Source organism: Beta vulgaris, chromosome 7 (genome assembly GCF_026745355.1).
Source record: "Beta vulgaris subsp. vulgaris cultivar EL10 chromosome 7, EL10.2, whole genome shotgun sequence".
NCBI classification, from domain to species: Eukaryota; Viridiplantae; Streptophyta; class Magnoliopsida; order Caryophyllales; family Amaranthaceae; genus Beta; species Beta vulgaris.
In genome coordinates, this window is record NC_079208.1 from 8,626,660 (window position 1) to 8,690,652 (window position 63,993).

The 63,993-nt window shown below is 34.2% G+C and overlaps 3 protein-coding genes and 1 pseudogene across 5 annotated transcripts; 2 read left to right on the plus strand and 2 right to left on the minus strand.

Moving 5' to 3' along the window:
* Positions 1-14,148: 14,148 nt before the first annotated feature.
* Positions 14,149-20,612, minus strand: LOC104908852 (uncharacterized). Its single transcript, XM_010698016.4, has 6 exons — positions 20,147-20,612; positions 15,351-15,427; positions 15,208-15,273; positions 15,052-15,126; positions 14,889-14,963; positions 14,149-14,759 (listed from the first exon to the last, which is right to left on the minus strand). The coding sequence occupies exons 1-6, from the start codon at positions 20,466-20,468 to the stop codon at positions 14,379-14,381; spliced, it is 996 nt and encodes a 331-aa protein (XP_010696318.1). The 5' UTR covers positions 20,469-20,612; the 3' UTR covers positions 14,149-14,378.
* A 3,178-nt stretch (positions 20,613-23,790) lies between these two features.
* On the minus strand, positions 23,791-35,507 carry LOC104908851 (phosphatidylinositol 4-phosphate 5-kinase 9). Of its 3 annotated transcripts, none has more exons than XM_010698015.4 (9): positions 35,052-35,473; positions 32,846-34,201; positions 31,975-32,142; positions 30,744-30,909; positions 28,750-28,860; positions 27,997-28,184; positions 26,726-26,883; positions 25,411-25,576; positions 23,791-24,495 (listed from the first exon to the last, which is right to left on the minus strand). In XM_010698015.4, the coding sequence occupies exons 2-9, from the start codon at positions 34,120-34,122 to the stop codon at positions 24,222-24,224; spliced, it is 2,508 nt and encodes an 835-aa protein (XP_010696317.1). In that variant the 5' UTR covers positions 34,123-34,201; positions 35,052-35,473; the 3' UTR covers positions 23,791-24,221. The 3 variants fall into 3 exon arrangements, 2 of the variants coding, with proteins under 2 accessions (XP_010696317.1, XP_010696315.1); XM_010698013.4 differs by having other exon boundaries at positions 32,846-34,198; positions 35,052-35,472; XR_792235.4 differs by lacking the exon at positions 23,791-24,495 and adding an exon at positions 26,119-26,214 and having other exon boundaries at positions 25,436-25,576; positions 32,846-34,198; positions 35,052-35,507.
* Positions 35,508-41,386: 5,879 nt separating this feature from the next.
* Positions 41,387-42,214, plus strand: LOC125491634 (dolichyl-diphosphooligosaccharide--protein glycosyltransferase subunit STT3A-like). Its single transcript, XM_048633697.2, has 2 exons — positions 41,387-41,652; positions 41,824-42,214. Exons 1-2 carry the CDS (start codon positions 41,536-41,538, stop codon positions 41,989-41,991), a joined length of 285 nt encoding a protein of 94 aa, XP_048489654.1. The 5' UTR covers positions 41,387-41,535; the 3' UTR covers positions 41,992-42,214.
* On the plus strand, positions 42,201-43,927 carry LOC130589446 (B3 domain-containing protein At3g19184-like; annotated as a pseudogene).
* Positions 43,928-63,993: the final 20,066 nt, after the last annotated feature.

A 63,993-nucleotide genomic window follows, 5' to 3' on the forward strand; every position in this document is an offset into this window, starting at 1 on the left:
TTCACCTGATTTCACTTAGTTATATATAACAAAGGGTATTATATGTGTGACGTAAGAAATTCCTGTATTGCAACAAAACAAAGGGTATTATATGTTAGATATTTATATATACTACACCATATCTCTAATTTTGAGTTGTATAATAAGTATGATAGGTTTAGTGTATTAAGCTCAAATTATGTTATATGATTACTAGAAATAATGATGATGGAAAGAACAAAAAAAACTACAACTGATGAGGCTGAAAAAAGAAAAGGAAAAAAAAAATGGACTCGGGTCAAAGTCGCAAAGTTGGGTGTCGGACTTTTAACATCTGACTTCCTACAGGGTCGGAGTCGGAGTCAAATTATGCATAATTTGCTCCAACTTCGACGCATTATCATTCCATTTTTTTTTTGAAAGAGAAATTTCATTAATTTAAAGCCAAACGGCATCTACAATAGATATTAAAGAAAAATAAGATACAATTAAACAAGGTTAAATCAAATCCGTCTTCGAAAAAACTATAATGAACTAGATCGAACAATATAGCACAAACCCCTTGTATTTGCTGAATCAAACAACTATTGATGAGGAAGTCTATCATTCTGACATAGTTTGGGAAGAGCATTCTTGATCAAGTCATGTTAACCGCATTCGAGATTCCAATACCTTCATGTTGAGTCTTGAACTTCAACCAATAAGAACAATTTCTCATATCTAAAAACAAAACAACCACACTCACAAGTCCCATAGAGGAGAAGATGTTGGAACATTTATAGGGTAATGGGTTTGTGACTCATATGGGTATGTACTAGAAGAGGAGGAGGTCTAGTATGCAAAAGATTAGAGTGCATCAAGTGGCAAAATCACGTTGATAAACAAGGGAGACAGAAGGGCCGTCGCGAGTCGCGACAGGGCGGTCCGCGAGTCGCGACCAGTGCCTCGCGAGCTCCTTTGCGAGTCGCGACCTGCCTTCTACCTTGGAACGCGAAAAGATGTCTTGACGGTTTATGTCCGTTGTGATGTTATGGTGTCATTTTAATGACCTTTAAGGTCCTTAAATCAGTGATTAAAGGCCTTTGATGGGTGATTAAATGGGGGTTATGTGATTAACACTCTAGTCAATGAAAGGTTTATTTTCCTATATAAACCTTGGGATTCCTATGAGTAAGGGTTAGAAGAAAATCAGAATTTTCTATCTCTAAAATCTTCTTGCTTAGCTTAAGAGAAACTTGCAAACTTCTCTTGAGTGTTCTTCACAAACACAAAAACACAAGTTCTTGTTGATTCACTTAGAAGATCATCTAAGTGGATTGTTTCTCTCCATTGTATCTCATTAGTTATTTCGTGTTAACCCGGTGATCCTAGAGGGGCGAAATTAAACTAATAGGAAAGCGTAGTTTCCGTGCCTTGGAGTGGATATCCGGTTCTCTCATTGATCACATCTAACAATCTATTAGTTTAATTTCTTTTTTTTCGGATATGGCTCAATCACTCAAGGACATGACTATGAACTTCCAAAAGTTGGACAAGTTTGAGGGGTGGGTATCGAGGTGGCAAAAGAAGATGCACTTCTTGTTGACCGCCTTGAATGTGGTGTATGTTTTCACACCCATGCCACCATCCCAAGATGGAGAGGAGAGCCTACTGAGACTACAGGAAGAGGATCAAAGTGGGAGAATGATGACTACATTTGTCGGGTCATATTCTCAACTCTCTACCGACCCTTTTTGATCTCTACCAAAATGTGGAGAGTGCAAAGGAACTTTGGGATGCTCTTGAGGCCAAGTACATTTCGGAAGATGCTTCAAGTAAGAAATTCCTTGTTAGTAATTTTAATTCTTTTAAAATGACTAATGATCGGCCTATTATGGAGCAATTCCATGAGGTTCATCATATTTTGAACCAAATAAATCACATGGTATGGTGATGGATGAGGCAATTGCGGTTGCCTCAATCATTGACAAATTACCAAATTCTTGGAAAGATACAAAACATCTTTTAAAACATAAAAAGGAAGACATGTCCATGGAGCAATTAGGAACTCATCTTCGTATTGAAGAGGGGATCCGGGCTCAAGATGGGGTTAAGGATACTACTCCTAGTATTCCTAATCTACCGTTAATTGGTAGAGGTTGGTGGGTCTAGTAAGACCAAGAAATCCAACAACAACAACAACAACAACAAAACCAATGTTGCAAACAAGAAGAGGAAGACCCTCTCTTGTTGGATATGCAATGGTCCTCATCTTAAGAGGGATTGTCCTTCTAACAACGAAGAAGACAAAGAACCACAACCTAGTGTTGTTCAAAACCAAGGTAAAATGCACATGTTAATGTAATTGAAGAAATGCATTTTGTTGCTATGATTTCTGAAATTATGTGTGTGCAGGTTGATGATTCTTGGTGGATAGATTCGGGAGCCTCTAGACATGTGTGCAATAACAAGGATTTCTTCAAGTCTTTGAAAGATTTGGATGATGGTCCAATCTTGTATATGGGGAATGATTCTACGGTAAAGGCTAAAGATAGGCCAAGTAGAATTGTTGTTAACCTCGGGAAAGACTTTAACTCTCCGGGATGTTGTTATGTACCGGAAGTTAGGAAGAATCTTGTGTCGGAGGTCTTTGAATAAGTATGGTTTTAAAGTTGTTTTTGAGTCGGATAAATTTGTAATTTCCAAGGGTGGTATTTTTGTTGGACAAGGTTTCTTTTGTAATGGAATGTTTAAATTTAGTATTGATAATAAAATTGGTACTAGTTCTATTTACATGCTTGATGTTTCTTCTCTATGGCACAATCGTTTATGTCATGTGAATTATCGTAGATTATATGACATGTCTAAAATGGGGTTAATACCTCCTTTCGATTTAAAGTTAGAGAAGTGTCACACTTGCGTGCTAAATAAAATTACAAAAAATCCTTATCCTAGTGTGACTAGACAAACGGTATTGCTTGAATTGGTGCATAGTGACTTGTGTGACTTTCATAGTTCACCTTCTTTGGAAATAAAGAAATATTTGTAACTTTTATTGATGATTTTTCAAGGTTTTGTTACATATATTTATTATTTACTAAAGATGAAGCACTAGAAAAGTTTAAGACCTTTAAAACGAAGTGGAACTCCAACTTAATCAAAAGATTAAAAGACTTCGAACGGATAGGGGTGGTGAATATTATAATCCAAGTTATTTTAGTTCCATTGGTGTAATTCATGAAACAACCGCCCCATACTCACCTCAAAGTAATGGTATAGCGGAAAGGAAAAATAGGGTCCTAAAAGAAATGGTTAATACCATGCTTTCTAATTCGGGTCTTAATGACGGTTTTTGGGGTGATGCAATTTTAACTGCAGGTTAATTTTAAATCGAGTTCCTAATAAAAGGAATAAGACTACCCCTTATGAACTTTGGTGTAATAAAAAGCCTAATCTCAATTACCTTAAGGTATGGGGTTGTAGGGCAATTGTCAAATTGACGGAACCTAAAAGGAAAACTTTAGGTGAAAAAGGAATTGATTGCATTTTTATAGGCTATGCGGTACATAGCAAAGCCTATAGGTTTTATGTCATTGAGCCCAATGACTTTGTCTCTATTCACTCCGTGATAGAGTCAAGGGATGCAATATTTGATGAGACTAGATTCTCATCGATTCCAAGACCAAAGGACATGATACCTAGTACTAGTTCCAATGTTGTAGATGACATTTCAAATGATCATGATACTACAACACCGGAAATTAGGAAAAGTAAAAATTAGAAAAGAGAAATCTTTTGGACCGGATTTTCAACTATATTTAGTTGAAGGGTCAAGGGAGTCAATTTCGACTCAAATTTCATATTGTTACAATATGGAGGAGGATCCTAGGCCTTTGATGAGGCTATGAAGTCTCATGATTCTGCTTTCTGGAAAGAGGCAGTGAATGATGAAATGGATTCTATAATGGGTAATCACACTTGGATTTTAGCTAATTTACCTCCCGGTTGCAAACCCCTAGGTTGTAAATGGATTTTTGTAAGGAAAAAGAAAATCGATGGAACCATACTAAAACATAAGGCCCGGTTAGTGGTCCAAGGTTTTAGGCAAAGATATGGTATCGATTACTTTGATACTTATGCTCCAGTAGCTAGAATAGCTACTATTAGACTATTGATAGCATTAGCTGCGATTCATGGTCTAGTAATTCACCAAATGGATGTAAAAACTGCTTTTCTTAATGGTGAATTGGAGGAGGAAGTGTACATGAATCAACCTGAAGGGTTTGTGGTCAAAGGTCAAGAAACTAAATTTGCAAATTAGTTAGATCTTTGTATGGTCTTAAACAAGCACCTAAGCAATGGCATCAAAAATTTGATGAAGTTGTGTTGTCTAGTGGGTTCAAAATAAATCAGTCCGATAAGTGTGTATATAGCAAATTTGATAATAACGGTAAAGGAGTTATAATTTGCTTATATGTTGATGATATGCTTATTTTTGGGACTGATTTGGAACAAGTGGAAAAGACCAAAGTCTTCTTTCCTCTAGCTTCTCCATGAAAGATTTGGGTGAAGCGGATGTTATTCTAGGTATTAGAATAATAAGAGGGAAAGGGTCGTTTTCTTTATCACAATCTCATTATATTGAGAAAGTGGTCAAGAGGTATAATGAGTCAAATTCGACTCATTTTGCTACTCCTATGGATCCTAGTATTCACTTGGTTCCGAGTAGTGGTACTCCAATTTCACAATTGGAGTATGCAAGCTTAATTGGAAGCTTGATGTATGCTATGACTAGCACTCGGCCGGATATAGCCTTTGCTATTGGCAAGCTCAGTAGGTATACTAGTAATCCTAGTATGTTGCATTGGCAAGCATTGAGAAGAGTGTTAAGGTACTTGAATAAGACCTTGGATTATGTCATAACATACAATAGAGAACCTTCTATTTTAGAAGGTTACTCGGATGCTAGTTGGATTTCTAATAAGGAAGATTATTCATCCACTAGTGGTTGGGTGTTTCTTCTTGGAGGATGCCATTTCATGGGCATCCAAGAAGCAAACATGTATAAGGATTCCACTATGGCATCGGAATTCATTGCTTTGGCTTCTTGTTGCCAAGAAGCGGAATGGCTAAGGAAGTGTTGAGTGAGGTGGACTTATGGGTAAACCAATGTCACTCTTGCTATCCATTGTGATAGTGCATCAACCATAGCTAAAGCATATAGTGAAGTCTACAATGGCAAGTCAAGGCACATTGGAGTTAGACATAGCTATGTGCGGGAAATGATAAGGAATAGTTGTATAACTATTAATTTTGTTCGGTCTAGTTTGAACTTGGCGGATACGTTTACAAAACCGTTGTCAAGGGAACTAGTGAACAAAATGAACAAAGGGATGGGTCTTAAGCCTATTGATCAACCTATGGTGAAGGAAAACTCTATTTGATGTCTAATACAACGTTAGATCTCAAATTCAAGGAGGATAGTACTTCTCTAAGAGGTTGGGAGCACTTGTTTAATACATCCCAGGTTAGTGCTTGTTGCTACAATGATAAAGAGGTTGAATATTATTCTTAATAAATCTTTGATAAAGTGCTCAATTGTAGGAGCATGTTCGGAAAGATTTACCTATAAGCTAGAAGTTTGGCCGCTTCACAAGTCTAAGGCTTGACTTGGAAGCTTATGAATGGATATGGACACCAAGGCTTCATAGGTGTCGGAGGTTTTAAGAACCTAGTTTATGTTTGTGTGTATTAGTAACTTCAATAATTTGTAATGGTTATATGATTCAAAGCTTTGTCTATCATTATGATCTAAATTATTGTAAAGATTACTTTTACTAAATGGAAATTCAATCGTTAGATATTTCCATGATGCATGAACATGAGTGTTTGCGATTTATAGCAAGTTGGAAAACTTTTCAACATTACCCTATAAATGGGAGGAGGATTGTTGGAACATTTATAGGGTAATGGGTTGTGACTCATATGGGTATGTACTAGAAGAGGAGGAGGTCTAGTATGTAAAAGATTAGAGTGCATCAAGTGGCAAAATCACGTTGATAAACCAAGGGAGACAGAAGGGCCGTCGCGAGTCACGACCAGTGCCTCGCGACTCGCGAGCTCCTTTGCGAGTCGCGACCTGCCTTCTGCCTTGGAACGCGAAAAGATGCCTTGACGGTTTATGTCCGTTGTGATGTTATGGTTTCATTTTAATGACCTTTAAGGTCCTTAAATCAGTGGATTAAAGGCCTTTGATGGGTGATTAAGATGGGGGTTATGTGATTAACCACTCTAGTCAATGAAAGGTTTATTTTTCCTATATAAACCTTGGGATTCCTATGAGTAAGGGGTTAGAAGAAAATCAGAATTTTCTATACTATAAAAGTCTTCTTGCTTAGCTTAAGCGAAACCTTGCAAACTTCTCTTGAGTGTTCTTCACAAACACAAAAACACAAGTTCTTGTTGATTCACTTAGAAGATCATCTAAGTGGATTGTTTCTCTCCATTGTATCTCATTAGTTATTTCGTGATAACCCGGTGATCCTAGAGGGGCGAAATTAAACTAATAGGAAAGCGTAATTTCCGTGCCTTGGAGTGGGATATCCGGTTCTCTCATTGATCACTTCTAACAGAAGAAGATCTCCACAACAAAGACTAAAAACCCCATAACAGGGTTTGAAGAAATCTCATAAGGAGATACTAATTTATTCAACAAAATAAGAAAATAAACTAAAAACTGAAAATAAAAGGAAAAAGGGAACTTACCATGGATGAAATCATTCATGGCAATCCCTAACTGATGAAGGAGTAGGGGAGGCTAGGGTCTTAGAGAGAAAAAGAGAGGGAAACCCATTACATTCCTATTTCTACTATACATTAACAAAAACACGATATTCGAGTAACATGAAAATATGTTTTTATATCACGGTTATATGTTTATCATTCTTCTGGATGGTGATACTCCAAAGTCCAAACTTGGAATATATAGTAACAATTTTTACTTTCTAAAAAGGAATTTACATGAGGAATTATAATGACACAAATTTTCCATGCATTACATATCTAAAATTATTTTGAAAATATACCATGTATGGTTGAGATTATACTAGAATTATTCCTAATTGGGTTTTTTTTTTATTGTTCTTGTGAATTGTTTCCACAAATATTGAAGCTATTTTTTTCTGTTTGTTTTAGAAAATGATTCGTAGCTTTGGCAAACTTTTTGTTTGTTTTAGAAAAGAATTACTCTTTTCGTCACAATATAGTGCCTACTTCATTTTTGGTAGGTCAAACTTTAAATTTTTTGACAGAATATTCTCATTTGTATATATAAAAAAAATATTCATGTAGAATCTTGTTAGATTCTTCTCAATGTGTAGTTTCATAATATCAACTTTTTATATTTTTTATTAATACGGAATTGAAGATATTAAAGGTCAAAGTTACGTCTTGGAGACCGTATAAAAAAGAAACCAACACTATATTATGCAACGGAGAGAGTATAAATTTCCGCACCAGCTAGAGTAGCCAGTTCAATAATAGAGCCTGCAGATACATAAATCATGAAATAGGTATTGCTGTCATTCTTGATTACGTTGTAGACATCATAAGTAGACACTAAAACCTACTTAATTATGAGTTAAGTACAAGCTGGTTATGGGGTCACAATTCACGTAAAATATCTGCAAATGGGATATTTTGTTTCTTTTATAAGTTTATTCCCCTCCCTTACTAGTTGCAAACAAAGTTGAAATGTTTCCCATACTTGTAAATTGATATGTCCATCTGGAAAAATTATTAAGAAAAAACACAATAAGTATTTTTCTACGAAAAAAGGCACTTTTAAAAAAACAAATGTAGAAGGGATATGATCTTCAACGCCTCTTTTTCTATTTTTTTTGAAATTCGGTAATTTACTGGTCCAAGGAGACTCGATTCTCATGAGTTAGGGGGTAAGAAGAGGATCCCAACCCATAAGAAAAATTTCAGAGATTGAAAGTGGAGATTTATACCCAGAAGCAAATATCCACACAAAGACTCCAAGTATGGGGTTGATGAGAATCGAACTTCTAACTATGAGGTTGGGAGGTGAGAGCTCCAACCATTGACCTCCTACATGATTCTCAATGCCTCTTTTTCTATGTTGCCTATCATTCATGAGGTTGGTTTTTATAATATAATCCTTTGTAATTATATAAATTGTGATACATTGACTTTTGCATCATTTATGTGCTCCATTTTAGCTATAACATTAACTTTTATTATACTAAATGCTATTATGTAAAAAAGATTAATTTTGCTTCAAGTGTATTTTGTAATATCAAGTTTATGTAGTCTTTATGTTTTTCTTTGGAATAATTTATTCAAATAGTATAATCTTTCACCAATTAATTTTTAATAACTTTTCTATTATTCTTGAATAATGCAACTTTTTGGGTATTTACTCTCAATGGGATTTGACGTGCCAAAGGGGGGGAACTTCCTCTTTCCTCCTCATTGACATTACCCCGACCGACACCTTGACCCTGCTTCCCTCCTCGACTCCCAATACTGGGAGGAATGGAAGTAAATTTGCGAGCAGGTTTGGGCGACATGTTGCTTATGGTAGGTAGTTCTGGTTGAGGTAGAGAGCTTTCCGGGATCAGATGTTCCCGACCTAAAAATTAACAAAAACAAGGTTAGTAACCGAGAACAAACAGTCAAAAACATCCAGATATGTGCACGCGAACGTAATGTATTACATGCTTTTTAATACCATGAGACTCAGCCTGGCAAAATCCGAGGGTAAAAAGAGCTGTGTTGCCTAAGACGTACTTGGCATGAGGCAACCAAGTTAAGGGCACAAGGATTGGCCGACTTCCCTATTACGTACTTGGTAGGTAATGTAAGAATATAATGGTCAAATTGCGCTTCTACTGAACCTGACATATCCCTATTACATCTATATAAGTTCTAGAAACTTTTGACACTTGCCACCTCTATAGCGGAACACATGAACCAAAAAAAAAATGCAAACCACTTGTACAACTGCAAAATCTCAACCGAGAGCTGCTACACATACACTTGGTGTATGTAAGCCATACATACACTTCCAATGGGAAGTTGCCACATCGCTGCTAGCCAAAAAAAAAGAGGGAACAATGGCGGGAAAACTGTTGCGTCACCAACATATTTTGCCAGGAAATTTTAGCGCCCTAAATATGGAGAAAGAGAAAATTATTTTGGCGCCACAATTATTTCATTAAATAATACTCCCACCTCTTTGCAATTTAAAAAAACAAAAGGATGTTCAATGCATTAATATAAATGGCCGGAGAAGTCATTAACGGTGGAAATTTTTCCAGCGAAGTTTTATTTTTGTTTTGTTAATAAAATGCACTAATTAAACTAATACACTCCATACTCATATTGAACAACATTTTCAAGTCCCCTTAGTTGGTTTGTAAAGAAGACATTCAACAATCTCTTAGTTCGTTTGTAAAAAAGGCATTCAACATAGAACCCCGATAAGAACATGTTCTGAGTTGTAATATATTAGAGGTGATATTAATTTAGTAACAAAACAAATATGTTTGTATCCTAACTATTTGTCCTTGCATTTGTATTTGTTAATTGTGACAAAATATTGTATATATTAGTAACAGTTCAAGAAGAATTTAAGATTCTGATTTAGAATCAAACACTAAGCTTTCCAATCCAGAAAACATTTGAATTCCATTATATGATAACAAAAATTAAAAGTATAACAAACTATTTTTTTTTAAAAAAAATCAACTATATTAATAATAAAACAATTTTAAATGACTACAAGTTTGCAATTTGTTTAGTAATAGTAAACATTTTAATAATAATGCAAACCTATATTATAGTTTGCAAAAAAAAAAAGGCGGTGTATAATATAAATACTTAATGTCTCCACTTCTTGACATGGTGAATATTTCGCAATCTTGGTTACCACAACGACAATAAAAACGCGTTTATTGCTTATCTGCAATAACACTTTAGTCTTATATGGTTTAGAATCAAACAACAAGCTTTCCAGTCCAAGAAATGTCTGAAGTCCATTATATGATAATAAAAATTAAAATTATCACAGATTTTTTTTGAAAAAAATCAATGGTATTAATAACAAAATAATTTCAAACGATTATAAGCTTGTAATTTTTTTTAGTAACAATAATCATTTTAATAGTAATACAAACTTATATTATAAGTTTGCATTTTTTTTAGTATAATAGTAATCATTCTAATCAATTTTTTGAGCTTTGGTAAGTCCTTGTTACTAGCAAATTGATCTTTAATGAAATTTTAAACGACATAATGACTTCACTTTGTAATTTATGTAAATAAATGTTGGTAATAAGTTAAAAGTACAAGTTTAATATTTTTTCATGATACAAAAAAAATCATTTTAATGGGGGAAAAATGTTACAAGTTACAAATAAAAAGTGGTACTACAAAATTAAAAGAATGGGGGAGTAAATGTTTAACAAATAGCAAGCATGAGATTCTAACTCGAAACCTAACAGCAAAAAACACCCTTTTATATTTGCAGTTGTAACCAAATTGACGGGATATTCAACCGTGTTAACAAGTGGATACGTTAATTAGTTGTATTAAACATCACCGTTATTTGCAAACTATAATATACTCCATCTGTTTCCTAAAAATCTTCCTTGTTACTATTCCTACAGATACCAAGGAGGATCCATTTGTGTGGGGTGTGGGTGGGTAAAGTAAGAGAGAGAAAGGGGTTAGGATAAATAAACCAATAAAAAGGGGTTAAAGTAGGAGAGAGAAAGGAAGTTAAATTGAATTAATAATGTAATGGTGGACCATATGATAAGGACATGAGAGGGTAAAAAGGGAAAAATAATTCCAAATAAGGAATAAAGTAAAAGAGGGAAGATATTTTGGAAACGCACTTAAACGGAAAGAAGGAAGATCTTTAGGAAACGGATGGAGTAGGTGCTATTTACTTTTTAAATGTATCGTGTTACTAAACAAATCACAAACTTACAATCGTCTGAACTTTTTTTGTTATTAATATAATTGATATTTTTTTATTAAATAATCTGTTTTACTTTCAATTTTAATCTATTAATATATGTAAAAGAACATCCATAAGCCAAATTTCTACTTTTCAACTTGTAGTAATTTTCACACGTTTAACTACGTGATATTTTTTTTATAAATCAATTACTTAATTATAGCATTTTGTCAACATTAACCAATACAAATGCAATTTAAGCAAAAATATTATAACATTTTCATAATAACACTTAGTAGTATAAATACTATTAATCTTGCTATATACAAATACTAAAAGTGGTACTAAAAAATAAAATAAAATAAAACAAATTTAATGGGGGAGGGAGAGGAAATGTGGAAGTAATAGCAAGCATGAGATTCGAACTTGAGACCTCACAGCGATAAACACGCTTTGAAATTTGTAGTTGTAACCAAATTGACAAGATATTCAACCATGATAACAAGTGGATAGATTAAATAGGTATAGTAACACCACGTTATTTGCAAACTATAATATATGTTATATTTACTATTTTAATGTATCTTGTTACTAAAAAAATAACAAACTTACAACAGTTTCAAATTTATAGGTTCTAAACCCGAAGCTTATATTCTTACTAATCTGTTACTAATAAATACAATATTTTGTCAGAGATAACAAATACAAATGCAATTTAAGCAAACGTTTTATAACATTTTTATAATGAGACTTAATAGTTTCAAAATTTTGTTTATTACTTATTATAAGGTACCACAATTATTAATCTTGTTATATACAAATACTAAAAGTGCTACTACAAACTAAAATAAAAACAAAAGAATGTGGACAGAGGGAGGAAATGTAGAAGTAATAGCAAGCATGGGATTCGAACTCTAGACCTCACAGCCATAATTACGCTTTCAAGTGTGCAGTTGTAACCAAGTTGACGGGATATTCAACCGTGATAACAAGTGGATAAATTAAATAGTTATACTAAACACCACCGTTATTTGCAAAATATAATATAGGTTATGTTTACTATTTTAATGTGTTGTGTTACTAGAAAAATCACAAACTTACAATCGTTTCAAATTTATGGTTTAGGGTCCAATAAGTTCAGGGCCAATAAGTTCAGGGCCAATAAGTTGAATAGAACGCACCCTATCTGAACTGAACTTATTGAACCTGAACTGAACTTATTGGAACTTATTAAACCTGATTGGACCTGATTTAACTTATTGGACCTGATTGAACCTGATTGGAACTTATTGGACCTTATTGGAACTTATTGACCTTATTGAAACTTATTAGACCTTATTGGCCCTGATTGAAACTTATTAGACCTTATTGGACCTGATTGAAACTTATTAGACCTTATTGGACCTGATTGAAACTTATTTGACCTTATTAGACAAAAACATTGACCATGAATAACATAAATATTACCACTAACGTAAATACTACCCCTAAAAATTTTTTATGGAGTAATAATTATTATAATTCGTCCTTTAAAAAATAATGATTATTAATTATCTCTTATGATAATTAATTTAACAAAAAAAATTACTATTTATATATTTGCCTATACATAACTTTCATCACTAATATATCTAATAGTCTTTTTTAATTTTATAAAACACTAGTAGAAAATCAAAAATTTAATTTTATAAAACACTAGTAGCTACTGATTTAAGCTGAGCAAAAGGCGATAAACTTTCATTGTAAAGGGCTTGATTATGGGCCTGATTCTCATTTTCCTAATCAATGAAAATAAAACCAACTTATGGAAAAAAAAGTAGATAGCATTAACATTTATTGCTAACAACAACTCCTTCCTTCATTTTCAGCTTTCTTCACCTTTCATTTATTTGAATGTTACTAGAAGAAAGAGAAAAAAAATGTTCAAAATCACAATAGCTTCAACACCTTTCAGATTTCTTCTCATTACTTCTCCTTTCTTCCTTCTGTTTTTTCTTTTTTTTTGTTCAAAATCTGCATAACACGAAGCCATTCTTCGTCCTTCAATTCTTCACCTGAGCGGCTTGTGAGTCGTCGCGCCTGTGCATTCCAGTTTTCACCACCACTGCCGCCTACTGTCTGGATCTGAGGTATTTTAACACGAAGAAAGATACTCCAGTGATGATAATGAAGCAATCAATTGATAGCATTTATATCTTTCATTGTTATTAGTAACGAAAACATGTTATCTCTAGTTATTTAAAGACGAACTGCAAAATATTGTAATTGTAATTATTATTATTATTGTTAACCTTAATTATTTGACCATGATTATAATATTATTTAATAATAATATAATCACCTAATAGTAATATGAATAATCAAATAATAGACAATAATACAAGTATAATACTATACATTGTGGTACTTTAATAAAAAATTCTAATTATAACATAATCAACTAATAGTAATATGAATAATAAAATAATAGACATAATACAAATAAATAATAAAATAATACACTAATACAAGTATATTACTATATAATAATTGTGGTACTTTAATTAAAATTCTAATAATAACATAATCAGCTAATAATAATAGTGATATGAAATTATGAATAGCAAAATAATGGACAACAATACAAATGTTTATTAAACATTGACTATTTGGACCTTATTGGACCTTATTAGACCTGATTGGAACTTATTGGACCTTATTAGACCTGATTGGAACTTATTGCACCTGATTGGAACTTATTGCACCTGATTAGAACTTATTGGACCTTATTGGAACTTATTGTCCTTATTAGACCTTATTGCAACTTATCTGAACTTATTGGACCTGAAACTTAATTTTTTAAGTTGAACAGAACACACCCTAAATGTATGGGTAGCCTTTGCAATCTCAATCCTATTCATTCTTCACATAAAATTCAAAGGATTTCTCGACAAATACTCAAAAGTTGCAATAGTCTTTAATCATACGGAATTGTTGGTATTCCTAGTTCCAGCGATTCGTTTCAATGCGCCTAATGACCCAATAATACTACCATGTTTCAAACCTTTCAGAGAGGACTGATTCTCTGTAAAGGGCCTATGCTAGCTGGTAGCTGTTTTAGACTTTTAGGGAGTGGGTTCATCCCATGATTATGTGCGCAATTTATTCTTTGGTGGGTTCATATTTCATAATCATTCCCATGCTTAAGTACAATAACTATCTTCAAGTTTTAATTTGAAATTTTGTAACAGATAAAGAAGAATTGGATCAATTACAGGACATTTCGCAGAGTTTAATAAAAAAAAATGAAAACATGAGTCCACCTTGTTACAAAAGTAGTTAAACTACGGAATAATTCCCGCCAAAAAACTTGTCAGACACTAGCTCAATCTTATACAGCATCTAGCAGAAATTTCACAGGCAAAAACCTACAAGTTTGTAAACAACACAGCTACTGGCCCATGTTGGGCGGTGGTGGCGGTGGTGCTTGCATCTGTTGGCCTGGAAAACCTTGTGGTGGAGGAGGCAGTTGGTTCCCCATTGTAAAGTTTGCCATTCCTCCACTACCTGCTGGGGGAGGTGGTGGTGCTGGAGGTGCCCCACCAGGAGGCAACGGCCTCGGCCCATTGGTCATTGATGGTGGTGGAGGTGGTGGCATTCTCGGAGGATTTCCAGAAGGAGCACCCGGTGGGGGTCCAGGCGGTGGTGGAGGTGCATGAGGAGGTGGGGCAAGAGGCCTTGGTGGGACCCCTGGGGCTGAAGTACCATTTGGTGCTGGAGGAGGTTGTGGTTTGTTTGCTTCTGGTGGCTTGACCTTGAAATATAACTGCAACTGCAGAATTTACACATGAATCAGAAAAAGCTAAAGATCGAGAATTAACATGAGATAAATGCAATGAAGCACAACGTATTGATGTCACGTTTTAAAAATTTTGTATATAATGCAAGAGATTAGACCTACCGTAAACATCTTGGAGTCAGGATCCCAATGTGAGAAGAATTTAGCAGTAGACTTGTCAATTTCTGTGCTAGGAACCTGAATTCATAACGAATCAACACCAGTAATGAAGCATTAAAGATGACTAGTATGGTTTAAGAAATGAAACAGGTTCGGTAAGATTTACCTTGAAAGCTATAATTTCATAAGGCTCTGCAGCAAACATAAGATATTGGAATTTTTTGTCAAAAGCTTCAACCCTCTATAAAGATGAGAACAAAATAAAGGTAAGAAGCAGTTGGATCATTTACAACTTCAAAAGTTTCAAACGTTGATATTTCACCTGCTCAAAGGAAGACATAAACCGGTGTCTTGGCTTGGTGTTGTCCTCGATCTCAGGATACTCTATCTGCATTCACATATATACATATCAGCAACTATTTACAGAATTTTATAATTAATAATAAGAATGCAATCAGCAGATACCTGGAAAAGAAGAGACCTCTGCTTTGTCTCAGAATCAAATTGTTTTGTTACTCGGTACCCAGGCCTACCAATCTTGACTGCAAGTATGAGGACACAGTTAAAACCACCAGATATTGTACAACACCGTGAATCAGCTGAAGACTACACTATAACAGTTCTAAATTACTTCCTCCGTTTCTAAATACATGCAACATTTCCTAGCTAAAACTCTATCCGATGCACTACTTTTTTCCTTTATATCTATAATTACGTACAAGTAAACATTATAAAAATTGTTACTATGAAAGTGTGCATTAACGCAAATCAAATAAGACCACACTTGACTATATTTTGTCTTATACAGTTGTGAGAGAATATGGGATAAGGTTGATAGATGGATAATGGTTACTATGCAAATGTTGCATGTATTTAGAAACGGAGGAAGTATATATCAGTAGCGATAAAGTTATGCCAGAGGCATATATATCACATACAAGACAAGCAGGAGTACCAACAAGCTCATGTATGTTCAACATAGCCACTTCCATACCAAAGAACTGGAGAAATGATGAGATCAAACTGATAGCCAAAGTTTTTAAGTGGCATGAAAACAGCCACAGTACGCTAATTTCAACCAATATAAAACAGTCCTTTGCACCAAAGGAGTTGAAAGAAAATGTTAAATGAACATGTTTCCTCTGTCCAAGAATAATAGTTATGTAGAAAGTGTTTAATTAGGCGAAAATATTTTCTTAGAGATGTAGTTTCCCCACTTTCCTTTGTTTGGTTTGTAAAAGGTGATAATAGTTCTCCAAATGGTAGAAAATAGATCTCCCAATAATGAAAAACATTTTCCTTCTTAAAGGAAGAAACGCCATGTTCTTCTACTTTCCTTCCTCCTGTCCATCCTTTCCCTTCATCCACTCTTCTTCTCTGTCTAACATTTCATGCAAGGAACCAATCAAAGGAAACCTAATCTACAATTGTGTTTTCCTCTGAAAATATATTTTTCTACTGAAAATGTTTTCCGTCCAACCAAACATTCAGCTATCACATTTTCTAAACTGGGAAAAGACTATAATTGGATTCCTAGATATAAACTCAATTAACAGTGTGACGGACAGATGACGAGGGGGACACAACTATTACAAAATGTACTTTTTATAATCAAAATTAATCCTTAATTTCAGAGGTTCGAATAGTGTGAGAATTTTTTTCCACGACAAAGGGGGTATAATATTGTGCGACCAATAAGCATAGACACAAAGCAAATCAAGGCATCAACAAGCCAATAGAATATCACTTTAACATCAAGTTTTAAACATACATGTGCTCTCCTGCTTCAGGTTTCATTTTCTATTTCTTTTAAGAAAGGACCATTAGAAGTCATCTTTTTCCAGAAGCTACGACAAACTTTCTTCTTCTAAATGAAGCAATATACAAGCATGTCTAACAGACATGACACATGATATCTAATTCAAACAAAAAAAGGCCCATACCAGTTAAAACATTAAACTTCCTCCGTATTCCAATGAGTGACCACATTTCCTTTTACAAAAATGTCACTTTCACATAGCTCAAAGTGGTAAAACTTATTTATTACATCGTTGCCCTATTTAATTGCTTCATCAACTTAATTCTCACCCCTATTGGTTAAACAAGTGGACCCCACTTTCTCCCTCTAGGTTCGTATTCCCCCATTTTCTCTTGGTGTCACTTATTAAAAAACAGAGGAAATATAATGCTATAATTATCATTGAACCTTAGTCCTCAGATACAATTACTCAAAATTAGAAATGAAACCATTTGCTCAAAATACTATAAATGTTTTTATTTGAAAGGGCGCATCATCTCCAAAGAGACAAAAGGATTTTGTTTGCTATTTGGTGGTGTGTGTGTGGGGGGGGGGGGGGGGGGAGAAAAGGGCTCTATAGTTGTGGCTTTAACAAGGCAAAACACATGTACTAGACTTAACAGATGATCACAAATCACAATTTACAGCACACTCAACAAATTAGAAGCTACAGAGAAACGGCTGGATTTTCATTACTAAACCAATTAGATTCACAAGACCTTGAAAAAGCAGGCTTGCAACTCTAATGACAACGTGAATTATAGAAGACCAGCATCCTCTCAAATCATTTTAATACCTTATCTCACTCTCAAATCCTCCTCTCTTGTCCTAAATTTCTCCCTCACTAGACGCAAAAAAGACAAGGCCACTGTTTTCATTTTACAGTGAGAGAGGCTCAGTCAGATTTTGTCCTTTACTATAATAATTCTTACACTTGTGACTTTACCATACAGGAGAAGTGACAGGGTAAGCACAACTTACCCAACCAAGCTCTATTACACATACCAAGCACATATTTCAGTATTTTACCGCCTGAGACCACTACTTTGCAATAAAATTAGCGGTATAGAGGTAAAGTCCAAGTCCATCCTGGAAACACCTCAAGGATTTTATGGAAAAGCCTATAGATTGACTTTAATATATGCCCTCATATCCTGATTCATGAAACCCCTTCGTGAGGCTACATGAAGTTTATAAAATAATCTATCTAACACCAAAGACTTGGAGATGATCCTATGACAGTTTTTGGCGTACCCAATTGTTCATGAACTTTAAGTTTAGATGAATGAAGTCGTAAAAAGTGCTCTTTGTTGGACTAGTTCCCACTCAAGTTTTCCACAGAGTATCAGTTATCGATCCTACTTCTGTCACTTTCATTATAGATGATCAAATTTTCTCAGCCAATTATGACACATATCAGAAACTGATATAAGAAACAGATGAATATAGAAGATTAGTTCAGGTAAAAGCACATTGGTACACACCAAGCCTCTACTACCACGCCACTATAACCTACTTCCTCCGTTTAAAAATAGTTGCACCGTTTCATGTTTTCACGCTTGTCAATGCATGGTTTCAAACGTTAATATCTTCAATTATCAATGAGTAACAATTATAAAAAATTAATATTAAAAAAATATATATTGAGATGAATCTAACAAGATCCCATATGATTATGTTTTTCCTAAAATATAAATCACTAAAGATAATCAAAGTGTAAGATGTGAATAGTGAAAACTATGCAAATGGTGCAACTATTTCTAAACGGATGAAGTATATGAGAAGGGGTAGTAAAGGAAATCCACAGCAAAGAATGACAGCTAACAAATATCAAGAGAATAATCTTATATGAGTCAGCACCAGTGGGCAGTGAGTCACCATCAGCACAGTGATTGCAGCAGAAAAATGTCAGAAATCGTACAGCAAGAAAGGAGGAGGAAATCACATAGGGACTAGCCTCTAAATAAGAGCAGAGAGAATAGAATGAGCAGCTGGAAAAGTATTCACTTGTATTAGTCATTGGGAGAGCTCCACCTCTCGAATGTGGATTAGTTTTGTAATGAGAAGTTTCCTTCGAGTTATCAATACAAGTTATCCTCTATACTCTTACCATTTAATGAGTTGTATCTCCACTAGTCTCTCTACTCTATAGCACACAGCTAGTTCATGCCAAATCTCTAGATAAAGCAACAAAACAAAATATGACAATATGGACTTGATAACATCATATAATAGTCCAATTAAAAGTTAGGGAACATGTGCAAGAATACATTGGATATCTCACTCATCATCTCATCAGACGCAATGTGTCCTGAAAGATTCTAAAATCCATCCATAAAAAATGTAGGAAGTTATCCCTATAACCCTATATCTCTCCAACACACCTCTCATAGAGGGGTCTTCAGTATTCAGAGTTCTGAAGATATAGTCAAGAATCAAACCTTATGTTATTGCTACCCAGACACAAACTCTAGATGCAAGGATTCTGACATACATATTTGACACAGGAATCTAAATACTATGTTCATGTCCACCTGAAAATTGCGTCCAATATGGATTCCATACACATGTGGGTGTGTTGATTGTTGATTGTGCGCCATGAAGGTTCCGTTTGGTAGGGTGTAAAACATTTTGCCGGAAAACTGTTTTCCTTTATCTTCCATTTTACATTGTTTAGTTGGCAAAAGAGTATAAAATCATTTCCCTTGGGGTAAAATTACTCTCCCAAAGATAAAAAAACATTTTCCTTTCAAAATAAAGGGAAAATTGTTTTCCTTATATCTCTTGTACACTCCTCTCACTACCTCCTTACTTTCTCTTTTATTTTCCTTTCCTTTCATATTTTTCTTACATGAAACCAAAACGGAAAACTAATTTTGAAATTGTGTTTTCCATTCTAAATTGTTTTCCATGCCGAAAATGTTTTACGCCCTACCAAACAGAGCCGAAGTCTTTAACCGTAAACCGTAAAGTCATCCAAATAAATAGCAAGACGGAGTGACATACATGCCAGATGATAGTATAGTTACTATAGTATACTAATACTCCAGTAACAATAATTCCAACTTCTCAGCAACAAATTGCAATCCCTGTATGTTGCCATAAAATGTATTCACAAAAACAGAAACCCTAACACTGACGACGAAACCAAATGCAAAACCCTAGATAACTCTTCTCTCACCCCAACACACCCTCCCAAATTCCCTTCCGTCGAAAAAATTCATCCAAAAAGTGCTTTATATATTGCGCAATCAAATTCAACTATCACTTCTGAAGTTCAAAGCAAAACCAGCAAACAGAAAATAGAAAGCTTAAACCAATTAACGCGCAATCGACAATTAAATTATTCTCCTGGCCACAACTTAAACTCAAAGAATTGACAAATTGGACAAACAGAAACAAAACAGAACAACAAAAAAATGGTGAAAGTGTGATGATAATAAAGAAAAGTAGGAGAACTCACCAGTTTTACGGAGATTAACTTTGCGTTTATTAGGCTGAGGTTGGGCAGGAGCCTCTTTAGCTTCACGAGCAGCTCGTTTAGCCAAATTAGTTTGATGGCGTTTACCTTGAGTATGAGCCAAATAATTGCCTTCATTGTTGTGCAATGTTAAACAAAGCTTACACTCGTAACTGCCGAGATGATTGCGCATAAAATAAGGATCTTTAGCGAGGTCGATGGTTTCCAGAGCGAGTCGTCGGAGACGTTCACGACGGTCGATGGCTTCATTTTGTGATGAGGCTGCGCCACCACTTCCTGGCTTCGATCCCCACTCTCTATCCATCTCTTTCTTTGTCTTTCTTCTTTTACCGACGAACGAACGAATAGGAAATTAGGAATGGCCAAACCCAATTACCCAAACCTTAATGTAATGTTGTTACCGTCTAGTCGGTTTGAAGAGGGGCGGACGAGCGAGAAGTACTGAAGTAGATCCTTCACACAGTGACACAAGTACACAACTAGGGGTGATAATAGCCAACAAGCTCGCGAGCCGCTTGGGCTTGCTTCTGTCAAAGTTCGGCTCGAGCTCATACTCGGCTCGGGGCATAAATGAGCCGAGCCGAGCTAGGCAAAGCTCGGATAGTAAAGCTCGTGAACAACTCAATTATTATTTTATACTAAAAGAAATATTTTATATTAAAAAATTATTTATATATTAAAAAATTATTTATATATATTAAAAATTATATTAAGCCGAGCCTAAGCCTAACGAGCTCGAGCCGCAAATTCTAATCACGAGTTCGAGCTGAGCTCGGCTTCGGTTCGAGCTCCCCCAAGCTCGGCGAGCCACGAGCTGAGCCGAGCCCTAGACACAACCACAAGTTAAAATGAAACCCCATAAAAATAAGATTGAAACGGGCTTTTTTTAAATGGAAGTAAATACCCCCTTCGTCTCAAAATATAGTTCTCGTTTTCATTTTGGATGTCCCAAAATATAGTTTTGGTTTCTACATTCAATTTCACATTTGTTCGTAATTTGTCTAGAAAAATTATGTCCCCATAATTTATTGTTGTTTGAATATTTTTTTTTGCTTTGTTTATTCAACCCAAGTGTTACAATTAATGCTCTTTCACCAATTATTCTTCATTCTTTCTCGTAAAATCATTTTTTCCAATACAACATTTAGAGGTCGTTTGGTTCACCTCAAATTCCACTAGAATTCGGATTTCTTAGGAAGTACAAAATATGGCAGGATTTTGGTATGCAGGAAATAGGAAATTCATGGGAAATATAATTTTCAACGAAATGGAAATTCCTATGAAGTGTAGGAATTTAATCACCAAACCTCTTGGTGATTAGAAATTCTTGTGTCAATTACAAATTCCTATGCTTAACCAAACACCCAAAGCCACTTCCTAGGAAATAGACAAGGGGAATTTACTTTCCATGAAATAAGACTTCCCATGGGAATTAAGTTCCAACGGTAACCAAACGAGTCCTTATTTAAATAAACAAAAAAAATCTATACTATCCCTCCTAGATTCTACTTACCTTAATTTTCGTGAAAAAATAGAATCGAGAACTATATTTCGGGTCAAAGAAAATTATAGTTTTCACTTTTCACATGATGAAAGGGTTGAAATATTGTAGCTCATCTAGTGGCAAGGTGGGATATAAAAGATAATTTGGAATTTATTTGTATGGATCCAATTTCCCAAAGTGTTATAACTTTGGCGGAGTATGATATGCAATAATATCTTAGCCTAACTTTTCTCCTTAAAAAAATGGAACAAATAAAAGAACATGAAAGTTCACTATGTTAACTTCCCATTTGGTAAGAGGAGATAAATGGTGGGAATGGTAATGCATTATCATGTAATGCTATTTCATCCCAAGATGAAAATTTATAAAGGGAAATACATGTTTTGTGATAAAGTTTCATTCTCATGGTCATTGACATCATGACATGAGAACTTCTTTACATTTACACTAAATTTCGTTACCATTAGTATTATTTATGACCACTAACCAAACGTGTCATTAAATATTTTATGTTCGATTTTAGGTATTGATCATTATGTCTTTGATAAAATAATATACTTCTTATTGCAACGCCAATTATCATATTGTAATTTGTAAATGCACATTTGATCTTAATTTTAGCATAATGTCATAAGTAAAATAACATTGTGTCTTACGTAATAGAAAATTCCTTTTTTACTGAAGTAGTTTTTGGCCAAACTTAACTCAACTTCAATATTTTAAATTAATTGAGAAGATTATCTATTTCTTGTTAAATACTTCCTCTGTTTCAGAATTCTTAACACACTTGTCAACGCGGAACTTTAACTATAAATATCTCTAATTTTTCTAAATGTAAAAATTATAAAAAGTTGATATTTTGAAAGTATATATTCGAGACAAATCTAACAAGATCCCACGGGACTATATTTTTCTTACTTAAAAATCACAAAATACGGTCAAAGGAGAGTGTGCGAATAGTGCAAAAGTCAAAGCGTGTTTTTATGTGGAAGATTTTACTTCCTATAATATCGTATAAATGATCTAGGTGAAATTTTTTTTTAATGAAAGAGTGACATGTGGCATTTCTGGAATCTGCTTAGTACATTGTAATGGATAATAGATGTTCATTGGCGAGCCAATATTATATCCGTGCAAACGGATTTTGTTTTTATTTTCCTGCATTATGTTCCCTGCCCACTTTTTTTATGGCGCAAGCGTGTGCACCATCTACTTACTGAATCGCACTTCAGTGCTCACCATAAGGTTATGGGAACAATAATCCATATCAGTATGATTATCTTTACCCTTCTCTGTACTTTCGAAGTGGCTTATTAGTTAAATTGGATTAGGTCGACTTGTGAGGTTATCTGGTCCTAATAGGGCATTTTTTTTCAATTCTTCATACTATATTAGAAAGAAGGTAGGTGTAGCCAAGTTATTATTTTTTACTAGACAACCAAATTGTTACATTAGATTATAGAAGTACTTTTATAAAGCAAATAGAGGTTTGAAAGATGAGAATTATGTGAGAGCCCAATGGTTGGAGCTCCCACCTCCCAACCTCATGATCGAAAGTTTGATTCTCATCAACCCTTATATGGGGTGTTTGTATGGATTTATGCTTCTGGGTATAAATCCCAAATTTCCAGTCTCTGGTAGTTTCCTTATGGGTTGGTATCCCCTTCTTACCCCTTAGCTCATGAAGGTTGAGCCCGCTTCGGTCAGTAAATTACCTAATAAAAAAAAACAAAAAACAAATAAGAGTTTGAAAGATTGTACTCTTAATCTTAAGAGGAAATGAGGGGTATGTATTATCTAGCTAGTTTATCTCCAAGATTTGTTTCAAAATAGCAAATCCAATTTCCAATTGTATACTTAGAATCTAAGATTATTTTTTCAAGGATCAACATTTATGGCCATAGGTTAACTGGTGAATTAGCATCTAGAACCTCACTCAAGTCAACCCGCCACGACTCGCAGGCAAGGCCCTTCGAAAGTAGGAGGAATGGTAAGGGAAAATCTCAACCCCTAAAAATGCCTTTGGCAAAGTTTGATCCTACAACCTCAAAATTGTGAGATACAAACCTAACTACTAGACCAAGTACTACTTGGCATCAAAGATGAACACATACCAACATAATTGTACAAATAATCAACATAAAGGTATTATACATAATATACTTCTTGTTGTCCATGGAACAAATTCTCCAAAATCCAAATAGTTTTTTTTTCCCTTATCTAGTAAACAATTAAAACCATACAAGCCCTATTTTTACCATTTTGGACCCATATTTTTTGGAGATATGTTCGTTGGGCATTTCTCAACTAAACTCACAAAGGAATATGAATATTTATATACTTTGAGTTAATATGGGGCAAGCACAAAAATGATCACATAAATAACAATATCCGGCCATAAGATGAACGCATTTCTTTACACAAAAAAATGACGTTCACTAGATATACACAGGCAGTAACTCTATAACAGACCAGAAACCTACACCCCCCCCCCCCCCCCCCCCCCCCCCTTTTCTGTCTTTCTTCATGTAAAATTGTTCACTGGCACTGACTTCACATCCCAGCCTCGTTAGATGGGAAAACTTTTTGAACGAAACCTAGGAAGCGTTCGGAGTAAAATGTAGGATCAACCGCTGATATGGACAATGAATCGAACTGAAGAGATTTGTAAGCGTGCTCGATCTTCTTGCTCATGTTATAATCCTGCAGTATATCAATTATACCCAAGTATAGGACGACATCATAAACCTCGTGACATGTTACTTCTGACTCCTCTATACTACGCTCTGCTCTTGCTGGCATGTTTACTCCAAGCTGAATTTGAAGCCTGACAAAACAAGATCAAACAATCAGTTGACAAATAAGGAGTATTCATGCTGCTGCTCCATTTCATTCGTTCTTTATATATAGTTAGAAATATGAATACATTTGGTACAGGAAAGCATGAGTAGAGTGTAAAGCAATTTTGAAAAAAACATGACAACAATTATAAAATGAACAATATCATAACAAAGAAAAGTTTAGTATCTCTTAGGGCCATGGATGTATGAGATATATTTTCCCCAAACAAAAATACTAAACATTTGATATAACACTAAACGATGCGTGGTTCTGTCAAAAACTACTTCAGTCCTTTCTGCTGGAAGCCAAATGTTGTATTATGAGAGTTAAACAAACTTATAATAAAATGATAAAACTCAAAAGATTGATTTATAGATTCCGTCATATATTCTCCCATAAACACATTATACGACCAAAAGACACCTTATTTGCTAAACAATTAATCTGTTGCATCTTACCCTGAAGATCAACTTACAGAGTGTTTAAGCCTTAAACTTCTCCTTTACTTTCAAAGGTACCTCTCCCCCCCCCCCCAAGCAGAGGGTGAGCGAATCATTGTGTTCAAGTAATACCAAAGGGGTGTAAACCATACACAAAAACGGACTATGGACAGCAAAGCTCATTCCCTCGGGTATCATGAAGCAATTCATCTAAAAGATTAAGAAACATCAAGCATCACTTAAAGGCTAAAAACTTGGTCCCCCACTATACAGAAGCCTAAAAAAAGAACTTGCAACCCTCATGAACAAACCAATCAAATTCAATTCTTAACAAATGATATCTCCATATAATTGAGGAATCCAATCTAAGGGATTAAAATCCTTCCCACCATTGCACCACAAAGTAAAAGTAAACAAAAGTTAATTAAACACGAGGGAATCCTTGAAAGAGAGTTCCATACCTTGCTGTGCCTGGAAGGAGCAAATCCACTTCTTCATTCCCTGCGGCAGAAGTTGCCCGCAATCTGCTGCCTCTAATGTGAGAACCCACAACAACACTGCTATCATCTCCTCGGGGAACGAGAACAAGGCTTTGAGGATAAGATAACATGCCATCGTCCCAAGCATCTGCAATTAGATACATACCCACATATATCACAATCCCGATAAATTGCACAAAGCACAATGCAAGTTCTAGCTAGTAGGTTCAAGTCGTTTGTATTTCTATTTCACGATTAAGTAACAAACGCCACCAACTGTATAAGTGATTATAAGAGATAGTTATGTTTGAAGGGTTTCTGCTTTCTTCCACTAGTATTACTAATTTTGAGCCAGCCGTCATGTCATGTCATGTCAAAAAAGAGTACACATTGGACCATATGGATAGTATGCCAGTTTTACCTAAACCATAGCAGAGTCCACCAACTACCCAGGTCCTGCCTATTATTATTTACTTTCACTTGAAGATCATAGCACATTTTGAAGCCCATAGTGCATTGACAGGAGACAAATTTTGCTTATTGGTTTCTCCAAAGTCTAAGACAAAGAAAAAATTAAACAAAAACTGGGGATAATGCAACAGCCTTGTATAGAATAGCGGGTTAAATTGTTAGTAAGAGAAAGATGTATGCAATGTATAAAATGGTAAGGGCAAAGCTCGAACACTAGACCTCTGGTAAGCAATTATGCAGTAAACTCTGTGCACCAATCCAACTTCGTATGCTAACGATTTGTTATTCCAACTGGTGGTACAGTTTCCTGCAAAACTGTACCCATAAACATGGCTCTGCCAGTCACTTAAGAACAAAGCTTATTACCCCAATGTTTTCCACAAGTGGTGGAAAGCTAAATGATGCCGAAAGGAAAGATAACAGCTTGGAGATGAATAAGAGGAGGAGGAGACCTCATGTGTCCAAACTTATCCCAACTATCAAAGACTTTCAAAGCTAGAAATGAGGATAAGAAACCATGCACATAATTCTCAAAGAACAACCTTACTTGGAGGACTGAAGGATTGAGCTTCTCTTCTTTGCATATATATGTGATCATATACTTCATAACATACAAGTAACCAAAGGACTATGCTAGATTGCTAAAAGAATGACAAAAAAAACTGATCTATTGGATCCCCATCAATTACTAGTTTACAGCACTAGCATTAGTTCCCACAGATCAATATTTCATGTCCAAAACTCTTGTAATCCTAAGAGCTACACTGTTGAGAAAGCTAGTCGTCATTTAAATAGGAAAAGATTTCGTAACAGCTTAGTCACAAACCTTCTTCTGCTACAACACCCAAACCATCTGAATTCATGCTCCTAGTACCGGAGATGTTTGAGCGGAGGTGCTGAGGAGCACGGTAATGAACTCCTAGCAAAAGACTGTAATCCATAATGTGCTGAGACTCCAAGAATTTACTGTCAATCTTAATCTGGCTGCATAGATCATCAAGAACTAGTCAAAAGTAAGAATTGCCAGATCATACATAAGAAAAACTTACAACTTCCTGTTTAGCCACAACGGATTCAAGAAACTCAATATATATAACAGAAACTGATGTCACATAAAATCTAATCGGATCAGAGTATTCCAATTATCTTCTAGCCATAAAGGTGTTTAATGAATCAACCTAGGGGAGAGGGGTACTTTTGGTATTGGAATAATTAGTTAGATTTTAGTAGTAGCTTGAAGAATTAGTTAGGGAGTTAGGGAGGAAATATCTCTATAAATAGAATAGAATATGGAGAGAGAAATTACGTTGAGAATTTGGGTGAGCTTTGAAGAGTTCATCTGGGAGAGAATCAAGCCTCTCGAAAGCTTGAATATCATTTACTTTTGCTGTATTTTCAGTTCATCAATCAAATACTCATTATCTTCCTCATTTTCTGTCATCAGTGATGTCAAAGTTATGTTAATTCATAACACTGTGATTTAGCCATCTAGCTCAAGAATCAAGTGATCATAGAAAAACTCAAGTTCCCCTATGTTGAAAGGATGTGATGCGTAAAGCATCGAGATTCCCCTATTTAGCTATATCACAACCCTGGAAGAAAACTACCCTATCTCAGTCTCACCACACGACCTGGTCTACAAACTTTTCTTCCACAACTTACCTCTTCTAAAATATTTGGTGTCTTCGGAATTCTCAGGGAACCAATGACATTGTAGCCTATGTTCATACGAGAGCACATCCTAAAACAAGTTTACTATCCAATGTTCCTCCGATCCACAAGAGAACTGACATATAATTTCTTGTCAATGTCTTAATCGAACACTGGGAGTGGGGAATCCATCAAAACTTAGGTATTAATTGTGTGAATCATATTTTAGAAATAAAAGGTCCAATATTGTACAATAGACATTTGACACTGTAATGCTGCATGTTACAGGTGCAGATTCAAACCACAAGGTTTCCTTTTGCTTTTATGTTGGCAGTGATGTAAGCTAACCAAAAACATAACAAAAGAGAACCAGGTATCATATTTTTCCATCACAAAGGTCATCTAGATATTTTGGACAGAAACAGTTCAACAATAATCATAACTTACTTCATTAGTGCCTCCCGCCAAGATGGTTCCAAGTAGAAACTGTAATTCAAATCGAGATCTTTAAGAATTGTGTTTTCATCAATTTCAACTTTATCCGCTGAGCGCCCTTGGGAGGATCCTTTTACATCAAACCTTCGATGGATCCTTAATTCAGTGCAGAACATATTTCCCATCACAACAAATCTAAACTGCAAATCATGAACAAAATTAATCCATCTCTGGGGACTTGATCCAAATCATAAACAAACTTCATTAAGGCTCCGTTTGGTAGGGCGTAAAACGTTTTCCCGGAAAACTGTTTTTCTCTATTTTCAGTTTTACATTGTTTGGTTGGCAAAAGAGTGTAAAACCATTTTCCCTTGGGGTAAAATTACTCTCCCAAGGATGGAAAACCATTTTCCTTTCAAAATGAAGGGAAAACTATTTTCCTTCTCTCTCTTGTACACTCCTCTCACTAACTCCTTACTTTCCCTTTCATTTTCCTTTCATTTCATCATTTTTTTTACATCGAACCAAACAACGGAAAACTAATTTTGGAATTGTGTTTTCCATTGTAAATTGTTTTCCATGAAAATCATTTTACACTGAAAATATTTTACGCCCTACCAAACGGAGCCTAAGATGATAGAAAGTCAGAATAAAGATGATACTTTTTTGCTACATATTTTAATTAATTAATGAAATAGAATAGATTTAGGAAATCGATTCTACTTATAGTTTATCCTATAACACCAAAATAGTCAAATAAATTACCTTTTGACCGCTAGAAGGCTTAATCCTGTGAAGACCAAAAAACTTGGTTATAAGTGTATTGTCATATGTACGAACATGATGATGATATTCAGGAAGCATCCGCAAAAGAACCTAAATCGGTGCACAATTTCAGTAATGTTCATCAGTGTCCAAGCAAAATTGCACAAGATAAGAGCAGATCTATATTTAATACTTTCAACTTGATCTAGTTATGCAGTAGTAGTCATTGGCATAGTGTATTATACAATTAGACAAGCTAATGAGATAACCAAGCAAGCAAAGCATCAATGGCAATGCCACCCATGTTCACTAAAAAACTTTCAAACATGTACATGCTTTTAACAGAGAGGAATACATTATCTCACTGTGCCAACAAGCTCAGATATTACTCAAGCACAATTGACATACTTATGCTGCCCTTGAAAATGAATACAACTTAGTTACCTTTGATCATTTCCAGCAAAGATGGTGCTCATAAACAGCCCAGTTGAGGCTTGATTCAGCTTAGACGTTTTAAGTCAATAACCAAATATACCATGTTCTCATCCTAAGACATAAGAATAACGATAATAACAAATATCACAACAGAGAGATGAGGTCGAACTAAGGGTAGGGAAATAACACCTGCACATCTTAGTTAATACAAATTGGAATTCAAGCTTTAAGGCCTGCAAGTTTAGGGGGACTTAAATCAGTGGTATATGGCTTACTAATATTCCTCCCACTGGCTGTTGTGGTGTAGAAATTATCAGTTCAATTGAAAGCGATTAACAAACAGAACCTGATTAGCTTATCAGATGTGATGATGAAATGCATTGGCAAAATGCTGCAGGTTCTGTTAGCTAATTTGCTAAACCCTCGATCACAGAACCCCCCCCCCCTCCCGTACCTATGACTTTAGAATTTTGAAACATGTGAATTGGTGCTGCGGTACACTTTAGGAAAACCTATTCAAAATTAGGTAGGGAAAGAAAGTAAAAGCATACTTCCTCCGTTCCATATTAGTTGCAACACTTCGGATGTTTCAATTTAGTTGCAATATTATTTTATTCAGTAATGGTTCTCCAAATCTCTCTCCTCATCACATGGGTTCCTCTTATATTTCTCTCTTTCGCTCGTAAAACTTGTGCCTCCCGCCCCCCATGTCGCAACTAAAATGGAACGGAGGAAGTATCTTAAAATGACACCCATTCACAAGACACTAACTATTGTAACACTATTTATCTTGTATTCCATTTGTTTTCATAAATGTTATCATCCTTGTACTATATATATCTGGTCTAGCAAAAATCTTTTAAGAGATTGACCTACAATAGAATGTTGTGAAATTGGGGTGATTCTTCTTTTTCAGGCATGACTCCTTACTTTATTAAGGATAATTTTTAATGTCTCACAATAAGTTAATTTAAGTCCGCCTCAGTGGAATTCTCTCATACTAACATATTGATAGATGTCAAAATTACCCCTAGAAAAAGTTATCCCTTAACATAGACAGTCATACTTGTCTTACAATAAGTTATGGTAAGCTGTCCCGGTATAAGATGTTGCTTACTCTTATTTGAATAATTATATAAGTATTACTGCCATCACTACTATCATTACTACTATATTCCCTTCAACATAGAAAGGGTTTAAAGACTTTAAACACTCCTATCATTACCAATTTGCCAGTCATAATGAATGAAGTCATCTAGACTTTAAATTTATTGCATGCTTTAAAGCCTTTAATTATTATAGTTTCCAAAAACACAGGATATCTGGAATCAACAAGATCAAGGCTAACATTACTAGGAGCTTCACACTGATGGCTAAGATTACATGGTTCTAGCACCTGAAGATTACATGCTACACAATAAAAAGAAATCTGGTCACACACATACATAGTTCTGATTAGGATAGAATTAAAGTTAAAACATGCAAAAGGTGAAGTAAGACCAAAAGAAAGCTGAAATACAAATCAATGACATGATATAAGGTGTAAGCTAAGCACCAACCTTTACTTCTGATTTCCGCAGTGTCTTAATCATGAAACGATCATCTTGAGAGAGGAAAAACACACTACCACTTTTCCCAGGAGATGACAATTCCCTTAGGGCATCATTACCACAGATGGACATCATGTAGTCTGCAGCATCTATCTTGAACATCTCCCTTAAGTTTCTAAAAAAAGCAAGCATATTAGCCTCTAAGTATAAAAGTGGATGATCTAGCCAATTTAACAAAGTACAGAGTATGTGAGAGAGAGAGAGATGTTTCCCACTATGCAATGCACAAATAATAAATCTTCAGCTAATAGTTGTGCTTCAAAGATAAATTGCAAACTCAAACACATGTGAGATAGAAGTATATAACTAACTATTATCAATAGAAGGAAATCTTAAGTTACCAGTATAACTAGACAAATGTCTTGCAGAAAGCTCATACTTTCCAGAAAAAGAAACTTAAGCTTCTATATTGACTGTTTTTCAGAAGAAAAAATCAGGGAGGGTCTCTCATACCAGCTTCATGCCTGAAATCAGATTTTGACTCGCCTAAAACTAACTATGCAATTTGCCTCTAGTCCCCTTCCTTCCAGGTTCCCTGGTGGAGTGGTGGGTCCCTTACCACAGTAACAACAGCAACTCTTTTCTTGACAATTTGAAAAGAAAAATGGTACAGTAAAAGGCAATGTCCATGAGTCACTGAGTCAGTGGCAAGCAAAAGGCCTGATGCTAAGCAATTTGAGGAACCTAATCTTCCACAACCATGTAAACCTAACACATGGGTCCATGGAAAAGACAGCCACTCCAAGGCTATCATGGAAAATATAACAGCAACACATGCTAATAAGTAATAACCCCACAGCTGAAGTGCATGAAGAAAAAGCCTCTGGCAGAAAACATAACTTAATCATCACATTTGTCCCCACCAAAACTCATATCTTGGGTAGGAGCCATGTTCAATAAGTCATTGTATTTGAAGCAAAAATGTTACAGAAATGCTAGCATAAAACAACAATTATAGAATCGATTGCAATATCATCACGGTTATCTTTAAAAATCGTAAAACTCATGGATTAGTTCTTGAATTCAATAGAATCATTCAACACGTGAATTTACAATCAAAGATCTGAGCACTGAGTAGAGCTCTTCAAAGACATTAAGGATAAAGAATTTCTGAGGTAGAATGTATATGCAAAGATGCTTCCACGAATTCTCGAAAAAGTTAAAAGAATCCAGAACAGACCTGAAAACCATTGGACAATAATCTTTCCATTTGAAATCATCAGACTGATGAGGGGGTGTCAATTGCGACCCTTCTTTAGGAAAACTCATCCAGAAGCTCGCACGTGGACCAAAATCAGAAGCTCGAACTTCCCGTCTTTGTATGGGGGTGATCTTTCCCACAGTATATCTGACCAAAATCTAATGCAAGTTTAGTATGGTTTACTGAAGAAAACGCCATCATGAATAAGAGAAGGTTCCTGACAAAACAAGCAATTCTAGTACTCTTCCAACAGGACAGTGGTTAGAAGATTAGCCAGATGATTGACCAACACCAGCTGGAATGTGGAGTGCAAAAATGGGTGAAGGATTAAGGTTCCAGGAAGAATATCATTTTTACCTGACGAATCCAAATAAAAATATGGAAAAGCACCAGGGAATACGCATAACTAATGCTGCAATGAAGTGATAGAAGGAAGAGGGGCATTTTAGGAAAATGTTGATAGTAGCTTGAAAGAAGATAGTTAAGGAGACACTTTGTTAGAATAGATGCACTATTCATAGGGCATCTTAGGGGGAGACAAAGTATGTTGAAAACTGATGTGTGTTTGGGCGAGCTTTCAAAAGTTAATTGTAAATAGAATCAAGCCTCTAGAAAGCTTGAATATGCTTTATCATTGCTGTAATTCCAATTTATTTAACAAAACCTTCTTTTCTTATAATCTGCCATTAATGGTGTCTAAGCTATGTTAATTACTTAATTCATAGCAGATACCCTCCAGAACAAAGCTGTCAAATCTTATATATGTTGTGAAATATCCTAAAATATAAGCAAATATTGCATCAGGAACTATGGAGAACTGTGCTAGACAGAGTAGAGAAGGTGAATATACCTTATACCAAGCTGCAAACTGAGCATCAAATCATAACTTCGGTGACCTTTAATAATTGCTTCACCTGGTCTCTTCACCTCTTTTGCTAGTTTTCGTTGCCTCCTTTTTGCTCTTCTAGACCTCGGAGAAAATGAATTATTAACAACCATCTCACTGATTAAAACTCCTTGCATATACTCCCGCTCAAGGATTGGAATGTTTGTCTCAACCTCTTTTTCTCTGCCTTCTGCGAGAGATTCAGAGAAACTAGATGATGTATCATGTCCAATCACCTTCTCTATTGAGACCTCAAGGCTCCAACGTCTTTCAAGAGATATGTTTTTCTCACGAGATTGCTCTAAATTTAGCAGATTTCGCTTTGAAAGCTTATCAATTGGAGGACGACGAGATTCACGGCTCCTGCCAACCTTGAAATTTTCCAAGTTCACAGATGACGCTTGATGAAGATGAGACACCTGGTTCTGCTTCTTGAAGTCCGGTAGCACCCCTCGCTTCCTTAAAGCACCTAGGTAGAGCTCTTGAGCAGCTGGAAGTTTGGTACCTTTCGGATAATATGCACCCTTCCCATCTTTTAATCCACGTGTCCAAGTTCCCACATAACAACCACCATCGCTCCATGTATATACTCCAACACCGTGCATCATTCCGTTCAACCAACTACCTTCAAACATATCTCCATTAGTCCAAGTAAGGCTACCTTTTCCAGACATAAATCCTCCTTTCATATTTCCCAAGTAAACATTCCCATTAGCCCATGTGTATTTTCCAGGTCCTTCTGGCGACGCCTGCATCCAAGAGCCCTCAAAGACATCCCTGTTGGCATAAACTTGGTATCCCAGTCCATGTTTAACATTCAGTCTCCAGCGACCCTTATATGTCATATGTCCTGGGCATATATATGTTCCTTGGCCATGCATATAACCTCCTGAAAACTCACCCTCATAAACTGCTCCAGAAGGGAAGCTAAGCTTGCCACACCCTTGTCTCATCCCCCTTCTCCACTCACCTTCATAGACACAACCATCTGACCAGACATACTTCCCAGAACCCTCGGGCAAGTTTCCAAGCATAGACCCTGAATAAGATTCCCCATTTGGTAGTACGATCTCTCCCACCCGAAAACCAGAGGCCATGGAAGAAGTGCGAGAAATTTCCCCATTTGATGCAGCAGGATTGTTTTGTTTTACACTTGAAGCAAATATGTCAAGAGACTGAGTTCTCATTGGACCCAATACCATTCCTCCCCCATTTTCGGCGATTGCCACAATGTCAGACATGCATAAGACTGGCAAGGGTTTCAACTTCAATTTATGTACCTCAAAGTATCATTAACACTCCAAATCTAACAATCAACTGCTGGACATAAAAAATTAAAACCCATATATGAGAACAAAATAAGCTAACCAAGAGATTTCAAGCTTAAAGTAAGTGTCCAACCATAGAAAACAAAAAAGGGTTGTTCCACCAAACCCCACTTTTGCAACAAAAATTTAAAGAAAAAAAAAATGAGATTTCAAACACCAAGAAGTAGTTCTAATTTCTATGCTCATTTTCTCTCAAAAACTGGTGCAAGTTAAACATTGGAAAACACACTCTGGAGACCCTCCATAATGTCCATTATTAGACCCACTTTTCACTCTTTGCAACCAACAAAAAAGAACCTAACTCTTATATAAACAATTCATTCACACATCTCCATGAATTTGAAGATGCACTTGAAGAAATGAACCAATTACTCCAGCATCAAAAACAGCAAAAAAAAGGATGAATTCGTCTAGGAGACACTGCAAAACCACTCAATTCATGTGCAATATTGCTAAATATAAATACAGATATATAATCACTGTACTTCATCTCTTATCTGTAATGTTTTCTGTATTCCTTTGATCCAAACATAGCAATCACACATAAGCAACTCAAAAGCAAAAGCAAATTAAATTCAACTAAAGAACAAAACAAAAAGTTACGGTGAAAATGACAACAAAATCCAAGTCAACTAATTTGCTTTATTCATACTTAAAAGTGATGATGAATTCAAAACCAAGTCTAACCCAGTTCAGTAAATCCTGATTCAATCAATATTCTCAATATAAAAACACCCAAATAAATGACAACCCACCAAAGTAAAAATCATAACATACCCATAAAAATTAAAACCCAGAAACATACAACATGATTATACAGAATAAGAGAAGAGAACAAATACCAGAATGAAAAGGCAAAAGAAGCAGTTGAAGAGTTCCACAAAATGCTTATCTTCTGAGAAATATAAGCAAAAATTAATAAAAGGGCGGTCAGATTTAAAAAAAGATAATGGATGTTCTTATTTTAATAAAGTTTTCAACTTTTAAGATGATGTTAGACTGAAAGCTGCTATTTCAGGCTTAAAAATCTTCGACTACTGAGACCCAATTTTAAAGTATAGTTTCTATTTTCTGTCTCTCTCTCTCCTCGTTCTTTCTCTCTCCTCCTGGTTTCAGTTCAGCCGAAACAAAGGAATTATTCTACCTTTATAAAGGATGAAAAAGGAAATCTAACATTCACAGTTTTGAAAGAGTACTCCAAAAAAAAGTCTTCCTTTTTATTTTGATCACAGGTCAATAAAAGAATCATAAGGCCATAAATTTCTTTCTCAGTAACACGGATTATGACTTTCCTGTGTAAGGCTGGACGGTTGGTTAACGGTAGGGACGTAGGGTTGGTGCTTGCGTTGATGATAAATTACTGGGTAGAGTATCTTTTAATGTAAACTTAAGGACAAATTCGTTATCGTTTTAAGTTATTAAGTTTTTTGAAATAAAAAATTTTTTTGTCAGAAATAACTTTTTAAAAGTGTCATTTTGTGAGAAACAACTTTATAAAAAAAAATTTGCGAGAAACAACCTTTAAACTATTTTTTTTGTGAGATCAGACTACTAGCCTATTTTCCGACATTGACTTCAGTTTTTCAGCCTTGACTTTTTTTTTTTTTAACTCCTCTCCCTCTATTTTATTTTTCTTGAAATTTAATTTCCCTCCAATTTCCTTCTTATAAACCTACCCTATTTCAAAACCAATAAGAACCATTTTCTCTCTCTTCTCTTTCACTTCCTTGGCACTGTAGAAGCATTGAAGCATTACCCACAACCGCATCTCATCATATTACTACAACAAAGAAAACAACAGATTAAGTTCAAAAAAATGCCCTAATTCAGTTGATAAGATAAGCCATAATTCAATTGAAAAGATAAGCCCTATATGTTATGAACAAGAAGAAATTAATTGAGATGAAAAACCTCAAACTTACCAATTGAAGAACCCTAAAATACAGCATAGAAGATTTAGGGATTTCTTTGGGGAATTTTCGATTTTGGGTTTAGTGTGGAAGAGGGAGAAGAAGAAGTGGTTAAGTGTGGAAGAGGGGGAAAGTGGTTATATAAGAAAGAAATTGGAGGGAAATTAAATTCCAAGAAAAATAAAAGAGAGAGAAGGGATAAAAAAAAGTCAAGGCCGAAAAATGGATTAGTGGTATGATCTCACAAAAAAAAAAAAAGAGTTTAAAGGTTGTTTCCCACAAAACTCTAAAATAAAAGAATATATATAATATATATATATATATATATATATATATATATATATATATATATATATATATATATATATATATATATATATATATATATATAACCGCTTTTTCGTAGATATTGTTGGAGGGAGTTTTAATTTCCTTTATGTGTCAAAGTTAAACTTAATTCCCTACATACTGTCAATGTCAGCATGGATGCATACATTTTTTTTATTGAACTCGAGCAAAATCGCTATGAATTAGCGGTTATATAAGATAAACCGATAATATAAATAGCAACTTGTCATTAACTAAACCACTGGTCAGATTTGCGGTCCATGAGGATAATCGATACTATGAATGACGACTTTCATGGATTACAATTTACATTATGATCTCATGTACCCATTTTTGTCTCTCTTTTTCTCTCCTGATCTCTTTCTCCCCTCTTTATACACGGAATTACAGACACCCTTCCCCAATGAATTTCTATCTCTCTCACTGAGTCCATGGCAGCTCATGGATCTTCTTTCTCCAACACCCCTGAATCTCATTAGCGCCAGCACACACTTGCAACCAATGTCCATTTCTCTCAACCCCTCACCCACGGTCTTCACTACAACGAGGGAAAGCAATTGGGTGGGTCGGGTGCGAAGGATGGTACCTCCACACCCGCACCCACAAAAATTATCATCACCATCCCCGCCCTACCACCCATTGTGAGGGAAAATTCCAGACACATCCCGTCCCAACAAGTACGTATTTATTAAACTCATCCTCGCCCAACACCCGCATGTATACTCGCACCCGCTTCATACATGTGGCGTACCAGATTCATCCCTGCCCCACCACCCACATGGGTACCTGCACCCACTTTGTACCCGTGGCATACCCACATATTTATGTTTTACAAGTTAAATTTATTAATAATATAAGTATATATATAAATAGAATTTTAATAGTAAATATATGAGATTGGCGGTAGTGGGGCAGGGCGGACAAATTGATGTGGAACTCAAAACCCCTTTGATGAAGCTTTAAAAACCACGAGAATCTTTAGAAAAAGATCCGATTTTGTGGGATTTCTTGAATCCTAAAAGCAACATAATCTGATTTATGTAACACTAACAAACAATCTGGAAATATTTTTGTGTTTTATGATTATTAATGCAAGAAAATATAAAGGATAGATTGATCCTTGAAGTCTCGATTCAAGGTTGGAAAGTTGTGGTCTCGGCACAATCTCCTCTCAAAACCTCGGTTTGATTATTTTTTGTGGTTAGCTAACACACGAAGGTCTCTTCAACGAGCACTGATCTTAATAAACTCCAAAACAAACTTCCCTTTTATTAATGAAAGCAAAGCCTTATATATGCGTGTAACAATAAACCCTAATCATACTAAAACTAGAAAACTAAAAACAAGATCATAATGAAATAACAAAGTCCTAACCAAGTAGAACAAGCTCATTGATGCCTACTAACTAAACTCCTGTTAAAGATATAACTCTACTCCAATAATTAGAATCATAATCCAACTAGGATTTGGATTTCTAACTCAACTAGCATTACAACTCAACTAAACCATTAAACTATTAGACTCCTAACAGAACTAGAATTTCTAATTCTACTAGGATTAGGCTTTTAAGACTCATATTCCTACTATAATTAGGAAAACAAACAAACTAAGAATTAAAACTCCTAAATTACATAGAATTCTAACAGAACTAGAATACTACAAATATAATTAACACTTCTCATACGCATCACGGGGATAGGGCGGAGCGGGTAGGAATGGGGCGGTTATAGCCTAAATCAACACTCGGTCGTCCATCACCCACTGTGGGTACGATTTTAATTCCCATCCACGCCCCACTGACGTCCCTAGCTACGTATAACTCCCAATTGATTCTCTCATCATGTTCTCTTTCTCCATCACATGCAGTCACCACCAGCACCGTCTCCGCAACAACGCCACCACCACTAAATTGTCTCTTAGTCACTAAAAAGCGAACCTAGGTCAGTTTATAATAATTTTTTCAAAATTATCAACCTAAATGAAGTTTATTGTTAGAAAAATTGAATAATTGATAATGTAGATACTTTATTATTGCATGTTTTAGTTGAATTTTTGTAAAATGGGGAGTTGAATTAGTTATATATATTGTTGTGAATTTTGTTGATGTAGGTATGTTTAATTAATTCGAAAAGTGTGAAACTGTATTTTTTTATGTCCCTCATACAAAACCACTAATAAGAGTATTGGTTCTACCTACTGAATCGTTGTTCGAAACGACGGTTTTCCTTATTTCATATGGTTGTTTAATGTGCGATTTTCCAGTAGCGTAGCTGTTTTATATGAAGAATATAGCAAAAATTATATGCATTTGTAATACCCCGTCCTTTTATAAATATAATATAATCAAATTAAAACCATTTATTAAAGAAATGACGATAGTGAAAATATCGCTGACAGAAATGTCACTCTAAACAAAGGTTAAATTAATTAAGATAATCCAAAATATCTATGAAGAGGCAAAACAACCTAATAACTCAATCCTAAATAGTTTCTCTCAATTCTCATAACACTATATAACCACTTGGAAAATATATCAACAAACATACACAATTAGTGGGGAGTAACTACCAGCTCTCTCATCTCAATCGGGGTCCATATAGGAGTTATATGCAAAACACGTGAAAGATCCTAAAACATAAAGAAATGGGTCTTAGTCACAAGTACATTGAGACGAATTATATTCAAGGGTATAAAAGTATAAATTTTGAATTGTGTAGCTAAATCCACAGTTAATTAGTTTATACTTCCTTTGCTTTCTTTTACTTGCATCGTTTCCCACTTTTGACAATTCCCTACTTACATCGTTTATGTTTTTGGCAATATATCCTCTATTTCTCTTTCCTACCACATGAGTTTTTTTTATATTTCTCTTTATCACTCTCCTCTCTCGATCCTTGTGCAAAGACAAATGATGCATGTATAAAAAAAATGGATGAAGTATAATATAATAATTATGTGTGATTATATCCATATATATGTGTAAAAGAAGACAAACAAATGTTAGCTGCTGCATGTATTCCCCCCCCCCCCTCCATACAATCAAATGAGACATTAAACTATAAATATGTGTGTGTTTCAAGACTCAACCACATGACCTCTCATTTGTTATGATAATGCCCTAACCAACTACACTACAATGTTCATGTTGATCTTTGTGGGGGAAAAAAATCCTTTGAAGACGAAGTATATTTCTATTTTCGAAAACTTCAAATGCACGTCATTAAAAAATCGGGGCTTATGGCACGGGACAAAAACTAGTTGACTACTAAAAGCCCTTTTTTAACTATCCAAAACTTTAGTTATCCATTTGTATTATTCTTGAATTATAATTTTCAATATATATGGTGATATGAAAAACCTACATGGTGCTCTCAATGCTTCCAAGAGAACCTTCTCTTTCTATCTCTCATCAAACACCCTATAATCCTTAACTTTTTTGGTCTCTACAAACTTATACTATGTCATCTTTTGATTTATCTCCTTCTAAAATCTTAATCTTAGGACATAATCGCGGTAAGCCATCTTTCAAGAGAAATTATTACTATTACAATATACATGATGGTATAACAACCCAAAAATCACAACTTAAATTTTTGTGTGGAAAAAACTACAATTACATGAAATAAATGACAAAATAACATTATATTTATGTCATTATTTGTATAGTTGGTGTCATTTTTATTGAAATATATATCATTAATTATATACATGTGAGATTTTGTTATACTGATACAATAATTTATGATGTAACATGTTATACCCACGACACACTCATCATATGATCCTTCACGAGATCCATACAAAAATAAAAACAGAGTAGCAAACTAGAAGGACATTGAGAAAAGAAAATATATACATAGAAAAAGAGATACTACTATAGCATTGGACTTTTCAGAACAAAATCAGAACACACTAGGGCTCCGTTTGGTAGGGCGTAAAACGTTTTCCCAGAAAACTGTTTTCCTCTATTTTCAGTTTTACATTGTTTGGTTGGCAAAAGAGTGTAAAACCATTTTCCCTTGGGGTAAAATTACTCTCCCAATGATGGAAACCATTTTCCTTTCAAAATGAAGGGAAAACTATTTTCCTTATCTTTCTTGTACACTCCTCTTACTACCTCTTTACTTTCCCTTTCATTTTCCTTTTATTTCATCATTTTTCTTTCATCGAACCAAACAAAGGAAAACTAATTTTGGAATTGTGTTTTCCATTGTAAATTGTTTTCCATGAAAATCATTTTACACCGAAAATGTTTTACGCTCTATCAAATGGAGCCTAAAATGAACCGGAAGAAGAAATTAAAAAGATTTCAAGAATCAACTTTGATCTCACTCACTAATTGAGAAAAGATAGAGAGAGAAAGAGGCTCTCTTAGAGAATGCAACTTTTAAAAAATTTAGTAAGACCTTTATATGATAATAAATGAAGACCACTTTTGTATTTTTGATTCACTAAAAGACAAACAAAATACTTATTGTTATAGACACTACAAGAAATTATTTCAAAGAGGGCAATATTTATCAATCAAGGAGGGCAATTAGCTATTTGCCTTGTCTAATAGTATCAAAAAAGACAAATAAAATTCCCCTTTTTGATAATAAATAAGAAGACAATTTTATCATTTTGCCCTATTTGATATCACCTAAAAGGGCAATATTATATTTGCCCTCTATAATATTACCTAATAAAACAACTTCATAAATTTGCCCTTTTAAAAGACACCTACTAAGGCAATTTATTTGTTTGATATCTTTGAAAAATTTAAAGGACAATTGAAATATTTTGCCCTCTTTGAAATATATTTAAAAAGACAATTTATCTAATTTTGCCCTATTTGAAATTAACTAAGAGGGCAAAATAATGTAAAGTATTTGTCTTCATTAAAAAAAATAAAGTATTTGTCCTCCATAACATTTTAAAAGTGGCAAAATATTTACTGTAGCAATCAAAATATTCATAATCTCTCTCTGAAAGCATCAGCAAGTAACAGAGGAAGGGAGGAACCTGAAAAATTAGCAATCAGTCAAAACTCTCTCTCTCATCTTATGGAGCTTCAATTATCTCGTCAATGGCGGCCTCTGAGACCGTCAATGTATCATCTTCTAGACAAGCTTGCGGAAATGTACTTGCTGTTTTCATCCTCATATTGATCGGAGTTCTCGCTTTCTCGATCCGTCTCTTCTCTGTAACTTCTTATATTTCCTTATTCATTCTTCTATTTGTAGATCTAATCGTAATTAGGTTATACAAATTCGACGATTTGAAGCTATGATTTGTTGAATTCTATTTGATTTTCAATTTTTGAGATACTAATTTCAAATGCATTGTGATTCTGGTCTGGATTTTGTGTTTGCAGGTCATCAAGTACGAGAGCATCATTCATGAATTCGATCCGTATTTTAATTATCGAGTTACTCAGGTTTTCAATCTAATTTTCATGCTGAAATATTATTTTTTCCGTCGAATTCTGAAATTACAGTACTTTCTACAATTTGGACTTGCGGAGTTTTCGCCTTTTTTTTAGGTTTATGTGTTTTTTAAACATAATGATTTGTTGAAGATGCTGAATTTTGCAAGTTAGGTTATTAGGTGTTAGATAGTCAGCGGATAGCAAGTGTTAGGGTTAATTTTCTGTTTATTTTGCTTCCATTTTTTTTCCCTGCGCCTTTCATATTATCAACATTTTCACATTTTTTTCCCCTGTACTGCTTTGAAATGTTAATTTCTACAGAAATGTGTAGTACTAAAGATACACTATTTACTGTTGTGTTCTAATCATATCATATCAAATTAGCAACGAAATTTGAGGTAATTACAGAGACACCAAACTCATACATATGGTCTAGATATTTGAGGTCTTAGACTCTTAGTGTGTTTATTGATTTGATTTAATATAGAGATATGGTCAAGGGTTCCTTGAGATTTTTTATCTCTGATTATGAGTTTTGTTAACTAATACCACTCTAATTATTAGTTATCTTTTGCTGTTTACTAAAAAAGTTTAATGTAAACATATATCCCCTCCATTCCATGAATAACTAGCTAATTGTTTACACAACATAGAGATTATCCCAGACGGGATAAATTTGAATGTATGGTGAGAAGAGTTTGTATGACTTAGAAAATCATTAGTGCTTTGGCAAGAGTGATGTGCTTTTTGGTAGTTTCGGATATCTAGAACATAATGTATGGTGAGAAGAGTTTGTATGACTTAGAAAATCATTAGTGCTTTGGCAAGCTGATGTGCTTTTTGGTAGTTTCGGATATCTAGAATATTTAAGAATATAATATTATGAGTTGTATATTTTATTATTACTATTATTGGGGGGGTTGTGCTAGGTGGAGGAGGTTGACAGGGGGGTGCAGGCTGTGCAGGTGGGAGGGACTGCAGGGAGTGCAGGGGGCTGTATAGGGAGTGCGGGGGAGTTGTGCAGGCTGTCCAGGTAGGGGGGGGGGAGCTGTTAGAGAATATGCAATAGAAGAAGCAGAGAAGTTGAATGCTAAGCTTAATGAAGAGGGTTTTCCTACTCTAGTCAGACCTATGCTTCCTTCTCATGTCACCGGTGGTTTTTGGCTGGTAAAATTTTCTAATATTCTTGTTTGTCTAATTTTTTGTGAAGAGTCTAAGTTCTTTTAAGTGTATTTATTTTGAAAAATCTAATTTCTTTTGTTTGAATGAAAAAGGAGTGTAAATTGCTTCTTCTTTTTTTCATTTTGGTATGGAAGCAAAACAAGATTATTAATTTACTGCTCTAACCAAAATTATTGATAGGGCTGGAATCAAAACTGAATTTGAGTTTACCCTTCTTTTTGTTAATACTGACCTCAACAATTTCACATTTTTAAGGAAAATTATGGATTTGTTGCTTTAGTTTTTGTTTTTCCGCTACTTTAATTGTAGGATTTAATTTGTTTTTGTTCTATTTGTATTTTTCCATTTCACATATCCCATTGGGCAAAATAATTCCTGTATTATATTTGTCTGATGCATATTTTCAATGTATTACCGGAAGTAAATTTGAATACAGCTTCCTAACATCGTGCTTTAAGTTTTTCAAGGAAATTTACCCTAAGTTTATGTCCTAATTTCTAGAATGATGTATGTGATGGTGGGCAATCCTAATTACAGCTAACATGCTTGAAACATGGTTCTTAAGATAATTGGCCTTGATTTTATTATACTACAGTGCAAGAATAATTGTTATGCTAATGAGTTGAGTTGTCCTGATTAATGGTGCAGGGTCTTCCAAGCGACTTCTGCAGGACAAGCCTACCAAGAAATGATGGAATGGTGACATTGGTGGATGAAGTAGGGGAGGAATATCCAGTCGTTTATTTGGCTCGTAAGCGCGGACTTAGTGGTTTGGAAGGGATTTGCTGAGACTCATCAACTTGTTGATGGGGATGCTGTCATTTTCCAAGTCATTATTCATTCTGTTCTAAAGGTGATAGCATACTAGTTCAATTCAGCTTAAACATACAAATTAAATTTTACAACAAAAATTCTCTTTTATTAATCATCTTACATATTCACTTAGTACTTTTTCTTGTGTATTATGCAGGTTTATACTATAAGGGGTAGTGGTCAAGAAGTTGGAACACACTAACAACCTCTTGCATTTTACTGAAATCACATCAAAAAACCCAAATATAGGTAGTATATTGTTACTATTATTATTTATTGTTCTGCCAGAAACTTTAAGTGCTCTGAAGTTGTGTAATTTCATGTGCATTTCGTCCATTTTTTTTTTCTTTTATCCCCCTATTTTAATAGTTTGCAGATGATGAAAGGTTGAGTTTGTTTTTGGCGCACAAAAAATTGTAAGCTATGATTGTTATAATCATTATGTTCTTAATTGGGTTTTTTTGTTAGCTCCTTAAGGAAGTAATTTGTGAAAACTGTGCTGTGAAATCGCAGATGTTATCTGTTCATCAGTCTAGAGATATACATTCAGATTGAGGAAAATATGTTGTGCACAAGAGTGGAAGTGTATAATTATAAATTTTGAACCTTAATTTGTTTATGAAATTAAACATATAGATTATTATGACTTGTAATATTGTGTGACATCTTCTTCTCTCATCATCTTCTTTCTTTCTTTATCTGATAGAGTGATTGATTGGTATCAAATATTATATGCCTGAAAGGCTCACATATAAGATCAGAATCAAGTAGTATTGTACTCAACAATGTCATTCTCATGGATAGTCTGGTAATATAGGCAATTTATCTGGAGAATGTAATGAACCATTTGCATTGCCATTACTGTGCAAGTATTCGTCAATGGTAGATGTATCATCAGCTGCCTTCCTATCCTTTTGTTTTCCATGGGATTTCAAATAGAAAGGAAGTATACGAAGGCGTGATTCTGGTCCAAGAGCTATGATTTCTGACAGAGTTCATATAAATATAATTTTTCAGTGTTGTGTATACTGAGTTCATATGCTCTGGAGAAGTCCTTGGTAATGTATTCTCCTTTTTCTTTGTTATAGGTGCCATGTGCCATGGAGGTACTATTGTGATGGAATCTCCTTCGACATATCTTTTTGTTTTGCAGTTTATCAGCACATGACAACTTTGGCTCGAAACCAGTCGGAATTGTTATCAAATGATTGTAGAAGTGTTAGTTCACTTGAGCATTTTCGATGAGTTCACTTTTGATCCTTTTATTTACATGTGTTTAGATGAATAAATTGTTTTAGTGTTGCACTATCTCAAGTAAACATTATGTGAATATGATTTTGTTAATATTTTTTCCCTTGGTATTACCATGGTGTTATGTAGAATAATGTATGAGGTTTATCTCTCAACTTATGTTAGATTGATCTTCGATGCATAATGGTTTTTAGATAATGACTAGCAGTGCTTGACAAAGTAAAAAGAGGGCAATATCATAGTTTTGCCCTGCTTGATAAAGTACAAAAAAGACAATATTTTATTTTTGCCCCGCTTGATAAAGTACAAATAGGGCAATATCTTATTTTTGCCCTGTTTGTTGTAGATTAAATAAGACAATTGTGTTTGTCTTCCTTGTTTTTGAGCAAAGAGGGCAAAAGTATTGCCCTTTCTGATGATCATAGAGGGCAACTTTATTTGCCTTAGTTGATGAAGCAAAGAGGGCAAAATTTTTTGCCCTTTTTTTATTGGATCAAAGAGGGCAAAAACATGAGTTTTGCCCTTGAAACCTAATACAACGGGGCTACAAGGGCAACGGAAGGGCAATTTTAAAATTGTCCTCGTAGCCTATGAAGGCAAAATTTGGATCAAAGAGGGCAATTTTAATTGCCCTCCTTGAAGCTGTTTGTTGTAGTGAGAATATCCATCATCAACCTATCTATCACTCCTCGAGTGAAAATTTTAAGGTGATCATAATAAATCGACCATGATAAATTTAGTGATCAAAATTTATTTTAGAATGTGGATCCCTCTTTGACGAGCATGTATATTAGAGCTATTACGGGAGGGAAGGCCCGTTAAGCCTGTCCAGATCGGCCCGTTAAAGTTGCGGGTTTGAACAACAAACTTTGAAAAAAAAATTAAATGGGCGGGTCAAGCCTGACCCGCTAATATTAATGACCGTTTATCAAAATATCTATTTTCTATGAAATTTAATTTTTTTAATCTTACTAATTTAGTATTGATTTATCTTTTGGAATATATAGTTTATTTGCACTAATGTAGCTTTGGTAACACATAATTATCTTTATTACTACCTTTACATCTTAATTTGTCGTACTCCAACTTTTTTTTACGAAATTTGTTAGCTTTCTCTTTATCTTACATTGTGATTATCAACTTTTTTCTATTTTAATCAAAATTATATTTTAATCTATATATTTTAAAGAAAATTAGCTAGACTTATTTGAAAAAAATAAAGGTATTAATAGGCCTGTTAGGCCCACATGCAAACCCGCCCATTTATTAGGATGGGTCATGAACAAGTAGTACGTTAAGCCCGCATAAAAGGGCTTGAACTAGGCATATCAGGCCCGTTGGACAAAAATTTAATGTTAGGTCGTCCAAAATCCGTCCAAGCCCCCAAATGATCACCTCAAATGTATATGATTGATTATATACAACTCGTCATGCATGATTCAAAACATCAGAAATTTCTTTTTTTTTCTTAACATTGGCTACATAACATCCTAAAATCTAATTTTGCCTAGAGAGGAACAAAAAACATTTATGTCGGTGGTTTGGTGAAATGGGTTGTTTTACGAAGAAAGAAAATGTTAAAAAGAAAGTAAACTAATTTCAAATATATACTACTTTCGTTCTTTTTCTATTGTAACAACTAGCTTTTAACCCGTGCAAAAATGCACGGGAGGCTTTATGTAGATATGACTTGAACCCGTGCAAGACACGTAAATTGTTTTGTTTATTATTAGTTGATTTTATTTATCCGATTCATTTATTAACCCGTTTATCAAGCTTGAACATATGCATAAGCCAAACAAATCAATCTCAAGATTTTTTTTAACCCACTTCTTATTTACTACTCCCTCCGTTTCATTTTAATTTACACACTTTGACATTTTACACTATTCACAAATTTCACTTTGACCATCATTTGTGATTTATACGCGGATAAAAATATAGTCATGTGGGATCTTGTTAGATTCATCATAATGTATTTTATTTATATCTACTTTTTATAATTTTTACAAATACAAAACTAAAGATATATGTCCTCAAAGTTTTGCATTGGCATACGTGAAAAGTGTAAGTGTGTAGATTAAAATGAAACGGAGGGAGTAATATTTTACCAAAAAAAAACTAAATTAAACAACCAGATAATTTCGTGTCGGATTCGGATTGAGTTAATGGGTCGTATGACTTTTTGCCACCCAACAAAAATGTCACATATACACAATTAAAATATATATTCAACCAAATAAGATTTTAAATTTACAATGTAGAAAATTAAGAATGTAAAGAAATTATATGCTGCATGTACTTCACTAAAACTACCCAACAATATCATCTTCATCACACACAACTTTCCCCACATTTTTTCTCTTACTATCAATAACATCATTAGTATTCTTATTCTTCTTCCTTTTTTTTAATATCCTCTACAAAGATAATAAAAAATATAATCGACGAAAAAAAAAACTATTAAGCTCCTCTTGTCGGTCTCGATAAAATTTTCATTTGTCTTGTAAATCTGTGTGCTCATTGAAAACTCATAAAATTCTCGATTACCTGTTAATACAATTACATGCTAAATTTATCCATTTGTCGGTTTCAATTCACACACTTTAAATACAATAAGCATGCTCTTTTATATTAGATAAAATTAAAGACTAAAAATCATCATCTATATATAACTTTTTCTATAACTACAAATTCTTGTAAGTATGTGAAGCCATTTTCAGCTAGTCTGATGGAACTTGCATATACAATGATATCAATTATGTCTACAATAAAAAGAGTAAATATGTTGGAATTATATACAGATGAAAAATAAAACTAATATACATTTGGGCGTACCTAATGCTGAGAGTCTGAGTAGCAATTTGTCATGCAAATTAATTGATTCAAATACCTTAAGTATTTGAGCGTTGTCAAATTGAAAAAAAAATGATGGAGTTGATTAGTGATAAATGGGTTGCTATATGTCTGCAATAAAATTATGGTTTTATACATGCTATACATTATGTTAATAGTCATCTAGAAGGCACACGAAATATATAAATTCTTAGATATTATTGAGTTTCATTGATTATTAGAAAATTAAACATGTTATTATAAAAGAGTATTTAAAAATAGTTTACGACTAACATGCTTATAAGTCATCATTGAGTTTAATGCATGCATCTAGCAACTGATAATTCAACATAGAATTAACGAAAAATGATTGAATTGCCAATTAATCAATTACTTATAATATAAGTATGTCTTCAAAATTGTGAATCATATCGATTTTGCGCATGCTAATTACCACTCCCTTGATAGTAGGTTGCACATACTTGGGTGATGGTGAGGCTGCAATGTCTATCATGTCCAAATTACTCATAATATAAGACACGTGTGATATTATTTTCTCTATTTCCACCTTTTTCACTCCAATTTCGGATATATAAATACCCACCATTTTCCTTCTTGAAATTACGCTAGGGTTGTCTTTTGCAAATTATTTTTTTAAAAGGTATTATGTTGTTAGAGAAATTTTAAAAGGTTGTTTTTGTAAGAACCGACATATAAAAGCTATATTATGACAACTTTTTCAATATTTTATTATTACTTTATTTTTGGCAATTAATTATATTAAAGACATGTATCAGTATTATTGAGTGATTGACACGTGTACAAACTTAGGGCATGTTCTCTCCAGCTTATTTTCAGTTCAGTTCAGCTCCGATCCAATTAGTTCAGTTCAGTTCATCTCAGTTTAGTTCAGTTCAGTTCAGCTCAGCTCCATACTTTTATAACCATTTTGTTAAATATTAGTATTATGTTGGTATAATTTATTTTACTAATTACTCTTATTATTATTATTATTATTTATTTTTATATCATTACTATTAAGTACTATTATTATTATTACTATTATGATTGTTTTTGTTTCTATATATTATTTTGTTTATTATAGCTTTACTCATTATTATTAGTATTATTATTAAGAGGAACATGCTTTAGGTCAAAGTGCAAATAACCCACGTTTTTTAGCCCATAAACCAATCAAATCGCGTCAAAACGGTTTATGATGCAATTTTCGCGGTCCAATCCAATCATTATTTTTAATTACTAAATATTATTATATTATTAAATTTAATTATTAAAATAGTAATATTAGTTTAGTTCTTAGATATTATTGTTATTATATAATCATCATCAAGTATTAATATATTAATACAAATAATATAAATAATAATTATTATCATTAATTTTTATTATTATTACTATTATTAATCTATGATTATTAATATTATTTATTTATAAATATCATTTAAAAATATCCAAAATACTATTATTATTCATTATTATTACTTATCATTATAATTATTATTTAAAATTCATATTATTATTGTTTAAATATTATTTTTATATTTATTACATTCAATTTAATTTAATTCAATACAATTCGGTTCAGTTCAGTTCAGCTCCAATCAGTTCAGTTCAATTCAGTTCAGCTGTTTTATGCCGAAGAGAACATGCGCTTAATGTTATAAAAAATTGACAATAAGGGATTAATTGTGCATGTGAGCTTATGTTTCCTGGTAACATTGTTATTATTTTGTTGACTGAATTTACTTAGTTCGAAAGAAATGACTTGACTTTTTCACAATATGTTCAACTTGCTTGATTTTTGGTAATGATGCAAACTGTGACTTGCAAACTCCTACCATTGCTTTGGGTAATTTTAGGAAAAACTATGGGTATAAGCTTTCATATAACACCTTTTGTCATACGCTTATGGTTTACATTATTTATCAGTAAATTAGTACTACTTCTTTCAATAATTCAATTCTTACGTTGCTAATTCCCGATCTCTGGTGAGGATATAAACATACCAAAATCTTAGTTTCTTTCTTCTACCTTCCTCCATTTACCCTATGACTCCCTCAATAATCATCCCACTTCAGATCCACTTCTCAATCACCTGTAAGCATGTTTATCTGCTCCAAACTATATGTTTAGTTATCATTCTCTTACCTTCTCATTTCACACTCTCTTTGTGATATCTTGCAAGCAAATGGAAAGGTATTAAAAATTCAAGCTTGATATATATTGTAGTTAAAAAAGTGTATCCATCCCTAAATATTCCGAAGACATCAAAGGTCGTGAATGACACTTCAATAACATTTTTTTTAGATTGTGAAAATCATGAAGCAAAAACTAAGAGCACTCTATCTTCGTTGATTTTTAGAGATTTGATGGTTGAATTGTTCTTTAATTAGTGCCTAAATTATGGTTGATTTTGTGCTTCTGATTATCAAGTATCCTAATTGTACTTAGGGCCTGTTCTCCCCAGCTTATTTTCAGTTTAGTTCAGCTCCAATAAGTTTAGTTCAGTTCAGTTCAGCTCCAATAAGTTCAGTTCAGTTCAGTTCAGCTCCAATAAGTTCAGTTCAGTTCAGCTCTATTCTTTTATAACCATTTTGTTAAATATTAATATTATTATTTTTGGTATAATTTATTTTACTAATTACTATTATTATTATTATTATTTAAATATATGTCATTACTATTAAGCATTATTATTATTATTGTTGTTTCTATATATTTTTTATTATAGCTTTACTAATTATTATTACTATTATATTAGGAGGAACATGGTTTAGGTCAAAGCACAAATAAACCCACTTTTTTTAGCCCATAAACCAATCAAATCGCGTCAAAACGGTTTATGATGTAATTTTCTCGGTCCAACCCAATCATTATTTTTATTACTAAATATTTTTAAATTATTAAATCTAATTATTAAAATAGTAATATTAATTTACTTCTTAGATATTATTGTTATTATATATCATCGTCAAGTATTAATATATTAATACAAATAATATAAAATAATTATTATTAATTATCATTATTATCATTAATTATTATTATTATTATTATTATATTTAATTATTAATATTATTTATTTATAACTATAATTTAAAAATATTCAAAATACTACTATTATTATTCTTATTCATTATTATTACTTATCATTATAATTATTATTTAATATTCATATTATTATTGTTTAAAATATTATTTATATATTTATTAATTCAATTTATTTCAATGTAATATAATTCAATTCAATTCAATTCAATTCAGTTCAGTTTAGTTCAGTTCAGCTCTGATAAGTTCAGTTCAGTTCAGTTCAGCTTCGATAAGTTCAGTTCAGTTCAGCTTCGATAAGTTCAGTTCAGTTCAGTTCAGCTGTTTTATGCCGAAGAGAACATGCCCTTAAAGCTGAATCAAATTAATTCCTAATTTATCATTCATTTCTTACAACCAATAGAAAAAGGTCGCTACCTAAAAGAATTTTTAAAATCCAATTAAATGCATTAACCAATAACGTAACGCCACGCGTACAAAAATCATTACCATATATGTCTTGCAAATTAGCCATAATTTCGAAGACTAAAAGCATAGAATTTATTGAATTTTTCCCGGCAGCATAATTTAAGCAAAGGTTTATAACTTACCAAATTAGTGTGATTATGATTGATTCATTTTGTATATAGAATCAATTTTGTCCTTGATTTTCGGAAATTAAGCATCATGCCACATGCATACTTGCAATGTGGAAGCAACACATCAACAATTTTGGATCATAATACACGTGGCATAGTTCTTGTGAGGAACATTTTGGAGGCGACATTTGGCAGAATTAATATTAGCTTGACATGTAGGATTTATGTACCTAGCTTTATATATATATATAGATGAGAGTACACCATTCACTCACCAGTCACCACCCTTTAATTATCTATTGTAATTTTTAAGTAAGTAAAATATAGCCATGTGGGATCTTGTTACATTCGTCTCGATATATATACTTTTAAAATATTAAATTTATATAACCTTTACTTAAATATAATTAAAGATATTAATAGTTGAAGTTGACGTTAACAAGCGTGATTCGTGAAAAACTCAATTATTGCAATAGAAAAAAAATGGAGGAAGTGTTATTTGTGAACAAGATTTTTTCCTCCCATAAAAGAACTATACAATATTCGCATAGCTTAGAAAGTATTTTCGTAGACATGTAATGTAAGTGGGATGCATCGAAGGAACAACTATTGATTTCGTAGGTCAACAATTTTTATGATATAATATAGTCTTCGACGAAAATGAAGTTTAGAAGATGACAGTTGTATGTACCTAATTTTATGCTTTTAGTGATATCACTACTTTTTAAGTGGAAGGATTTATCTAAAGAAAGGATGACTTAAAGAACATTAAACATATTTCAAATGGATGATTGAAACTATTAATTATTTGATCACTTTACATTTGCTTCCTTTAAATGCATTGATGCTCATAATTAATGACTGATTACCTTTGTTTGTACATAGTTAAGCTTATCCTCCATCATTGTTTCCTTTACAAAAACTAATTGTCGATCCACCTAGGCATTTCATTTAGTTTATGTTGTGGAGCTAGTCTATACTAATATATTAAAAGGCGTGCGTAAATCAGGAACGGTGCCACATGGCGCTCTCTCTAGGGAGTTTTAGTTCATGTAATCCATGTACAATGAAAAAAATTAGAAATTGCATTGTATAGGTTTTGATCCCGTGACCTCAAGTTCATGTACTAGAGTTTTAACCACTAGACCAAGTTGTATTTAGTGATATCATATCAATGTACAATATTAATAAATGAAATTTTTCTTACCCGGGGCATAGCCCGGGCCTAATAACTAGTTATAACTTATAAGATGGGTGAACTTACAAAAGGCGCACATGATTGGCAACAGTTCAAAAATCCAAGTGGTAATTGGTCTAATGATGAGAGACGGATTAACATATATATATATATATATATATATATTATAATATACTCGATGTATATATGAGTACTATGCTGTATATATTGTGTGGAGATGATAATAGAAAGTGTTAAAGCCTTGTGTTAAATGTGTGTCAAGATGTGTGTGTTCTGAGTTGCATAACAAGCAACGAGTGCAACAACCCCAATCATAACCTGTTGGAAGTTCAACAATTATTTTAAAAGAAAAACCTCAAAGTGAGGAGTGGAAAAAACAAAGTAAAAGGCTCTTGTCCCACATTGGAAGAATAGCTTTGCTTCACCTTGTTTATTAATAGGAGTTTCTTAACACTTCTTGTTAGATAGAGTGCTAGATGGATGGATGCACCACATGCGCGTCGGGCTCGGGATCATGGCGAGCGCAACATGGGTCGTGGGCCTGTGGCCCATTCTAGATTTCCTTTTTTTGTTTTATCGTATATCGCCAGAATCTCAGATTGCATTATTACCGTATTTTGTAACCATTGCTAGCAAGATTTTCGGAGCCTAATTGATTCTCATTCCTTAGATTCAGCCTTCCGTTTTTTTTCTTTGGAGCCTTCTTAAAAGGCTGTTTCTCTTCAGTCAAAAGATACCAAAAAAAAAACTCTCTCTTAAAAACTTCTCCACGAAAATGTTCTCTGGTTTTTGGGAAATTTTCTGATCTTCATCCGAGGTGTGTGAGTGCACATATACCTTTGGAGTCGTGCCAATCCTGGAGGACGATCGCTTGGTTTCTACTGCACCGAGGTAACGCGAAATCGTCTTTAAGGACAATGGTCATCCACGTCACGACAAACTGTCTCCGTTCACGCTTCAACAGATAATATCATTTTATTGTTTTAGTTGCAACAATCTAAAAGACGATTATGGCTTCCAAATTCTCTATTCCTGACATGTCCAAACTAGAACCATTAGATGAGAAACATTATAAATGTTAGGCTGTTATAATGCAATTTTATTTGGAACAAATTGATGTTGCGTATGTTCTTGAGGATGTGACCTTTCCTTCTGGTGAAACTGAAAAATCTGAATTTGAAGTGAAATTTGCTAAGGACGATAGAACTTGTAAGGGTATGTTGTTGCACAATATGTCTAATGCTCTAGTTGATATATACGTGTTGCTTGATCATGCTAAGAACATTTGGGATGCACTTAAAGGGAAATATGGGTCTGATGATGCTGGGACTAAACGTTATTGTATATTTTAGTCAATTTTTATGTTTTCAACTTCATGATGATAAACCTATAATTGACTAAATTCATGACTATGAGAATATATGTATTGTTATGGCTGGTGAAGGACTGTGTATCTGTGATCATACCCTTGTCATAGTGTTGATTGAAAAACTGCCTCCTTCATGGAAAGACTTACGTAAACAGTTGATGCATAAAAACACAGTCCTAACCTTAGAGGAGCTCATAGGTCACCTGAAAATTGAGGAGGAAAATCGTATTAAGGATAAGGGGACCAATATCTTTGGTGGTTCTTCTAAGTCAAATCTGGTGGAACCTAAGACTTCAAACCATTCTGGTAAGACCTTTAGAAAGGATTTCAAACCTCAAGGAGGAGTACAGAAATACAAATTTAGGGGAAACTGTCATAATTGTGGTAAGCCAGGTCATAAAGCCGAAGACTATAAAAGCAAGAAGATATCTGGACAGAACCAAGCTAACATTGCAGAAGCTATTGATAACTTTGTAGCTGTTGTGTCAGAGGTTAATCTTGCAGGTAATGTCACTAAATGGATCGTTGATACTGGAGCAACAAGACACATCTGCACCAGTAGAACATGTTTTCAATCTATGATAAAACTGATGGTGAGAGTGTGTTCATGGGCAACTCGGCCTCTGTAAGTGTTCAAGGGAAAGGGAAGATAATTCTCAAACTTAGTTCTGGTCAAAGGATGAAGCAGAGGAAATGTTCCTCAAATACAAAGCCAAGGTAGAAAATCAGTTAGATCGAAAGATCAAGAGACTTAGGAGTGATAGGGGTGGAGAATATGACCCTAACTCTCATAAGACTTTTTGTGAGCAGAATGGTATACTTCATGAAATGACTGCTCCCTATACCCCTGAACAAAATGGAATTGCTGAAAGAAAGAATAGGATTCATAAGAACATGATAAATGCCATGCTTATTAGTTATGGACTTCTTGATAATATGTAGGGGGAAGCTATACTTTCTGCTTGTCATATTTTGAACCGAGTACCTCACAAGAAACTAGACAAAACTCCTTATGAATTGTGGAAGGGTATAACACCCAACCTGAATTACTTAAAAGTGTGGGGTTGTCTAGCGAAAGTGGGGGTTCCTAGCTTCAAAAGAGACAAAATAGGTCCAAAAACAGTTGAATCAATTTTTATTGGATATGCTTGTCAAAGTGATGCTTTTTGTTTCCTTGTTAAAAGTGCTAACAATTCTTATGCAGGTGGTAAAATTATTGAATTAAGAGATGCAGAGTTCTTTGAACACATTTTTCCTATGAAATCCTCTTGCATTAGTAATGATTTGTCATCTTCTAGCTCTGCACCTAACCTATGTGCTGCTCCTCTTTCAGATAATTATGTCTCATATTCGGAGCCAAGGAGAAGCAAAAGGGCCCGAAAGAAAACAGTTTTGGATCTGATTTTATTACTGCTTTCTTAACTGAAGCTTATCTGATTGACTGTGATTTTGTCTCTGCTTTTCTTATTGGAAGATGAGATCCTAAAACCTATGATGAGGCAACGAGGTCCATTGATGCAATAGTTTGGAAAGAAGTTATTAATAATGAACTTGATTTTTCAATCCTAAGTAATAATACTTGGGAATTGACTGATTTACCCAGGGGTTGCAAGCCCATTACTTGTAAGTGGATCTTCAAGAAAAAAGTTGAAACCTGATGGATCCATTGACAAGTATAAGGCTATAATTGTTGTCAGGGAATTTACAAATAAACATGCAATAGATTATTTTGATACTTATTCCCCTGTCACCAAAATTGCAACAATTAGAACTTTGATAGCTCTTGCTTGCATTCATAATCTTGTTGTGCATCAAATGGATGTGAAAACTGCATTTTTGAATTGAGACTTGGAGGAAGAGATTTACATGACTCAACTTGAGGGGTTTGTCGTTCCTAGTCAAGAAAATAAGGTTTGTAAGTTGGTCAAGTCATTGTATGGACTTAAACAAGCTCCGAAACAATGGCATTACAAATTTAACAAAACCGTGGTAAGTAATGATTTTCATGTAAATGAAGGAGATTCTCTGTGTGGATGATATGGTAATATTTGGTACTGACTTGGATCGTGTCAAAGCAGAGACAAAGAATTTCTTAAGTTCAAAATTTGAAATGAAAGACATTGGTGAGGATGATGTTATTTTGGGAGTTAAAATTAAAAGAAATCCAAGTGGTATATGTTTAAATCAGTCTCACTATGTCGAAAAACTTCTTAAAAAGTTTAACTCTTTTGATGTCGATCCAGTCAGAACCCCTATGATCCAAGTTTTCATTTTAATGAAAAATAAGGGTGATTCAGTTTGTCAATCCGAGTATGCGAAATTTATGGGAAGTGTTATGTTTCTTATGAATTACACATGACCTGATATTGCTTATGCGGTAAGTAGACTTAGCAGGTACACTCATAACCCCAACAAAGATCATTGGGATGCTCTTCGACAGTTGCTTAGGTATCTTAAAGATACCATGGATTGTGGTCTACACTTCTCTAACTTTCTAACTGTCTTGGAAGGTTTTTGTGACGCGAACTGGGTATCTGGTAATGATGAAATACTAGTGGCTATGCCTTTACACTATGTGGTGGAGCTATATCTTGGAAATCTTGCAAGCAATCTTGTACTGCTATGTCCACTATGGAATATGAATTTATTGCTCTTGAATTGGCAGGTCATGAGGCTGAATGGTTGAGAGATATGCTTGCAGATATTCCAATGTGGGGGAAGCCAGCTCCTTTTGTTGCTCTCCACTGTGATTCACAAGTTACCATAGCTAGCTGTTGCAAACAACCACGCCTACAATGGGAAAAAGAGATATTTTCGTTTGAGGCATAAGGCTGTCAAAGATCTATTGTCAAATGGAGTGATATCTCTGGATTATGTTAAATCAGAAAGGAACATCGCGGATCCGCTAATCAAAGGCCTGTGTAGAAAACTAGTTTTGGAAACATCGGAAGGTATGGGCTTAAGGGCCATTGGATGAATTGTAACTAATGAACTCCTACTCACTATGAGTTCAAGGGAGGACATTATGAATAATCCGAACGCACAAATTGTTATTTTCCATCCCTAGATGTTTATGATGTAATGTGCTTGCTACAAATTGAAATTGAGATTTAGGATGAGCTAAGCCTCTTAATGAACCCATATCCATATTTTTGGAGGTGTGATGTAGCTCACACTTGATGGGATTCACCTACTTAGATGTGGAAGTGTGGCCACATCCTATGAGATTTGCATGGGCTAATTCTCTAAAGCATCTATGAGCATCCAGGTCTGGACGTATGGCCAGATATTATACATGTTCAATTGTGTGCATTAAGTAGTGATGTAACTTTTCCTCCCTATTAAGTTCCAGACTCAAGTCACTTAATACATTAGTAGAATAAATGCTTATTGTTGCTGTCATTAAGTGGCCTTTTGAGGCGGTTTTGGGCGCGCAACAATTAAGGGGGCAACAATATGTAATTAATACATTGCTGTAGTTTTAAATCGCAGCAATATTTGAACAAATTGTTGGGGTTTCTGGGTAAAGCCGCAACAATATATTTAATTTATATCAGATTTATAAAGCATATTGCTGCATTTTCTGGGGAAAACCGCAGCAATATGCTATAGTTAATAATAAAAATTAGGCATATTGCTGCGGTTCATAGCGAAAATGCAACAATAGATACTAGTACAGGTAAAAAAAAAAAAATTGGCACTTTGTCATCAAATTTGAAAAATAAAAATGCTGAAAAAAAATAATGATAAATAAAACTTTCTCAAATGATTGCACTACCAGTTTCAAACACAAATTTCTTATGTAGAGTAATGCAAACATCACTCAATCACTCAAGAATATAAAAAAATGTAACAATGACTTCAAAATGAACACAACTAAAGAAACACAACATATACCAAATATAGAGCATAAACAAAAACTGACTTCAAGATGAACACAAGTTACACGACTAAAGCAAGTATAAAAAACAAAAAATATATTACAAAAAAATAAGAAACTGAAAATAAAAAAAATCCTAAAACAAAAATCTACAAATATATCTAAAAAACGAAAAAAAAAATAACGAAAAAAGAAAATGAAAAACAGAAATGAAAAAAAAAACGAAAAACAGAAACTAAAAAAAAGAAAAACAGAAACTACAAAAAAAAAGAAAAACAGATCTCCGATCATCAGTCCGTTTGCATCAACCACCAGATCTGAACGAGTCATCCTCGTCAACCGAAGAAAACGATTCATCTTCGGCAACCGAAGAAAACGATTCATCCTCGCCAACCGAAGAAAAAAACAAGGGGAATCGAAGAAAAAACGAACGATTCTACTACCGGATTTCGAAGAACGAACCAGATTCGAAATGAAAATCCGCCAGTACGGTGAATGACGAGGAGATCTGAACGAATGATTGTTAATGGCGACAAAGAACGAACGAGTGTTGATGGAGATCTGAACGAACGAACGAGGGGGGAAGCCGCCGATGGATTTGTTGCGTCGAGCGAGTGTTGCAACGAGGAGGAGGAAGGCTGATGGCGTGAGGGAGGGAGGAAGTGCCGGTGGGTGGTTGTTGTTAAGTGAAGAGATGGTGAGGACTGAGGAGAGATAAAGGAGGAAGGATATTTAGAGAGGGTGGGGAGTGTTACTGTGAAAATAAAAGTGGAAGTGAGGAATAAAATGACGCCTATTTTATTAAACCATAATGATCCTATTGCTGCGGTTTTTAGAAGGAACCGCAACAATAGATTAAAATAATATTTTTTTTAATATAATTTCAATACATTGCTGCGGTTCCTGTCAGAAACCGCAACAATATATTTGGTCAAATGGTAAAAAAAAAATTCAAAAATTTTTCGTTGAAACCATATTTCTGCGGTTTTCGGCCAAAACCGCAGCAATATGGTTGTTTTATATTTTTCCTTTTCTTTTATGTGATATATTGCTGCGTATGGGTAACCACAGCAATATCACTGCAACAATAAGCAACTATTCTACTAGTGATAGGAAAGAGATCCTAGCTTAAAAGCACTAAGTGTTAATTCAAGTCGCAAAGACATTGACACTAATTCAATTGTTTTGTTTTGCCCAAAGCCAGTTTTCTTTTTCTTTCATTCCTTTTCTTTATCTCTTGTTGAACCTGTGGGGGATTGTTGGAAGTTCAACATTACTCTAAAAGAAAAACCTCAAAGTGAGGAGTGGAAAAAATAAAGTAAAAGGCTCTTGTCCCACATTGGAAAAATAGTTTTGCTTCACCTTGTTCATTAGTAGGAGTTCCTTAGCACTTCTTGTTAGATAGAGTGTTAGATGGATGGATGCACCACACGCGCGTCGGCCGGGCCGAGCTCGAGCTCGTGGCAAGCATGGCGTGGGTTGTGGGTCTGTGGTCCATTTTAGATTTCCTTCTTTTGTTTTGTCGTAAATCACCAGAATCTCGGATTGCGATTATTACCGTATTCTGTACTCGTTGCTGGCAAGATTCCTGGAGTCTAATTGATTCTCATTTATTATATTTATCCTTCCGTTTTTCTTGTTGGAGTCTTCTTAAAAGGTTGTTTCTCTTCAGTCAAAAGATATTAAAAAAAAAATAACTTTCTTAAAAACTTCTCCAAAAAAATGTTCTCTGGTTTTTGGGCAATTTTCTGATCTCCATCCGAGGTGTGTGAGTGCACATATAATTTGGAGTTGTGCTAATCCTATAGGACAATCGCTTGGTTTCTACTGCACCGGGTTATCGCAAAATCATCTTTTAGGACAGTGGTCATCCACGTCACGACAAACTGCTCTCCGTTCACGCTTCAATAGATAAGTATCATTTTATTGTTTTAGTTGCAAGCTTGCAACATAACACGCCCCCGTAAGTGGTCCATTTTAGATTTCCTTCTTTTGTTTTGTCGTAAATCACCAGAATCTCGGATTGCGATTATTACCGTATTCTGTACTCGTTGCTGGCAAGATTTCTGGAGTCCATTGATTCTCATTTATTATATTTATCCTTCCGTTTTTCTCGTTGGAGTCTTCTTAAAAGGTTGTTTCTCTTCAGTCAAAAGATATTAAAAAATAACTTTCTTAAAAACTTCTCCAAAAAAAGGTTCTCTGGTTTTTGGGCAATTTTCTGATCTCCATCCGATGTGTGTGAGTGCACATATAATTTGGAGTTCTGCTAATCCTAGAGGACAATCGCTTGGTTTCTACTGCACCGGGTTAGTGCAAAATCATCTTTTAGGACAGTGGTCATCCACGTCACGACAAACTGCTCTCCGTTCACGCTTCAATAGATAAGTATCATTTTATTGTTTTAGTTGCAAGCTTGCAACATAACACGCCCCCGTAAGTGGTCGTGCCCGGCTAGCCTTCTTCTGTGCTAGCCCGCAGGCCATAGCCTGTGCTTGCGCGATCCTTTGATAGACCGCAACTTGTTCCACACGCCAAATTCTTGAGGTTAAACTCAATTAAGGACTCTTTGAGAGTGATAATTCTCTTATTTTTCCTTCTTACTCCCAAGTCCCAAATGAGTAGTTCAACCTAGAAATGGACATAGATTCTCTACCCAACTAAACCTGGTTGTACTGCACTTATTATTTTAAGGTATGGGTCTATGTTTTTGAGACACAATGGATTTGAAGCGCCCTAGTCTTAATTTAAAAACGAGCATGTTACATATTTTTTAGACTTTAACGTGACCCACATACCCATGTACTGGTACATATAAACATTCGAAACTAACATTAATGGGTCGTTCGAGGAGCTTTTTATGTTCAAAAGATTGCCCCTTTTGTAAATAAATACTAATATTTTTTTTTTAAAAAAAAATAGTGATGACTTTTATAGTTGTGTCTTAGGTGAAAGAATATTTTATAGTTGCATCCCCTTATTAAAAAAAATACAAATGTTCTCCTTTTGAACTTAACATTCATTTTATTGAATCGAATATTCATTTCCTTCTTAGTGTTGTATTCGTGTATGTGTTTTGTTCTTATTTTCCTGCATTGTAATCCGTGTGCACCTTTTGTATAATACAACATGTATACCATCTTCGCCTTACATTCACTAAGTAATTCCCAATTGTAACAAAACTTTCGAATGGTTGGGGTTAACTACCTTTCTTATAGCACATCTTTGAAATACATACCTTTCGTTTTTTTTTTTTAGAAAATTTCCTGATGTACACCTCAGTTTTGACATAATTCTCAAAATACTTTCATTTTGAAATCCCTCAAATACCCCTAAGGTTTGACACATTACTCAATATAAACATAGATTCAAGTGCATTAATCTTCAGAGGTATTCTTAAAAATTAATTTGTGAATTTCTAAATCGAATAAGGGTGTTTTTGAATATTATGCCTAACCTCAAGGGTAACTCTGAGATAATGTTAACTTTGTAACAAATTTTGTTAGAAACACAACATGACCTTTCTACCATTATTTTAGTTTTCCGAATTCTAACAATATATATAGCAACATTCTTTCTTCTTACTTTTCTTTATTCCTATTGCTTTTGTCCAAAATACAAGTCCTCTCTTTTACTACTCACCCACCAATTCTCACCTTCTTCCTCTTTCTCTCTTTGGACTTTTACTCACACTTTGAGGCTCTCTTAATGTAGAAAAAATTCACAAATTCTTATATGCGGTCGGCCGCATCTATAGCTTTCCGTGTGATCTGAGCATATATAAAGCCAAATAGAGAAACATAACCCTTTGCACGCACGTGCCTTTCACTGTTATGCGTTCCTCTTTTCTTCCTCCTTTCTTCTCCAATCTCCTCCTTTCCCCTTTCTCTCTACTTCACTTGTTCCAACCTCACCAAATCATTAAGCTAAAAAACTGGAGTAATTTCGCAAATGAAATCAAACTCCATGAAAATTCGAAGCTCAAAATCCTAACTTCTTTCCCTCCTCTGTTAAGGAAGATACGATTTTGTGGCAGAAGAGAAAATTTTCGGCAATTGATGGAGTTGAGAGCCTGAAACTGAACGAAAATTACTGATGTTCGATGGCGGAATTTAGTTAAGCCCAACCATACGATTTCACCAGTTAGGTTTGAATACAACGATAAAAAATCAGTGGCGGAATTTGAGGTGTACCGCGTACGTGAAGTGTGAAAAGTTGCAAGATATTTGAGGAATTTACGGTTTGAAGTGTGAAATGGTGGACAATTTATTTCTGTAAGGTGCTGGCGATGATGATAAATATGATGGTGGTGGTGATGTTGAAATAATTGAAATTAATGAGAATGGTAAAACTGTTGCAAGAGTTTAGGTATGCAAAAAGAGTAGCTTGGAGTAAAAGAGTAGTGTCGGTTAAGGGGTGGTGTGGTGTATGTTAAGCCTTGTAATTTGAATGTTGATTAATTATTAATGGAAAAGAGTTGAGAATACAATGAAAAAATCCCATGTATTTGTATGAGTAACCCGATTTTGTTGACAAGAGTAACCCACCTTAAAATATTTGTATGAGTAACCTAATTTAATCCTTTGAGTAACCTAATTTAATCCTATGAGTAACCTACTTTAATCATATCTAGTTTAACCTTATGAGTAGCCTCATTTGTCATACCCGTAACTCCATTTAATCATATGAGTAACCTCATTTTATTTACATAAGTAACCCGTCTTTGTTGATAAGAGTAACCCCTTTTATTATTACGCGTAATCTTAAAATATTATATCAGTAGCCCTATTTATATTTTGCAGTTGCCTTGTTTATTTTTTAGGAGTAACCTTGTTTAATTCTATGATCAAGCAACCTATTTTAATCACATGAGTAACCTAATTCAATCCTATGAGTAACCTATTTTAGTCATATGAGTACCCTAGTTTTACCTTATGAATAACCTAATTTATCCATACCAGTAACCTCATTTGTTCATACCAATAACCCCATTTAATCATATGAGTAATCTTATTTTGTTCATATAAGTAACCCCATTCATTCATAAGAGCAACCCCAATATTGATACGAGTAACCTCATTCGTTCATAAGAATAACCGCATTTGATCATACGATGGTGCTATTTAATCGTAGGAGTAACTCCCATTTATTCATACAAGTAACCCCAAATGTTCACTAAACTAACCCCATTTTTTCATATAAGTAACCTCACTAAATTAAATAATAAGACGATCCTATTTAATCAAACTAGTAACCTCCATTGTTTACAAAAGTAACCTTATTTTTTCATATGAGTAACCTTACTAGTTTACAGTATTAACCTTATTTAATCATACTATGACCCTATTTAATCAAGTAACCCAATTGTTCACACAAGTAACCCATCTTCTTCATACGAGTAACCTCATTCATTCATAAAAGTAAACTGATTAGTATTCCCTGTTGTAATAAAATTAACCACATTGTTTATAAGAGTAACATCTTTTATTGCTAAGAGTAACCACATATTCATACAAGTAACTCCTACGAGTAACTCATATTTATTTGTAAGGGTTTGTGCATAAGGGTCAATTTCAAAAGGTCATATCTCACAACACACTTAATATTTTAAGAAGATTCAAGTTGGAGATGAAAATTTGGCTCGATAGCTTTCCAATCGGTCAAAAGCTCGATTCCGATGATAAACAAGTGATATATGACCTTTTGAAAATGAGCTGACGGGCTAACAAGGTGACTCCTGCTCGGCCACACCTATAATTTCGCGTGTGGCCTGTTGTATGCAAGACGCACTGACAAAATTTACAAAAACTCGGGGAAGAAATACAAAAGTCTACCCACTTGATGGCTACTAAGACATAATCCGTTAAAAGATAACAGTTACCAAATTATTAATAGTTTGAAAATATCAAATATAAAAAATTTAAATCTAAAAAAAAGACCT

Bases quoted from the DNA above. Each gene is read 5' to 3' on its own strand.
- LOC125491634 (XM_048633697.2), top strand. From the start codon at position 41,536: ATGGCGGCCTCTGAGACCGTCAATGTATCATCTTCTAGACAAGCTTGC. The intron at 41,653-41,823 runs GTAACTTCTTAT...TTGTGTTTGCAG, and splicing joins TCTCGATCCGTCTCTTCTCT to GTCATCAAGTACGAGAGCAT.
- LOC104908852 (XM_010698016.4), bottom strand. From the start codon at position 20,468: ATGGATAGAGAGTGGGGATCGAAGCCAGGAAGTGGTGGCGCAGCCTCA. The intron at 15,428-20,146 runs GTGAGTTCTCCT...TCATACTTGCAG, and splicing joins AGTTAATCTCCGTAAAACTG to TCAAGATTGGTAGGCCTGGG. The intron at 15,274-15,350 runs GTATCTGCTGAT...ATGTGAATGCAG, and splicing joins AGAGGTCTCTTCTTTTCCAG to ATAGAGTATCCTGAGATCGA.
- LOC104908851 (XM_010698015.4), bottom strand. From the start codon at position 34,122: ATGTCTGACATTGTGGCAATCGCCGAAAATGGGGGAGGAATGGTATTG. The intron at 32,143-32,845 runs GTATATTCACCT...GATTTTGGTCAG, and splicing joins AGTTTGCAGCTTGGTATAAG to ATATACTGTGGGAAAGATCA. The intron at 24,496-25,410 runs GTATGGAACTCT...TTGTTTTGTCAG, and splicing joins CTCCTTCCAGGCACAGCAAG to GCTTCAAATTCAGCTTGGAG.